We start from the raw sequence: 72,089 nt of genomic DNA, 5'->3' as shown, positions 1-72,089 counted from the left end.
TTAGAAGACATCTGAAGGCAGCCTTGTTTAGGGAAGCTTTTAACGTTTGATGGATTACTGTATTTTAATATTTTGTTGGAAGCCGCCCAGAGTGGCTGGGGAAACCCAGCCAGATGGGCGGGGTACAAATTATTATTATTATTATTATTATTATTATTATTATTATTATGCCTAAGTCAAAGGACAAATGTGAGTCTGGACACTGTTTAATTAGTCTTTTAAAACAATGCTGAGATAATCAAATAAGGCTGTTTATACCAGTGTGACTTATTCATCTCCCCTCTGCCCATCCCCAACCTCTGCCCTCCTAAGTGATGATAAAAGAAAGTTATAATTCAATGTAGATTTCCCTGACACATGAACGAATCACAATTGCTCATGCAGTTTATGGAGTGGCCAAAACTAACAATTAAATGGCTGAGGAAACATTATGCCTCATATTCAATTAGGAAGCACTCTCCTCTGATATCTCCGAATGGGGGTCACAGTTCACTCTCTTAATGTGGCGTTGAAAGTACTAGTGAACATTCTCCACTATAAAGGGTGAAGCGATCTTGGTTTTTATTGTAATACTGAAGGGGTGGGAGGGGAAAATTGGTTGTGATCCAAAGAGTCGGAGACGGAAGGACCTTTTATGAGTTTATCTGCATGGATGCAAAACTGCTAGCAGGAGACATGGATTTGGAAGGAGGCAGTGGAATAACAGCTCTCTCTCTTTTTTGCTTTTCTTCAGGAGACGCTCTCACATACGGATGGAAGTAAGTGGGATAAGGTTTTGTTTTCCTCATTGAAGGTCTCATCTGAAACTGCTCCTAGAGAAAAGTTCTGCTGCAAGCAGAAGATAGGTACAAGAAGACCCAAGAAGACTTTAAATCACAGTCACAATATTTTAGTTCTGAACTGAATATCTCATATGAGAACATTCAGCTTGGATTATGAGAGTGCAGTGAAAGAAGGAAGGAAATAGATGGATGGATGAAGATAGATAGATTATAGATTAGATAGATAGATAGATAGATGATAGATAGATAGATTATAGATAGATAGATAGATAGATAGATAGATAGATGATAGATAGATAGATAGATAGATAGATAGATAGATAGATAGATAGATAGAGGTTGATTTCCATGTGAGAGCATTGAGCTTGAATTTCTGGGTGTAGGGTATGAATGTGGTAGAGGGGTATTTCAGGGTGCTGTGTGAGAGTGTGGGAACTGAAGTCCCTTTGTAAATTTAATACTGAACCCAAAAGATCCCATTCAACATTCAGCTTGAATTTCAGGATGGTGTGTGTGAGAGAGAGGCGGGGTTGTGGTGGAAGATGGATGCTAACATAAAAATTCTGAAAGTGCCAATAGTAAAACTTTGGTGAGAAGAAGCAAAATTCACCACTGACACCCAGAACAGCACCCAGTGCTTGCCTTACCCTCCCACCAAAAGCCTCTTGAGAAATTGGCCAAAATGGCCCTCGTACATTTTGCCACCTTCTTGACCTGAGTATAAAAACATAAGGGAGTCCTGCTAGATCACACCAAAGGGCTATCCACTCCAGTGTTTCCCAAACTTGGGTCTTCAGCTGTTTCTGAACTACAATTCCCATCACCACTGACCACTGGTTCTCCTAGCTAGGGATGGTGGGAATTGTAGTCCAAAAACAGCTAGTGACCCAAGTTTAGGAAACATGATCTAGTCAAACATCCTGTAACCCACCATGGCCAAATAGGGGCTGCTGGGAAACCCACAAGCAGGGCATGAAACCAACTGCCCTCTCCTGATGTTCCTCCCAAGCAGTGGTCATTCAGTGGCATAATGTCTTCGAAGACCTTGATGTTCCAATAAAACTATCATGAAGAGTAGAGCTGGAGAGTCTTCAGCTCTACAAATTTGTATAATTTCATTTTGAAGCCATCTACGATAGTGGCCATCTGTCACCACCTCTTGTGCTGGGCCCAGGGGTAACCTGTGAAAAGCGGTCCAGGACCAGTCCAGAATCCGAAGGGTCCGCTGGGAGTCAGTCCGCCAGGGCCAAGGCAGGACACAAGGCAGGAAACCAGGCAAGGACAGGTACAGGATCTAGCATACAGCAATGTTGCTCCCGCAACCTGGGGCAGGGTCCTACAGCCTTTTATCTTTGTCAGGGTAGTTAGTGGCCGGTCCTGATCCCCCAGCAACTCACCTCCCTGTTTTGCCCGAAGGTGAGCACTCCTCCTGTGAATACTGAGGTCTCTCCTTCTCTCAGACCTTAGCCTCTGCAGCTCGGGAGACATCGGTGGGTTACTGGACCCAGAGGCTGCCTCAGCCTCCTCTGACCCAACTGGCAGTGGAGCAGCTGTAAGTGATGGCCCAGCTGAAGGCACCTAGGTAATCCCCGCATCTGGAGCCAGGGCTGGTTCAGGCCCCTGACTCGGCCCAGCTGGTGTTTGTTGCAGGGGAACCTTTGCAGACTGGGACTCTTCAGGATCAGGCCCCAGACTTGGTTCAGATGATGCCTGAGGCAAAGGATCCAGTGCAGACTGAGACTCCTCTGGTTCCGAGTCTGAGTCGCAGGCCATCACACCTCTTGCGGCAGTGAGTTATTTGTCATGTCCCTTATTTCATCTGTCCTAAATCTCCTACCACGCATTTTCGCTGGATGTCTCCCAAGTCCTCGTATTGTAAGAAAGGGAGAGAAACCTTCTTTCTATTCAGGTTCTCCAGATTATGCATAATTTGCCAGGTCATTCACCTTTCCCCCTAAACTGAAAAGCCTCAAATGACCCTCAAATGACCTTTCCTCATGAGGGTTTGCTTTGCTCTCCTGATATGATCCTTCTGCTTGCTCCTTCCTGCACCTTTTCCAACTCTGCAATACCCTTATCGAGGTGGCAGCAATTGGAGCTGTTCTCCTTATTCAAATAGATGTGTATAAGGGCACTACAACACTTCCTTGTTTTGCCAAGGATCCGGCTTTAAGGTTTTCAACCTCAGTGGTTTCTTGCTTCCACGGTTGAGACGAGGCAGGTAGTTCATGGTATGAATTAAGGATTAATTGTAGGTGTGCGATTTTAACACCTGAGCAAGTAGCCAGCTCATTGCTAGTCAAGCGTTCTTGTGATTAACTTCCCGCAAACAGGATTTGGGTGGCAGAGGGAAAGTTCATTCTATTTTACATTTCAATGACTTAGCCACTGCCAGAGATCATCAATTTGTTCTGAAATGTATGCATTCTTTGACAGAAGCCACCATAAAGGTCTATCCAGTGGCTTTTCAGAGATTAGATTTTGTGATTGCATTGACATAAGAGGCTTTTTGCTGCATCGAGAGAGAGGGAGGGAGGGAGAGAAAGCAGGACTCTTGTCCAGACTTCATGGTTTGATAATTATTTTCTATTAAAGTTCCTCTTTGGGGTGGTCCCAAAAGCGACAGCAAGAAAACTCAACTACAGAGAAGTTTGCATGCCCAGTTAAGATTTTTATTGCCTTGTGTAAACTGAGCAATTTTGCTGGGTCACGCCTTGTTATTTTTAATGGCTCTGTATCAGCAAATGTGGCAATTCCTTGAGCAATTGCATTGGAAGAGGCGTAAATGACTGAACAGCTCTTCGCCTGGTACTGAAAAATATATTGGCATTTTAGACCCAAAGGTGTACTATGTGCATATATTGAGTCTGCAAATGCGCAAACAAAGCATGCGGGAGAAGAAGGACTGGCTGCATATGCACTCTAAGCAACACAGTTTGTCTTGGCCGTGCCCACTGCTGGCGTGCGGCCCTTAGAGGGCTGACTGAGGGGGCATGTGGCTCTCGGATCAAAAAAGTTCTGAGGTGAAAATTGGTGAAAATTGAAGCAAAGCAAAAGAGGCAGCATTGATTTTTATTTTGCTGGGGGTGGGGAGGACCTCACAATCCCCAATAAGTCATTTCCTGTCAATTTAGGAAGCTATTCACACAGGAGAAACTCGCTTTTAAATCCCAAATTCTTTCTTGAGCTAAATTTGGCAAAAATAAATCTTTCTCACCACTGTCTTTGTCTTCCCTGTTAACAGACCAGCATGTGTTGAACATGAGTCATCGTATAGCTGAAGTTTTCTGCCAGATTTGTATTTGCAAGGTGGTCATAGTTATGTTTCCCCCCCCCAATTATGAAATAGGAACCTAGGAAGTGGCCTCACACTGAAGCAGACCATTGCTCCGTCTAGCTCTTTTGTTCTTGTTTAGTCATTTAATCGTGTCCGACTCTTCATGACCTCATGGACCAGAGCACGTCAGGCACTCCTGTCTTCCACTGCCTCCTGCAGTTTGGTCAAACTCATGCTGGTAGCTTCGAGAACACTATGCAACGATCTTGTCGTCTGTCGTCCCCTTCTCCTTGTGCCCTCCAACTTTCCCAACATCAGGGTCTTTTCCAGGGAGTCTTCTCTTCTCATGAGGTGGCCAAAGTATTGGAGCCTCAGCTTCAGGATCTGTCCTTCCTCAGTGTTGCTTAAATTGATTGGCAGTGGCTCACCAGACTAGCAGATGGGTATCTTCCATCCCTACCTGGAGATGTTGGAGGTTGAACTTGGGTGCGTATTATTGGAGTGAGTAGCTCTTTTCAGCCTAAGGGATGCTGCCTAATGAACAGCCTTATTGGGGCACTATGGAAGTGGTAAATGGGGCCACAGTGTTGGGCCCATATGCAAAGGTCTGTGGTGTCATAAGAAAAAGTGAGGGAAGCAATAGATTTATCTTTACATTTATTTAGGCTGCATTCCATCCATGTAACGGCAGAGGTTTCTACCCCAAAACATACACACAGAGGGAGATACACATCTCTCCTTCCTCTAGGCAAGCAAAAAAAGAGCTCAGTATTGACTATTCTGACTTGACAGTGGTTCACCAGGGTTTCTGGCAGGGAATATTTCACTGCTCTAACTGGACAGACCAGAAATTGAACTCAGGACGTTCTGCATAGAAAAATGTGGTCTACCACTGAGCTGTGGTTCTTACCCTAAAAGGCAAAGCTGAAGGACACATACCGACCATTCTAAGCCCTCAACTAGGGGGTGGAACTGTTAGAATTCCTTTTCCATGATTGCAGTAATAGGATTGTTGTCTGTCACATGACGGTGTATGTTTTGACTCCACAGAGTGGGAAGTGACGGAGACAGGATGTTTGTGTTACGGTGTTCCGTGAAGTGGGACTATTGCCCTTTGTCTATTTCTCTTTGCTGTCTGATGCTAGAGAGAGAGGGAGCCATGTTGCAGTGCTCTGTGTGTGTTTATATGTAAATAAAGTAGATTAGCCAAAATGCTGAGTTCCTGAGGTCTGTCACGCAAGTTGCACAAACTCTGCGGATCCCTAAGTGTTCCGGTGTCAGTTGGCATCGGTCGCTGTGATGTTCGGACTGAAGAAAGCTTATGAAGCTCCCGAATGATTGACAAGGAGGGAGAGAACATGCCAGTCGGGCATGTGTCTCTGCCAGGATCCTACTCGAGTGTAGGCTGAACTCCTGACAGGAACATGTCAGCATGGTGTAGTGGTTAAGAGCTGTGAACTCGTAATCTGGTGAACCGGGTTCACTTCCCCGCTCCTCTACATGCAGCTGCTGGGTGACCTTGGGCTAGTCACACTTCTCTGAAGTCTCTCAGCCTCACTCACCTCACAGAGTGTTTGTTGTGGTGGAAGAAGGGAAAGGAGATTGTTAGCCGCTTTGAGACTCCTTAAGGGGAGTGAAAGGCAGGATATCAAGTCCAAACTCCTCCTCCTTCTCCTCCTTCTCCTCCTTCTCCTCCTCCTCCTCCTCTTCTTCTTCTTGGCACATGGACTGAAGAGAGCTCTGAGGGCCAGATAGAGAAGTCTGGGGGGCACAAGCAGGGAACAGACTGAAAGTTCTCTATCCACCTTAGGCTGCTAATGTGCAGGCACCAACAACTCCATAACATTACTTCATTACTTCATGTCTTGCTGTGTTTACTTCTGGCTAGGCCATATTTACTTTCCATTATGCTGGCAGATCTTCTCAGTCACCAGTGGTGGGGCTTCCACCACTGGTGAAATAAAGACATTTCCCTCAACCCCTCAGAGAACCCCTGAGCCAAATGCAAATTTGGCATGAATACAACCCTACCTCGTAGTTTCAAAGCTCAGCTTCATGCCCATTTGTTCACCCTTAACGAAACTTCCTCAGAACAATGAGGCGATAGCATCAGGCAAAATGCAATTCCAACAACCTGGTGAGTGGATTTCCAATTTTGTTGGGTTTCAGAAAGCAGATAATGTGACATCACTGAAGGATTATGCATTTAGAAATCTTACCCCTATAGAATACATTTTAAGGGCAATTACTGGCAATTTGATATCATTACCATTGATTGCGCAAGCATTTCCTCTTCTGTGTAATCATAAAGTTATTGACTACTGTATTTTCTAGGTAAAAAAAGAAAACAGTTTTGTAGTTTAAATGCACATCTATCCACCCAACCAGCAAGAGTTAAGTGCATTTTTTTTTAAAGTGGAATTAAAGCTCAAATGGAGAATGCAAGAGCAATATGTGTATATAATACAAATGCTTTTCAGGTGATTTATTTGTTTTGTTGTGTAAGCTACCTTGCGAAGGCTAAACCAATAATAATAATAATAATAATAATAATAATAATAATAATAATAATAATATAATAATAATAATAATAATAATAATAATAATAATAATAATAATAATAATGTTTAATGACCATGATAGGTAATGTGCCATTCAAAAGCCCCAAGTATTGTAGATTTTTATGGGCAAGAACTGGATAAATGTAAGATATACACCAGGCACAGGCAAACTCAGACCTCCAGATGTTTTGAGACTACAATTCCCATCATCCCTGACCACTGGCCCTGTTAGCTAGGGATGATGGGAGTTGTAGTCCCAAACATCTGGAGGGCCAAATTTGCCTATGCCTGATTTATACACTTTTAATAAGGGCTACTATCTCTGCTATCTCTGATCGCCAACCCTGTCTATCTGCCAACCCTCCTCTCTCCCACAGCTGGACAACTCCTCTTCACTTTATACCTGACAAAATCCTTCTCCTTTTACACCTCCCACCCTATCCCCTTGCTGCACCTATCCCCTTACAGTTTGTCCAACCCCATGCCTCCATAGGGCACCCCAGGGTCCTCTGCTCACAGCTCATCCCTGACCCTTTTCAAAGGAGGGGGAAAGGACTTCAGAGAACAGATTTCAGAAGCTCCTCCAACTCTTCTGCTAAACCTCACTGCAGTCATGTTTAACAGAGGGCGAAGGTGCTTCACAGAGCAGTTTCCTAATCTCCCTCTGCTAAACGGCTTGCCAGGGCTGCCCACGCTGCTTGCTCACCTGCTTGCCTTCTTGTTCACCTGCCTGCCTTCCTGCCATTCTGGCATCACGCTGGAGTTGGCATGGCTGCCACTTGGCACTTTTAAAGTGAAGGGTCCATGCAATCCTCTCCCAGAGCAACGAGGTTAAAATACCTGAGGCAAGCAGGTGACGGTGAAACACTGTAATTCCCTCTAGCCATATCTCCTGAAATAGCCTTTTAATATCCAGAATCAAAATACTGAGGCCATTTAATTTAGCTGAAGTCTTCAGATGGTGTGCTCATAACTGAATAAAAAGCCCATTTTGGATCCCACCATGGAGGAACAGACTGTCCTGGCTCAAGGGAAGAAGCGATCCTACTCATCCGCAGATATGGAATAAAACACATCCATAAAACATAAAAACAAACGCATAAATGCCAACTGCTTTTTAATTATTTATCGCCTCCCTGAACCCGGAGCGCGATAACATTCCTGAAGTCGCCGCAGTCGGGTATGCTGTTAGCAGTATGCTCCTGAATGAATATTCACTCTTTGTTTGCTAAGCATAAATGTAAAATGGAGGAAAAGAAGATCCTTGTCAAAGGCCATTTAAATGGAAACACACACACACACACACACACACACACACACACACACGAGAGAGAGTGTGTTACAAAAAGGTAAGAGTTGCATTCTCTGTAAATTGCTGGTTTCTGTTTGTCTTCAGTTGCCAGCCTGCCTGTGTTGATACTACATTTATTTTGAAGCTTGTTCCTAAGGAACCATATAATTTTCACTGGGTGGGTAGGAATATATTAAATATGTGCATGGATTAGAGAACAGAGCAGAAGGGGTGATAAACTGGTAAAGATTACCTTTGGTTGTTGCAGACACCCTTTGGCCAAACTGTAGGCTTGTGTGATCCAAGTCACTATGAAGGATTTGTCAGTTCAACTAGGTGCTGAACTCTCAAAATGAATAGGGCTTCAAAACTGTGCTTACATTCAGTGGGATCCTCTCAGCCCCATCCAATGTAACAAAGGTAAATATAGCCTCTGTTTGTTCAAGCCATAGAGCAGGAGGAGCCAATATGCTCTGCAGATATTGTTGGACTACAACTCCCATTAGCCCAAACCAGCATGGCCAAAGGTCAGGGATGAGGCAATTTGCAGTCTGACAACATCTGGAGGGCCACAGACTACCCAATCCCTGTTGTATGTCAACCTAGGAGGATGGGGAAGAGAAAGCTATGCATGGGCAGAAAGAAACAGCCCACCACTCTACTTCATTGCTTGGAAATAAGTCTCCTCTATTCAGTGGGGCTTGCTCTTATACATCTCTGTACTCACCATGAAATATGAAGCACAGAAGCTACCTCCTTTTCCCACATCCCATAAAGAGTGGGCAGGGGTGGATTTATTTTATTTTATAAAATTTTATTGAGTTTTCATTTTTCTACATTTCAAAATAAACATTTTACATTACTTGTTTCCATGCAGGGCACCAACTGTGTAGCCAGTGTGGTGTAGTGGTTAAGAGCTGTGGACTCGTAATCTGGTGAACGTGGTTCGCTTCCCCACTCCTCCACATGCAGCTGCTGGGTGACCTTGGGCTAGTCACACTTCTCTGAAGTCTCTCAGCCCCACTCACCTCACAGAGTGTTTGTTGTGGGGGAGGAAGGGAAAGGAGAATGTTAGCTGCTTTGAGACTCCTTAGGGTAATGATAAAACGGGATATCAAATCCAAACTACTACTACTACTACTCTTCTTCTTCTTCTTCTTCTTCTTCTTCTTCTTCTTCTTCTTCTTCTTCTTCTTCTTCTTCTTCTTTCCGGAGAAGACTCCCTTTTTGTTCTCCAGTCAATACACCAAATAGATCCAAGAGTTCAAAATAATTCAAAATCAATCCTTTTGTTCACTTGTTTAACTTTATTACTCTTGAGAGAGGAGTGACGGGGCAGCCTGCTGCTGGAGTGTGCTATAGCCCAGCAACAATGGCTCAACCTCCAGGACAACCCAGCTCCTGACGTAACCGAGCAGGCCCATTAGGAGCTCACTTTGGTTGCTGTGGGACCCCTTGAGGTCCTGATCATCCCCAGGACCTTCTCTGGGGTGCTCGTTGCCTTCAAGCTACCCCAAAATTCCAGAAAAGCGGCAGCTGGGTTGCTGTGATAGCAGCTCTGGCTTCCTTCTCTCCTCATGGCAAACCGGAAGTCCGAATGGGCAGGGGTGGATTTAAGGCTGTGCAAGTGGTGCACATTTCACAGAGCTATTTGCCAAAGAAAGACAAAGAAAGAAGGGAGCTTATGCAAGAAAACAATACACAAACTATCTGTTACATGTTCTTCAGCGCCGTTTCTGGTGGTAAAACGAGGGCTTATAAGTGAGGGTCCTTCTATTTGTCCCTCTTCCTTCCCTTCCTGAATGACTTCTCTGGAAAAGGCACCACTTGGAAGCTCAGATGAGGGGAAAACACATCTCCTGGGGGATTTTCTAGCTCATATCTGTGAACATGACAGAAATATATTTTCATAGGAACTACAGGGGGGGAAGCTTTTGTAACCAAATGCAGGCTTCAGGTCTTTAGTGACATCAGCAGCCTTTACACCAATCAGCTCCTGCGCCTCACACCTATTTGTGTGACTGGAACTTAGAGAACCAACCAAAAGGCAACTCCCTTCGTTCCTCCCAGCTAAATGCAAGTGACCTCTAGTATTTGCTCTCCTTCTCTCCCTGTCAGCCTATTTTAGCACAAAGACTTGTTAGGAGGTGAAAGAAGATCAAGATCGTAGTCTGGCAAGAGCTGCAGAATGATAAATAGAGGCAAAATACACTCAAAGAGTAATTATCTCAGAACTGGTGAAGTGTAGATTGAGCAACAGCCCAGAAGAATTGGATGTCCCTGTGCCTGTGTACATCTATGGGCGAGCTGACTCCTAATGACTGAATCTTGTTTGCCTCTGCTCATTCATTCATATTTTAGTTTCCTTTTATTTCAGGATTAGTTTTTGCATGGTTTTGTTCCGCCAGTTCCTGTTGCCTTTCTAAAAGGCTGTCTTTTATCACGGTTCCTTGCTTTATAAATAGTTCTGTAGTAGCCCTGTTTAGGATCTCTCTTGCCCAAATGGACTAGTCTCACTCTGTAGACACCAATGCATATGTTGATTATGCCTCCCTCCACTCAACATGTGACTGGTGTCAGTCTGAAGGGGGGCCTTAAGGTGTGAGGATGACTGTGCATAGGCCCCACTTCTGCCAGACACCAATCATGCATTGCATGTTTATGTAGGGATGCTGGGCTAGCCTGCTCATGCAAGAACAGGGGAGCCATCTTGGGGGTGAGTCCCCCAAAATTTTCAAGCAGGGAGCCAGCCCCCTCAAACTTCCATGCCGACTGTGCGTGCATGTGCAAGGTATGCTCACGACACTTGCACATGCTGCAGGGTATGCTGACATCACCCACACAAGCCCCACAGTGTGCACACTGTGAGAATGTTTAGGGAGGCAGGAGGTGATATATTGTTTAATGATATCCTTCCTAACTTACATTAACAAGTTCTATATCTTAGCAGAGTTTAAACATTCCCTTTTTAATGCACAGCGGTTTGCTTGTTGCAGGCTCGTCTGAGCCTCTCTATGTAAGATTCCTGGTAAGATCCCTTCTTGTCCCTCTTAAAAAAAATAGACACGACTATCTTATTAAAGTCTATATAAAAGTAATTTACTCACATTCATTCAGTTCATAGTTGGATCCCTGAAGGCAGACTTAGGTTACAAAAGAATACAGTGGTACCTCAGGTTACAGACACTTCAGGTTACTATGAATTTCCTTGTGGAATAAGATCATGGTTACACATATTTGACACCCTCCAGATTTTGTTGGACTTCAACTCCCAGCATTCTACAATCATCCACTGAGGCTGGGAATGATGGGAGCTGTAGTCCAAAAACATCTGAAGGTTTACAAGAGGAAAAGGTAGCTGAAAAATGCCAATGAATTTCTTTCTGGAATTAGATCGTGGTTAGGCAATGTTGCGTGTTCAGACCCAGAGATCTCCCCACTAAATAAATTCACACTTGACTCCAATTTTAGTTTTGGTTTTTGGCAGAATTTAGGCCACAACTTTATTGACTACGGAAGGTGAGTGGTTGCATAGGCTCTGGTTTGACTAGCTCCCTGCACCCTTGTAGGCAGCGTTGACCCAGGGCACCAGCATAGGTCAGCCAAGGGTGAACACCTGGGAAGGCAAAAAGCCGGGATAGACTATGTTCACCACCCAGATGCCCCCCTGGACTCAGGCATGGGTACAACCCCCTCTCGGGGGTTGACCAAACCAGTTGAGTCCCTGGATTCCTTTAACGGAATACCTTTCACATAGTGATTTATAGACTGCTCTCCCATCCCTATCACCTGAACCAGTGCCTATCCACAGCCTTACAAGTTGTGACGATTTGCTATGCGGCAGGTGAAACCCAAATGGCAACAGCCAATCAGCCAAGTGGGGAAATTCCTGTCGTGCCCCTGTCCCAATGTCAGACGACACACTACAGCATAGCAAGGTCAATCGCAAAATGCCCTAAAATTAGGGAGAGGTGGGAGGGTGTTCCAATGCACGAGCCGAAAGAGGAAGCTCTGGGTCACGTGCATAGGTATATATAGGTCCCTTGGTCCATTTAGACTGTGCCCCATTGGCCAGATTGAACCCAAGATCAAGGGACCGACCAATTGGGTGTTGTGGCTAACGAATCCAACCCACCAACAACACAGGAGGTCAGTCTCCACGTCTCACTGCAACACATGCCCTCTTTTAGGGAGGACACAATTTATCCACATGAGACGTTGTTGGACTTCCACCATCTCTCACCATTGTCCATGCTGACTAGGACTGAGGAGAACTATAATCCAACAACATCTAGAGGACATCATTTCGGCTTCCCCAGAATTAGACCACAATCCATCTAGTCTAGCATTATAGCTTGGTCTATACACATGCAACAGAATGAGGTGACAGAGTTCTGCAATTATAGAACAGACAATATTATTGTTGTTGTTAGTTCAATAATATAGCATCCCTTTAGACCAACTGTGTGGTGGGGAAGTCACATTTGTGGAGGTTTCTCTGTGAATATATAGCTTGGGGGGGGGGTTGGATATGAAAATTAGATCTAAACTATGTGTCTCATTTTTGCTCAACTCTCCTAAGACTCTGAGTGGAGCACCTGCTTTGCATCCAAAATTCTAGGTTTAATCCCTTATATCTCCAGGTAGGACTGGGAAAGACCCTTACCTGAAACCTTGAATAGTCACAGCCATCCTGTGTTAACAATACTGGTCTTAATGGACCGGTGGCAGAGCTGCATGCTCCGGCACCGGGAGCGGAGAGCAGGTGGGGGGGGGTGGCGTGCATCCCAGTGGACATGGCACGCCATCCGCAGGGGTGTGGCACACGTCTGGGGGGTGTGGCGTGCATCCCGGGGGTATGTCATGTCGGACTTGTGTTTGGCTGAGCTACTCCTCCGGTCGAGCCCTCCGACATTATTAACGACCTGAGCCTTTGATGAGGCTCCAGGCACGTTTCCCCATTATGCAGAGTATACAGCAGCAGGGAAGGATGAGAAATATGAGCTACATTGCAAATACTTTTATTTCTAACTACACAGACAGAAAAGAAAAATACATCCTCTCTCTGTGAAAGCAGAGAGGCAACTGGATGCAAAGAAAAAGGAAACCAGTAATATCAACATCCATCTCCCATGAGACTTCCAACAGTCTGGAATCCCTGGAATGTAAACAGAGTCCTGTGACTCCAAACACTGCACCAGTAGCACAAACAGAAACCTAACATGTCAGACTGCCCAGTTGGGGTGTGTGTGGCGCGTGTCAGGGGCGGCCATGATGGTACCCCCCCTCCCCAATGATGCCAGGGGCGGTGCACTGCCCCTGACCCCCCTATTCCTCTGCCAGTGAAATGGACCAGTGGTCCAATTTGCTATACGGAAGGTCTCTGTGTTCCTATAAACACTCTGTCGTGTTGCGCAGCTGGTAGTTGGCTATATTCACTCATTGTTCCTTTCCACACTATACAAAACTCCTGATCTCTGCTGACAAAGCTGTTGTTCAAAGCACAGGAGCAGACAACACTCAAGGCTGGTTAAGGCTTCTTTATTTCCCTTCTCTCCCTCTGATCATTGGGCAACCCTAAACCACATTCCCTAAAATATCCGGTCTTCAGAGCGTCCATAACACACTTTTAATTGATCTGACCTTTCCAGCTATATTTGGGAATTGGTGAATCACCTGATGCAATGTACCTCATTATCATGACTCTTGACGATCTACTGGGTCCTTCCAGGAAATGGCTAAAAATAACAAAGTCAGGCTAAGAAAAGGGCAGCCGTTGTAGCTGCTGGTATTTTTCAAGGATAGCTAAGGGACAATGATAAGGTGCTTTTGCAGTTAAATTGGCTTATTCGAATAAAAATGTTTGGTTGGGATATGTCTCGGACTCTTCCTAAAATGTCTAGAGGAGGACTGGAACATTGGGACATAGGAATCTACATCATAATGAGTTGGAACGTTGATCCATCTAGGTTAGTTCTGTTGATACTGCATGGCAGCAGCTCTCCAGGGTATCAGGCAGAAGACTTCTCCCAATTTTACCTGGAGATGTTAAAGACTGAATCTGGAACCTTTTGCTTCCAAAGCATATGCTGTATCACTAAGTTGTGATGGCGGCTAACAGATTGACGTTGAATCCTGACAAGACAGAAGTACTGTTTTTGGGGGACAGGAGGCGGGCAGGTGTGGAGGATTCCCTGGTCCTGAATGGGGTAACTGTGCCCCTGAAGGACCAGGTGAGCAGCCTGGGAGTCATTTTGGACTCACAGCTGTCCATGGAGGCGCAGGTCAATTCTGTGTCCAGGGCAGCTGTTTACCAGCTCCATCTGGTACGCAGGCTGAGACCCTACCTGCCTGTGGACTGCCTCGCCAGAGTGGTGCATGCTCTAGTTATCTCCCGCTTGGGCTACTGCAATGCGCTCTACGTGGGGCTACCTTTGAAGGTGACCCAAAACTACAACTAATCCAGAACGCGGCAGCTAGACTGGTGACTGGGAGCGGCTGCAGAGACCGCATAACACTGGTCTTGAAAGACCTACATTAGCTCCCAGTATGTTTCTGAGCACAATTCAAAGTGTTGGTGCTGACCTTTAAAGCCCTAAATGGCTTTGGTCCAGTATATCTGAAGGAGCATCTCCACCCCCATCATTCTACCCGGACACTGAGGTCCAGCACCGAGGGCCTTCTGGCGGTTCCCTCACTGAGAGAAGCCAAGTTACAGGGAACCAGGCAGAGGGCCTTCTCTGTAGTGGTGCCTTCTCTGTGGAACGCCCTCCCACCAGATGTCAAAGAGAACAACAACTACCAGACTTTTAGAAGATATCTGAACACAGCCCTGTTTAGGGAAGCTTTTAATGTTTGATGTATTATAGTATTTTAATATTTTTTTGGAAGCCACCCAGAGTGGCTGGGGAAGCCCAGCCAGATGGGCGGGGTATAAATAATAAATAAATAATAATAATAATAATAATAATAATAATAATAATAATAATTATTATTATTATTATTATTATTATTATTATTACTATTATGGCCCGTCCTTAGATATTTCTGTTGCCTGTCACTCACTTTCTTCACTGGACACATATTTTCAGACTGCTTGCTTTTTATATAAGTTCATTTCCTTTGTCATTCTGGGTTGTAAACAACCTAGAAGATCCAGAGAAATGGAAAGGTGGGGGTCTTTAATCTTCCTTTTTTTTAAAGAATAACTAAAGAAAAAAATGCATTCCAAGTTGTGTTCTCTGGTACCCAAATCAGACATTCAGGAAGCTGCCATCTGGACTCAGTCTAAAAAGAGACATTTTACAAGCTTGCCATCATTGTATTGTTGATGTCTGACATAATCCAGATGGCTTGGAAGAAATCTCCTGTCTTGTTCATTAGCTTGGCGATGCCAGCGCTATGTAAAATGTGACAGAAGAAAGACAGGATGGGAAGAGGAGAAAGGAGGGCAAGAGAGAAATTCTGTGCATTTTTTTTTAAAAAAGCAAAGTGTTTTCTCCCAGTTGCTGGGAAACTTTGTGTCCACTAATATTTGTGGAATCGATATGTAATTTACTGTTACTGCATTCCATCATAATCAGCCCTGGCTCAGCTTTTAGCCGAACATAGAAAATCTGCTATAATGATTCAAAAAGGTTTAATTTAAGAATTTCTGCCCCATATGAAGGGCAGGGCTGTATTTCATTATTGATGGCAATTAGTTCAGGGAGGCAGATGAGAAGGAATTTGCAGGCAGAAGTGAGATTGTATCACCTGGACATGCTGTGCTCAGAGCAAGGATAAGGGAGAAATTTTATTCATTTAGCATTTAAGAGTGAACCTACCTAATTTGTGCTTTAAGAATGACTCCAACATTAGAGACTATTCTAAGCATAGCCTCGTATAGGTGTGCTGCTCATTGATTTAGTTCAATATTTTAGTAGATACTCTAATAAGATGTTTCCCTTTTGATATAATGAAGTTCACTTCCAATGAATCTCTATTGTCTGTCTTAACTCTTGGGATGCCAAACTCTGGAGAGCACCTGGGTCTTAACATCAAAAGAACCATGAAAAGAATTGTGTGCCAGGGTTGCAGGTGAAAATTGCAGACTTGAATGCAAACTGCACACTTCATAACACCACCTCTCCTCCAGGATGCTTACTGTAAGTTGTGGAGGGAGTGCTTGAGCAGATCCATTCGGACTACTTGCCCTCTTTCACCCCCCCCAAAAACCTAGTACCTTCCATACTTCTTGGAAGCTGAGATGCCTTTAGACTATTCATCCAGTTGGGTGCGCCTATGTGACCTTACAGTGGGCAGTACATGCCAGCAGTCTCTCCCTCTGCAACATCTCCAACTTTGCCTGGTCTACTACTTCTTCTTCTTTTTGTTTAATTTTTTATTAAAAATTCAAAAAAAAAACATATTATCCAAAAACATGACATCCTTAATTTTCCCCCATTTTCCTCCCTCCCCCCACCTTCCCACACAAAACCTACCTCCCACCCTGACTTCCCTCAGTTCCAGTTTTTGGTTTCTTTGTGAATGCTGTTCTCTGCATGTTACAAAGCTGTATAAATCCTTAAATTGTTTAACTGATTATTGTCAATAAAAAGTTTGTGAATGTTTATTCAAAACCTGCCAAGGAGTGGCAAGGAGATGCACTTTGTTGCATCTTCAAATACTTTGTAAAGAGTTCCCATTCATCTTTAAAGTCACAGTTATCCTTGTCCCGTAGCTTGTGTGTCAATTTTGCTAGCTCTGCGTAGTCCATCAATTTTTCTTGCCATGATTCTTTAGTTGGAATTTGTCACATACATAAAGATGTTTTTAATTTGGGGGGCAGGTCTTTCCCTACAATCCCTAACAGAAATGCTTCAGGTTTTTTTACAAATGTTAAGTGGAACATTTTCTTCAATTCATTGTATATCATTTCCCAAATTTTTTTTATTACATTACAGTCCCACCACATATGATAAAATGTCCCCTCCTTTTCCTTACACTTGCCTGGTCTACTTCTGACTTTCGAAAGTTGAATGCACTGCAAACAAATGGAGGCAGATTCCAGCAGCTTTCAGCTGGGCACCCTTAGGAACCTGATCACAGGGAAGCTTCTAAGCATGTTCAGCACAACACGATTAGAATACAGTCGTACCTCAGGTTAAGAACTTAATTCGTTCTGGAGGTCCGTTCTTAACCTGAAACTGTTCTTAACCTGAGGTACCACTTTAACTAATGGGGCCTCCCGCTGCCGCGGTACCGTATCTCTTTTCTTCTCTTGCAGATATCTTGTGCGTTGTGCCACTATGATCCCTTCCCCATCTCCCTATCGTGCTGAGACCACACTCCAGCCTGCACAAATCCCTACTTGACTGATGCAGTGATGTGAACATGATGTACAACAGCTTTGACTTTCTGCAGTCTCTCTTATTATCATGATCAAATGGAGCCACATAACATCTGAAACATTGCACATGTTTTGTTTTTTAAAGGTGGGTGGTAGGAGTAGGTTCCCTCTATAATGAAAGCCACAACTCAGATGGGATGCAAGCTGCAACATGGAAAGAATCCGGCAGGGTGAAATTGGAGCTGTAGATTTCCATGTCTGCTTGTCAGCAAGCCTCCCTTCCCCGCGCTATTAATTCTTCTCCCAGCGTATACTAGACATTGATCAATATCATTGCCTTTCAGCCACCCCTTCCTCCGTGCCTTCCTCCAAGTTGCTTGCACACTGCTACTTTCCATGGAAATCTGCCCACATCCAGACACTCAACTGCATCCCAACTACAGTTTGGAAATTTCCACAGCAAGGTGAAACCTCCACTGCCTTTCTCTTTATGTGAGCAGCATCCATTAACAGCAAGGAAGGGAAGCTTTGGAGTACAGTAGCATCATAATCATTGGCAACCAGAGTGAAGGGGCCAGATGACTGGCACCTGAGTCATTGACTTCTCCTCTTTGGGAAAGGGCCACAGCTCAGTGGCAGGGAGGGATGAGGAGGGACAAATCCAGCCCACTTTGCATTTAAATGAGATCCTACCTCATTCACAATTTCTGAAACAATATGGGAACTGGAACAAAGTAATCCTTTGGAATGTGCACTCCTCTGAATTTTGCAGTATCATTTATCCAGCCAAGTAATGTGTACACAAGGGACGCGAGTGGCACTATGGTCTAAACCACAGAGCCTAGGACTTGCTGATCGGAAGGTCGGCGGTTCGAATCCCTGTGACGGGGTGAGCTCCCGTTGCTCAGTCCCAGCTCCAGCCAACCTAGCAGTTCGAAAGCACATCAAGTGCAAGTAGATAAATAGGTACCACTCCGGTGGGAAGGTAAATGGCATTTCTGTGTGCTGCTCTGGTTCACCAGAAGCGGCTTAGTCATGCTGGCCACATGACCCGGAAGCTGTCTGCAGACAAATGCTGGCTCCCTTGGCCAGTAAAGTGAGATGAGGGCCGCAACTCCAGAGTCGTCTGCGACTGGACTTAACGGTCGGGGTCCCTTTACCGTTAATGTGTACACAAATGCATATACAAGGATAATGCATGCATTAAAATGTACATATAAGCTGGAAAATGTACACACACACACACAAACACACACACACACAGAATTGTTTTTCAACAATCAATATATTGGGCAAAATAGCATATAAAACGTGTGTGTTAGAAGAAATTCGCACTAAAATGCTGATAACCTTTCATGAGGCCTTAAGAAAAATCACAAGCTGATGTAGAAATGAACAACAACAACAAAAATAACAAATTGAGAGAAACTGAAACTGACAGATTCCCCAATCTCTATTATTATTATTATTATTATTATTATTATTATTATTATTATTAATAATTATACCGCCCTTCATCACAAGCTTTCAGGACAGTTCACAGGATTAAAATACAAGGTAAAAACAGAAATAAATAGCTAAAACAACAACAACAAAAACCAATAACCCCCCTCCCTCAAGCACATTTTAAAGGTGGTAGAACATTAATCAGCCTTATAAAACTAAAAAATACAAACACAAAATACAAATTAACTTATAACACTTAATAACAATTTAAAACAACCCGACCCCACCCCACCCCAAATAAACAACACCCACCCAAGCTAAAACCCAATTTCCATAACAACAATAATTATAGCACAAGGGCTGGCCCATGCCCTGTTTGCACCCAGAAGTGCTGTCCCTAAAGGTACGACATCCCTTTGGTATCTTCCCTTTGGGGGTAAAAGAGAGAGTGGCGGAAGAGTATGAAGAAGTGTTCGGCCATCTGAACCCCATTTGTAGTCTGAAAATGGTACAACCCAGGCACCATTTCATTGACTAGAATATACTTGCTTTGGTAGGGAAATCAAAGCACCAAAACTGTGTAACTTCAGACATATGCCAAGTTAAAATTTATGATAAACTAAGGACTTAGGATAATATTCTTATGGAAAATCTGCAGTAACAGCAGCATTTGTGAGGAGAGTGACCATGAGCCTATGCAGAGTGCATTCATTACTCATCACTGAGTAATCATTCCCACTAACCGCAAAATCAGAGGTTGCATGTGGACTGTTCTTGAGCCAAATGAGTCATCAAGAATCAAGTGGAAATGACCAGGAGCACACTTAAAGATGCCCCAAGGTTAGCAGCACATTTTTTAAAAGGAAACAGCTATAAGGTGGAACCTTAACACACACCCCTAAAAAAAAGTCAAAGATCACGCTCAGAAGTCAGGAAATGTACAGCAACAGTTGGAAAAGAAAAATAGTCCATCTGGCATGTTGGGTGGCAGAGTGGAACCCTGAACAGGAATAATGTCAGGAGGAGGAGATAGACCGCAGTGATTTGTTTCAGGTACAACTCATCAAAATCGATGCCTTTTCATTGGAGTAAAAGGTAAAGGTAAAGGGAACCCTGACGATTAGGTCCAGTCATGGACGACTCTGGGGTTGCGGCACTCATCTCGCTTTATTGGCCAAGGGAGCTGGCGTACAGCTTCCGGGTCATGTGGCTAGCATGACTAAGCCGCTTCTGGTGAACCAGAGCAGCGCACGGAAACAACATTTACCTTCCCGCCGGAGCGGTACCTATTTATCTACTTGCACTTTGACGTGCTTTCGAACTGCTAGGTTGGCAGGAGCTGGGACCGAGCAACGGGAGCTCACCCCGTCGCGGGGATTCGAACCGCCGACCTTCTGATCGGCAAGCCCTAGGCTCTGTGGTTTAACCCACAGCGCCACACACATCCCTTATTTCATTGGAGTATGGACTCAAAAAGCAGAAAAGCCAATGGGTGGCTGTTGTATCTCTGCTATTAGAGCCACTAATGATTCTGAATAACAGTTGTTGGAAAGCACAGAAGAGGAGAGAGCTCTTGTGCTCGAATCCTGCTTGCAGTCTTCCTCATTGACACCTGGTTGGTCACTGTGAGAACAGGATGCTAGACTAGTTGAAGCACTGGTCTGACCTAGCAGGCTCTTTTTATCTTATGGGTAGGTGTCCCTTCCCCATTTTCTTCCTCTGTTTGCACCCAGCCTTATTTCCCACATAACTAGGATAATTTATAAAATTAAATCTGGGAGTGGTGAGTACGCACTTTGCCACAGCTTTCCCCCTGCCCCTTCCAGATCTCTCCCTCCCGTTCTCAACAGAATTCAGGATCTATGCTCCTGCATAGGTTCTGTAGAAAAGATTAACAGCCCTACTTACTGAACCTTGATATATTGCCCTGGCACCTGCGCTCCTGTCACTTGGCAATCTAGCCAAGAGACAAATTTGTGTCCCAGAGTCGTTTGTGTGTGCATTATGGCTGCTTCCCCTGCCTATCAGCTACACAAAGGAGCAGGCGGGCAGCATCCTGTGCCAATGATGCCAAGACTCAGAACCATGGCAGGAGCTTCAACCAACAGCCTAGAACAGGGGGTGGGAACCTGCTTTCATCCCTAGGCACACATTCATTTCTTGGAAACCTTTCCGAGGGCCGCATGCCAGGGGTAGGTGGGGCCACAGGCAAAAGTGAGCAAAACCACAAATGGAAATGTTTGCCTTTCTGCAATAAGCTAATTTCAGGACACCCTTATCTATCCTCCATGTGGGCAAGGAAGAGACAATATTAAAGTTCAATGATGCATTCCTGCCCAGGAAAATACTGTTATAGATATGAGAGGGGAACCCCCCCCCCCCACAAAAAAACTAGAAATTAATAAATGGTAGGATTTTGATTATTTGGGATGTGAAGGGAGAAATGCAAGCTGCAGAGGAATTCCTGAGCTCAGGGGATTCTTACCCATAGAGGCTAGTGGTGTGGGGTGCCAGGGAAGAGGTGGAGGCTGGACGCGGTACCTCCTGGCATCAGCTCGCCACCCTCACCCGCCTCCTCCATGCCATGCCCGGAGCCTCCGTCTGCCGTGGCCACCGTGACACGAAGTGGCCAGCTGAGCTGGGAGGCACCGCGTCCAGCCTCCGCCTCTTCCCTGCCAGAGGAGCCGCCCTCCAGCCGCTGCCCGCCTCCTCCAGCCCCGCAGACATCTCCATCCTCCCTAAAGAACTGTGGGAAATGGGGGGTGGGCGGAGGTAGGTTGCACCACAGCATCGGATATGCTTAAGACGGCCCTGCCTAAGCTGGCCTATGCAGAATGACCTGGCCAAGCTAGGGCCATTAAGAAACAATAGAGGGCCATTGAAACAATAGAGGGCCATTAAGAAATAATAGAAGCCCATTGAAAGTCATTGACAATACAAGGGAACTGTCTTTCTCCCCCTGCCCTGAGGTGTGAACAGAGACAGGGGTTTGGAAGGTTGCCAGACTAACTGGGTGTGAGGTGACAGGTAAAGGGAGTGTTTTAGCAGAGAAAAAGAAGGAAGAAGGAGGACTGGGATCCATCTTGGGCAGGTTGGCTGAAGGCTGGCTGGGAGAGATGCCTCAGACGCTAGGGCTGCACTGCTGTGGGTTAGAAGCCCCTCTTGAAATGACCATGCTGTAAGCTCTGGACTCCCTCCATGCAGACTGATGGTGTAAATAGGTGAATAAACCATATTTCTTAAAGCTACAATAGTCTTCACCATGTCTCAATTCTCCTAAGGACCACAGACCCTGGGTGAGTGCCTGGAACTCCATGGGTTCTTGCCACCGCTTGGTAGAGAGAGGGGGAGGCACCCGACTTTTGTAACAACACAGGGCTAACAGGCAGGGCCAAGAAAGGGTGTGGCTGGGTGAAGGTTCTGAGGGCCAGGATTCTGATTGATATTATAGACCATCCAGCCTTAGAAGGTACCAGACTAGAGAAGGCTGGTCCACCTTGAGTGCAAGCAACTTTCCACAGTCTCAGGTAGAAGTCTTCCCTTTAAGTACTAATCTTTCAGTTGAGATGTCAGAGTTTGTACCTGAGAACTCCTGGAGCACAATATGCACCCAAGCCCCAAGCTATAGTCCTTTAAGGTATACCATCGGAAGAGAACAGGGGTTAAGCTCAGCCATGACCCCCAAACCTGCTGCGGACTCATGTGCGTATGTGTGTGCATATACGCCGGGAGCGGTGGAGTGTTAAGCATGGCAAAATAAAGCTGTCAGGAAAGAGAGAGGGGCATTGTACAGAAAAGCTAACCTTTACCGAGCAGAAAGTCGGTCTGGAAAGGAGGGAGGGAGTCGAGGGGAGTTCTTGGCAATAGCTTGCTAGCGAGCACAATTCTCTGATATTGCATTATATAAATGTGTCCAGAGCACTAGAGGGCCAGGAATACATCATCTCTGCCAGCGCGCACTGACGGCAGCCACTTCAGAATCCATTGTGGGAAATACCTTACTCACTGCAGAGCTGGGTTGTCTTTTCCTCCTCCCTGCCTCTCAGCCAAGATTTAAATATCTTAAAATTATCCCGGAAGGAGAAGTCAAGGGAGAGCGCACTTCAGCACAGGGCTGGGTTTGGCATCGCTGTCAACCCTTTCACGGTGGGGGCTGCTAGGGAATGACTTTGGGGGGCAGATGCAGCCCAGCTGGTGTACCACAAGTAAGTGAAGTAATATCCATGACTGCCTATGGGGGGGGCTGCATAAGACAGTGCAGTCGGGAATGTAAAAGGACCTCACTGCACCACTCCCAATTCATTCCCATGGCTGCAAAGGCATTCTGGCATGTGTTGTCTAAAACTGGATGGACTTTGTTAGAGCTTTGGCCAAAGGGAGTTGTGTTCAGCAAGGGACCAGGCAGAGGGCCTTCTCAGCAGTGGCACCCTCCCTGGGGAACGCCTTCCCATCAGATGTCAAGGAGATAAATAATGATACAACTTTCAGAAGACATCTGGAAGTTTTATTAATGATGATGATGATGATGATGATGTTTGATGTTTTATTATGTTTTACACGTGTTGGAAGCTGCCCTGAGTGGCTGGGGCAACCCTGCCAGATGGCTGGGGTATAAATAAAATCATCATCATCATCATCATCATCATCATCATCATCATCATCATCTACCACCCCTGATTCTATCCTCCTATGCACTAGGGCTGCTTTCTTTTGCAAATGAGAGGAATTCAATCAGCTTTTAAAGACCCTTCAGTGACAACTGAGTTTAGAAAGCAATGTGGACATGGCCCTAATAATAATAATAATAATAATAATAATAATAATAATAATAATAAAAATAAAATTATGCCCCGCCTATCTGGCTGGGTTTCCCCAGCCACTCTGGGCGGCTTCCAACAGAATATTAAAATACAATAGTCCGTCGAACATTAAAAGCTTCCCTAAACAGGGCTGCCTTCAGATGGCTTCTAAAAGTCTGGTAGTTGTTTTTCTCTTTGACATCTGGTGGGAGGACATTCCACAGGGCAGGTGCCACTGCCAAGAAGGCCCTCTGCCTGGTTCCCTATAACTTGGCTTCTTGCAGCAAGGGAAGCACCAGAAGGCCCTCAGTGCTGGACCTCAGTGTCCGGGCAGAACGATGGGGGTGGAGACACTCCTTTTCTGCTTCAAGCACACATTTCCTGGATACATGCCTATCCTCCCACCTCATTTCTTATCTGAGAAGATAAAGAGGAAGGTAAAGAGAAGGATTGTAGCTTGGACCTTGCTTGGACAGCTGCTACCAGTCAGAGTAAATAATGTGATGCAGTAGTTGGAGTATTTGACTGGGACCTGGGAGACTAGGGTTCAAATCCCCACTCAGCTGTGAAACATCACTCAGCTTAACCAACCACACAGGGTTGTGAGGATAAAGTGAGCAGGGGCAGAACCTTGTATGAGTTCTATGGAGGAAAGGTGGGGTAGAAATGCAATAATCAGCCAATACATGTTGATAGATGATAGATAGATGTTAGATATAGATAGATAGATAGATAGATAGATAGATAGATAGATAGATAGACAGACAGACAGACAGACAGACAGACAGACAGACAGATGATAGTCTAATACCCCTAAGTTAGCATTTGAGGAATTTGGGTTTTCTCCAAACCACAACATGCTAGCTATAGGTTGGCATAGGGGCCAACTCCTAGAGGCAGAGGAAGTTTTATCACCCCTGTGTATTTTTGAGGTGGCTGGGCCACACTGGGGGCCCTACCACACAGCCCCTTGTGACGTTGCACACATGTGATATCAGGAAATCGTGATGTCACGCCGGGGTGCCTCAATCCTCTGTAACAGCACATAACAGGATAGAACTGCTCGTGTCCAAGAGCCATTCTTAGCACTGGTGAAAATACTCCATTCAAGGGTCGCCAAGGGTCTCTGGAGCAAACATGGGGAATGCATGCATGGCTCAAGAACTTTCTGGGATTTTGCTACTATGGAACAACACCCAAGGGGATCACCTTAATTAAAGGCCCTGTGACATAGGATTACTCAGCTGCCAAGTTTGGGAACAGTTTGGCCAGATTCACTGGCAGTCTCAAGCTTAGTGAGACTGCCTAGTTTGAACCAAAATTCCCATCTATCTGATTGAACTGGCTCAGTGAGGGAAAGGCTAACTGCGGTCTGATGAGGCATGCTGAGTCATGTTGCAAATCATATTCGGGTGAACTCTCTCTCTCTCTCTCTCTCTCTCTCTCTCTCTCTCTCTCTCTCTCCCCTCCCTCCAGCACACTACTGTCTCCTGTTACTCTCAGAAAAACCGAGTCAAGATGCATTTGCTATAGGCGAGCAAACAGATGGAAGTCATGGAAGGCATTGACTTATTACTCCCAGTTCTTAGGGGGCCTGAGTCATTTAGGGCTTCAAACACATCTTGCTGCTGTGTGGTGTAGCCAGTGTGGTGTAGTGGTTAAGAGTGGTGGACTCGTAATCTGGTGAACCGGGTTCGCATCTCTGCTTCTCCACATTCAGCTGCTGGGTGACCTTGGGCTAGTCACACTTCTCTGAAGTCTCTCAGCCCCACTCACCTCACAGAGTGTTTGTCGTGGGGGAGGAAGGGAAAGGAGAATGTTAGCCACTTTGAGACTCCTTCGGGTAGTGATAAAGCAGGATATCAAATCCAAACTCTTCTTTCCTCCTCCTCCTCCTCCTCCTCCTCCTCCTCCTCCTCCTCCTCCTCCTCTTCTTCTTCTTCTCTCCACACAAATGCCCCCAAGCACTAGACGCCTGAGGTGGCTGCCTCATTCTGATTAAGGATAGGGCTGGTCCTGACAGCGAGATATCCTTCATTGGTCTGGTTGGACCTACTGCTACCTGGCTGCTTCTTTCCTGGGGCTATCTCCACTTGCAGGCATTGACAGTGTTGCATAGTGGTTAGTGTGTTGGACTAGGACCTGGGATACCAGGGTTCAGTTCCCCACTTGGCCATGAACCTTGGGCCAGTCACTACCTCTCAGCCTAACCTACCTCACAGGGTTGTTGTGTGGAAGGGGAGAGAACAATGTACACCACCTTGAGTTCCTTGGATATATAAATGCAATAAATGCAATACTTAAAGAAATGCATCCACACCATGCATTTAAAGCATATTTACAGTGTGTGGTTTCTCTGAAAGAATTGTGGCTACTGTAGTGTGTGAAGGCTGCTGGGAATTGTAGCTGTGAGAGGGGTGAATTACAGAGTCTTGGTGTGTGTTAGAGGGAGCAGCGTGCTTTAAATGTGAGGTGTGAATGTGACCCTAGTCATTATATAAATTTATTATGCAACAGCATGACTGAACTGCTACCTGCTATGTGAATTTAACATATGAGAGTGCTGGAGATGAATTAGTTAAACAAGTTACCCAAACAGAACCCAGGGGGGTGGAGTCAGAGGGACTATAAAACCAGCTCTGGGAGAGGTGAAGGGAGGAGTTCATTGGGAGTTGGGTGGTTGGTTGGAGTGGGAGTGAATTGGGATAGAGTCTGTGGGTAGGTTGAGTCAGTGCAGCGAAATAAGTTGAGTCAGGAACAGATAGGAGCTAGGAAGACAAGTAAATATCTGAGAGGTGGTTTAGTAAGTGAGATCAGGTAGCGGAAGTTATAGGTCTGGATAGGCACCCCATTATTGTAATTGACCGATACCGTTTATGAAACCACACGCTTGTTAAACTGCAATAAATAAACAGAAGTTTATGTTCCAATTTAAACCTGACTGGACTCAGTATTGTACCAGGTCGGGCCTGGGTGGTGGCAGTGAGAAATAAAGTGGTGGCACAGGGATCAATAGACGGTGAAACGTCCAGGGCCCCTGTGTGATCGCCACAGGGAAGTACAGAGTCTTGGTTTGTGTAAGAGGGAGCAGCGTGCTTTAAATGTGAGGTATAGAATGACCCTAGTCATTCTATAAATTTATTATGCAACAGCATGACTGAACTACTACCTGAACCTGCTCCCCCAGCCCCCCAACACAACTCAGCTTCCTCTCGTCCCTGTTCTTTCCCCCCTTCTGTATCACATCTCTTACAATGTAAGCCTTGATTTTACCCTGTAAGCCACATTAATTGGCTTGGCAGAACATGTATAAAAGATGCAGCAAACAAGCAAGCAATTCGATGAGAAGGGAATCAAGGAGAGGACCTTTGGCCTGTTGAAATTTTGCATGGCGTGGAAAAAAAATGTGAAGTTTCATTACCATAGCAAGGAAGGAAGGAGGAGCCTCCTTTTTACTGAAGGGTTTTAAAGGTGACTGTTATTTACAGTCAGGTAGGAGAAGTGGGCAGGGGGAGAGAAGTGTTTTCCAAGCCCAGAGGCTCATTTGAGTCTTAGCTGCTTTTGGAAGTGTATGGGCCATCTCCTAGCAACCACGCTTCCTGCTTTCTTTCAGCTGCAGGAAGGTGGTGAGTGCAGGCCCTGGTGCTGTGATAATCTGCTTCTCAGGCCCCCAGGAGCACTCTGAGTGAAGCTGATCGGCTTATGCAAATTCTAAATCTCATTGCAAGATCAACCTTTTCTTTCCATTTCTTCCGATAAGCTTTCTTAGATGGCCCAAGAACCCCCTCCCAGCCCTCCAAATAAGGCCTTCCATTGAAAGACAGAGAGTTAATTATGATAGCACTCTGCACATGCCCCAGAGACATGCCTTTCTCCAGTCAGCACATTCACTGCAATAGGAAGAGAAGAAATAGTCTCCACTGAAATATGATAACAAACATTAAGTTCAGAGTCAGAGACCAATGACTTCTGAAAGAGACTCTTATTTGCAAGGCTAGTGAAGCAAACTAAGGATCAAAAGTTATCTGTGGCAGTGATCAGACTGCATAGGCATAGACAGGGCATTTGTTATACCCCCCCTAACTGGAACATAAGATAGGTAATAGTTTTGTTTACATGAGAATTACATGTACATTCAAATGCAGGAATATGCAGCTGTCCCATACAGGGATCAAACCTGCAAACCTTGGCGTTAGCAGTGCCATGCTCTAACAAACTGTTGTTGCATAAGTGGGTAAGAAAAGGTAAGTCTGAGAATGGCTCCCTGGTTCAAAATTCATTGTGGCCATGAACTCAAAAGGCCAGTCTCCTCTCAGTCACCAGCTTCACAGTGTCTTGGGACCATAATACTGTCTTAAAATTACAGGCATGTTGTCTGGGTTACTGAGACTGTGTATGCAAAGTGATAGGATCAGGATTGCATACAATGCTAGGATCATTTCTTATCCCCATATTGATTTTTCTGGAAGAAAGATTTGTTTGTTGGAACCATAGAGCTGGAAGGGACCTTGCATGTCATCTAGACCAACCTGCTGCTTTCGACAAGATCCACAGTGCAGGATGGGAGCACATCAACACCAACTGGTGGACCTCTGGCACTTGCTTTGATTTCTAGAGTAGAGGAGAGCCTACCCGCTCTCTCTACAGTCTCTTCCACTGTTGAACAGCTTCTACCACCAGAGAGTTTCTTTTCCTAATAAGGACAGCTACAGAATTTAGGGCTTTTGGGTTAAGGGGAGGGCATAAGAGATAGCTTAGAAGGATATACACTTCTGTAGGGTGTAGAGAAGGGACACAGGTGGCACTGTGGCCTAAACCACAGAGCCTAGGGCTTGACGATCAGAAGTTGGTGGTTCAAATCCCAGCGATGGCGTGAGCTCCCATTGCTCAGTCCCTGCTCCTGCCAACCTAGCAGTTCAAAAGCACGTCAAAGTGCAAGTAGATAAATAGGTACCACTCCAGCGGGAAGGTAAATGGCATTTATGTGTGCTGCTCTGGTTCCCCAGTAGCGGCTTAGACATGCTGGCCACATGACCCGGAAGCTGTACACCGGCTCCCTCGGCCAATCAAGCGAGATGAGCGCCGCAACCCCAGAGTCATCTGCGACTGGATCTAATGGTCAGGGGTCCCTTTAACCTTTACCTTTAGGGTGTAGAGAAAGAGGTGAGCGCAAAGTTCCCTCCCCCACCCTGCTTCAGAAAAATAGAACTTGTGGACATCCAATGAAGATGTTGGAAGATTCAAGACAGACCAAAAATAAATACTTCTTCACAGAACATAGATTTAAGTTATGGGATTTGTTCCCACTAGCAGTGGAGCATGTCTTTGTGGTGCCTGGGGCAGACATGCCTGGGTACTCGGCGGGAGGGCAGGGTGCAGAGAGCGATTTGAAGAGGATGCAACAGGGCAGGCGCTCACCCTTCCAATCAGTCCAATCGGGCGCATGCCTGTTGCATCTTCCTGACGCCCTCTCAGCCCAATGCTACAAAATGCATCCCTGAAAAAACTGCGCCGGGGGCAATAGCCCCCTTCACCCTGCCCATGCTAGGCCTCTGGTTTCGGCAGGAGGTAGTGATGGCCATAAATTTGAATGGCTTTAAAAGAGGATTGGACAAATTCATGGAGTAGAGTTCTACCAATGGCTATTCAACTGGATGGCTTACGTTCTACCTCTGCTGTCAGAAGAAGAAGAAGAGTTTGGATTTGATATCCCGCTTTATCACTACCGTAAGGAGTCTCAAAGCGGCTAACATTCTCCTTTCCCTTCCTCCCCCACAAGAAACACTCTGTGAGGTGAGTGAGGCTGAGAGACTTCAAAGAAGTGTGACTAGCCCAAGGTCACCCAGGAGCTGCATGTGGAGTAGCGGGGAAGCAAACCCGGTTCACCAGATTATGGGTCCACTGCTCTTAACCACTACACCACACTGGCTCTCTGTTATGCCCAGGTCCTGTTTGCAGGCTTCCCACAGGCACCTGGTTGGCCCCTATGAGAAAAGGATGCTGAACTATGATGGGCTAATGGCCTGACCCAAAAGAGCTCTTCTAATGTTCTTAACCTTTAGCCAGTTTCCTTGTGATTTCCACCTTTTGGTAAAGCAGTTGGAGAGAACAATAAAACAAAGCAAAAGAGGTGGGAGAGAGTTAAACTCACAAATTAACGTTCCATTTCACATTTTGTGACTTAGCATTTAGAAAATGCTTCTGGACTATGTCTTACTAGCACTGTTTTCTCCACTTAGGCCCCAGGATTCATGCCTTCAAAGTTCACGAATCTGTGTATCATTTGTTCATGAACCATTGGTGGGTCTAATATGTACACTAGATGGAGCTTGCACAACATATCTGTCTAGGGCTTTTCACTGCATCAAGCCCATGCTGTTACTTAGTTGTACTGCATGACACACTTACTTTAGAGTTTAACAAGAAAGCCGGGTTCTAAATACCGCATGGAATAGATTGAGCAAATATCTGGTATCTAATTATACTAGGACAGCAAGATTCAGCAGTGTAGTTGATTAAATCATTTGAATAAAAACACATTTATTCTATTAAAAGGGCAGCTTTTTGAAGTTAATTATTTTAAATATTAATACTTACACATATTAGAAAAGGCAGTACTCTTGGTTTAAGAACGAAACACCTTCCAGGCTGGTGTCTTGTGCAATAAAGGAGTGCAGCTCCCCAAAAGGGATTGAGAATGCCTCTTTCCTTCAAAAGTCTTGTTTTATTCATCCTCAAATGGATGCACATTTAGGATGCCACCCTATAGGCACTTACCTAGAAGGCAATCCCATTGAGTATATTGGAACTTCTGCTAGAGTAAACAAATACCAGACTGCGCTGTTAATAATAATTGTGAATGAATTGATTGAAACCAAAATGATTAGCTGACCAATTTCTATTTAACCACTAGCCCTACAGCTCTTCGGCATGTAGAAGGTGCCAGATCCAATCCGTGTTACTGAATGTTAAAAGCCTAAGTCATATGAAACCAGGGTAGTGTGGTAAGGTAAAGGTAAAGGAACCCCTGACCATTAGGTCCAGTCACAGACAACTCTGGGGTTGCAGCGCTCATCTCGCTTTACTGGCTGAGGGAGCTGGTGTACAGCGTCCAGGTCATGTGGCCAGCATGACTAAGCCGCTTCTGGCGAACCAGAGCAGTGCATGGAAACACCGTTTAGCTTCCCACCGGAGTGGTACCTATTTATCTACTTGCGCTTTGACATGCTTTTGAACTGCTAGTTTGGCAGGAGCAGGGACCGAGCAACGGGAGCTCACCCCATTGCTGGGATTTGAACCGCCGACCTTCTGATCAGCAAGCCCTAGGCTCTTTGGTTTAGACCACAGCGCCTCCCCCAATAATGGTCAGTGGCAAGAAGGCTAGGTCCCTGCAAGTAGGAAGGTTGATGATCAACTGTGATATTCCCATGCAAACCACAGATGGAATGTCACCATGGGAAGTGGCTCTCATTCTGCCCGACATCCTTTTTATACCATCACTTTCCAGAGCAAAATTGGCACTGTGAACAGAGTTCATTATAGAACTGCATAGATGGGGATCCACTAAGCCATAGGTGGGGAACCATAGACCTGGGAGCAGAATGCAGCACACACACACACACACACACACACACACACACACCAGTCTTCTCTATATGGCCATCAGGACTCTCCCCAGATCAGAGAGGGGAAAGGGTGTATGTGCCAAAACTAGCTCTTAATACAAAGGCATCACCCAGTTTTGTCTCTGGCCCAGTCCAAGACACATGGTAGTTTTTCTGCCTTGTGCTAAGCCAGACACAGCTCACCGGGTGTGGTTTTGCCACTTGCAAAAACTAAGGCAGTGAGGAGGTTCTTGTAAATTTGTTGGGCCACGGTATAATGCTGGCAAGGCTGAATTCATTAGGATGGGAAAGAAGTTGCATCAAGAATCTGTAGGCCTCTGAAAGAGAATTTCCATGAAGACAATTTATAAGGCAGGATTGGGAATCTGTGGCCCTCAAGATGTAGTTGAATTCCAGTTTCCATCACCCTTGACCATTGGCTGTGCTGACTGGGGCTGATGGGAGGTGGAGTCTGACTACCCCTGGAGAGCCACAGGTCCCCCCAATCTACAGAAAAGGCATGGAGGCCATGACCCCCATCTTGGAACTGCTGATAATCCACATTTTCATCCTCTGTGCAAATTAGACAACAGTGTGAGGAGGAGAAGACTCTGAGGGGAGAAAAAGGTGATGCATTGGATAGAATATTGAGCTTTGACAGAGGAAAGATACCGACTCCAATCTCACAGAGCCTGCATAGAGGAGACAGGGATGAACACACATCTCTTTTTATTTGAAAAACAAACAGACTGAAATCCTGCTGATAAGATCTTTGACAGCTGAAGAGGGACCTGGAGGGCACTGGCTAAATCCAACCCCATACTCTCCTCTTCTCAAGCAGGTCTGATATTATCTTTTTCTTCTTCTTCTTCTAATGGACAATGCATTTGCAGACTTGGTCATTGAATTAGCTACATCATAATCTCTCCATTTCCTATATACTGGGAGAGGGGAAAAAAATGCTTCAAAATATGATAGGTTTGCTGAGCACTATGCATAATACGAGTGTTGTTGCAATGTATCATTTATTTATTAGAATACACACACTAATTCTGTATGCAATGGATGGAATCCAACCATGACGTCCTATGATTACAATAGGTCTACTGCTGGCACAACAGAACTCACCCTCTATACATCCACTGAATCTGTTCAAGGGGTTCTCCCCTCCCACCCCTCCCACCCCACCCCACATATTTGGGGCATAGGTGGGTGTAAATGTAGGGGAAGGGGGAATCCCATTGCACTCATAGTAATCCTTGTGGAGCTGAGCTGAGTGAGTAGATTACCACCCAATATATCACAATTACAATAGATCTAGGAATTGTTCAACCAGTTTCAGAGGCCAGGGAAAGTGCAAATAAATAGATATGTTCTTAACAGCTGGCTGAATCAACATCTCAGTGGGGAGTTCACTCCAAAGGCTGGGGTCCACCATGGAGAATATATGCTGATTGTGATTAATATGGTGATTACTGCCTGGAGAGAATGCATAAAAAGAATGTATCTGTAGTTTTTGAAACAAAAATACATCTTTGGGACATCCTGTGAATGACGGGTCCAGGATGGGCAAAAGGAAGTTATCACACAATGTACAGTCAATTAACAACTGATTGATTACAAGAAAGGAGATTCTGACTGAACAGTAGGAAGATCTGTCTGACAGTAAGAGCTGTCTGGCAGTGTAACAGACTGCCTCAGAAGGAGTGGGACTCTCCTTCACTGGATATTTTAAAGCAGAGGTTGGATGGCCATCTGTCATGGATGTTTCAGTTGTGATTCCTGCATTGCAGGGGGTTGGACTAGATGATCCTTTATGTTCCTTCCAACTCTGCAATTCTATGATTCTACAATGAAGGATGAGAGTTTTTGAAACAACAACAACATAGGCTTGTCAATAGCTGTGAGCTATGATACCAGCTAGGAATTGCACTTCCAAATTTAGAAGCAGAATATATTTCAGTGTCAGAGGCTGCATATAAACAAAACTTGACTTCCTATATTTTCCACTTGCTTGTGGGCCTTGTGGCCTTCCTGGGTGTTATCTGGCAGGCTACTGCAGCAGACAAGACACGGTTGACTAAGTAGACTTTTGCTGTGATCCAAAATTTGCAGACTCCTCAGTCTTGGTGTATTTTGCCTTCCTATAGTTTGCATCAAAAGCAACTTTGCCCTCATCTAATAATTTATCCCTCCTGATTCTTATTAAAGGGGCACCCAATTGCTGTGACATCAATGCGTTTCTGCAAGCTGTGCAACAGCATGTTTTGCTGTAAAGTCCTTGCAATTGTCTCCCATTTCCCAGGAAACCCAATGGGGAGAACACCTTTGGCAGCTGCTAATTGACAGCTCCCTCCTGCTCCATAGCTCTAATGGGCACCAGCAGATAGATATGGTCCCTGATCTCTTCCACTGCAAACTACTGTGAATGCATTGATGGGTCATGGAGAGCATCTATATTATTCCTCTCTCTGTATGCCTGTAACATAAAGCTGATGTTCTTTAGACGGGCAGATCAATAAGACTCAATGCAATTGCAGAACATATTGCATATTGATGTGCTGGTTTTGTTGTGTTACTATTTGGCCACGGTTGTAGCTAAATAATGATTCACTATCATGCTTTTGTTTAACCTGACTTTTTTGTTATTTTGCTTTGTTTTTTAACTATCATTTTGATCATGGGTAGCTAACTGTGTCTTGTCTGGCTGTGAGCCTGAAATTAAATGAAATTATGTCCCACGACTCACCATTGGGAGAAGTATGACTTTGAGATGTCAGTAGGGGAGAGTGGACCAGACAGATGGAAGTGTGTGTGTGTGTGTGCATTAGCAAAACAACACAGAGAGGGAGGGGGAGTAAAGTGGGATCAATCCAGATAATGCTTTTTCTTTCCTTTCGTTATATATTTCCAGGCACTCACACGGAGCCTTTGAGGCCTGCTCCTTTCACATAGTCGGGACGCGGGTGGTGCTGTGGTCTAAACCACTGAGCCTAGGACTTGCCAATCAGAATGTCGGCAGTTCGAATCCCCGTGATGGGGTGAGCTCCCGTTGTTCAGTCCCAGCTCCTGCCAACCTATCAGTTTGAAAGCACGTCAAAGTGCAAGTAGATAAATAGGTACAGTTCCGGTGGGAAGGTAAACAGTGTTTCCGTGTGCTGCTCTGGTTCGCCAAAAGTGACTTAGTCATGCTAGCCACATGACCTGGAAAAAACTGTCTGCGGACAAACGCTGGCTCCCTCGGCCAGTAAAGCGAGATGAGTGCTGCAACCCCAGAGTCATTTGCAACTGGCCTTAACTGTCAGGGGTCCTTTACCTTTTACCTTTCAAATTGGTGGACACTTTAAACATAACACATGGGACAAATCTATCTGGGAAGCTCACTGACTAGGCATCCCCCCATCGAGTGTAAAGTTCAACCATGGCTGAGCTGAAACCACACAATCCATAGAAACTGTGGAACTTGTTCTCATAGGAGGCAGTGATGGCTACCAATGTTGATGGTTTTAAAAAAGGATTAGACAAATTCATGGATCAGAGGGCATGTTTCCATGAGGATCTTTTCTTCCTGGTTTGGCTGATCAACCCACCGTTCACTACCTTGGCTTCAGCTGGGTGGACATGCAACTGACCCTCAGTTCTCACCAAGTGCCTAGCCAAGGGTGTTCATATCATGACCCAATCATATATCCAAAGTGTGCCAAAACATTCCTTGGTACTGCAATGAATGACAAAGTCCCTGTTCACATGGAATACTGTGCATGCCCATGTACTCTCCTGGGTTGAATCTGATGTTTCAAGAATGAACACAACAAGAAAATTGGTAATGAACAGCAAGGAGACAGTCAAGAGCTGAGCTCTGTTGCCTTCCCTTGATACTGTTATTGTTGAGGAAGAATGGTTGGAATTTAGCTATGTTTTACTTTACTTTCTATTCTTGTGTGTACTTGTCCTAGTTGGGCAAGCATGAATATGGAGGAAAGACACTAAAGATTGTGCACCAGAGTTATAAAGTATTTAGAAGAGTGAGGTAGTTTGGCTTTTATTTTGATATGGGGCAAGGCTTAATTGGCACCATAGCTCAGCTCATTAATAGTGATTTTGAGCATGTACAGAGCTCCATTCTCTCACTACACACCTAGCCCCAAACCATACAGGACAACTTCCAGGTCAGAGGATATTATTCACAGCAGCTCAGTGGCTGCATTGCATGCAGAAGGTCCCATGTTCAAACTCTGGCATCCCCAGGAAGGAATGGGGGAGGGGGACTCCTGCATGAAAACCCAAAGAGCTGCTTCCAGTCAGTGTAGCCAACACTGAGCTAGATGAACCAAGAATCTTACTGTAGTATTCTGCACATGATTATGCATTGGTGCATTCAACACACATGCTATTGTACACCCAGTCTGTACCCATTTTTGAGGAGCTCAGCCCACATGTTGACTTTCAAATTCACTACCACATGTGGATAGTCATTCACACAAACATATGTACATGTGCATCACATAATGTGTGAAAAACACCAGTCCTCATGACAGCATCTTTCACAGTCCAATGATAATCATGTGAATCCCATTGAGCTCAATGGGGCTTACATTGCTGTCTTGTATTAGAAATGATTCAGTGAGCTAGGTTCATATTTTTTTTTTAAGAATGAATATATAGGGGAGAATATTTGCCCATGGAAACTTCATGGTACCAACACAAATAAGAGTTTCTGCCCTCCCCTGGCTACTCCCATGGAGGATAAAGGCCATTTGGCAACTCTGGGTAATTTAGAGTTTCAATTTTATATGTCTCTGGGAAGTAGAATATTGTGTATCAACTATGTAGTGAATGGAAACTGATTTATTTATTTTTTAAAAAAGATTTTGTTATGAAAAGGTTTTGTGTGAGAGAAAAAAGCGGGGGGTGGGGCTAGATACAACAGAATAAAAATGTAGTCTGTTAGAAGGGGATGATACAGATATTGCAGTAACTCCCAGAAACACAAACGTTCCACTTCCTGCAGTCTTCAGTGAGAACCAAAACCGTTTGGCAATCCAGTCAAACCAAGCGTTTCATCTTAGAGAGTGGGAGAGAGAAAAGAAGCACCGATCTGGGTCATTTGCCTCCAGGGCTTTCCTCTTCTCCATTTAGAGCACCGTCACAGAAAACATGGATAAAACATTAATAATATATACTTAAAAAAAAGTGTCTGACTGTGTCTTATAAGACATTGGGAGATTTGGCCCTAGAAATTAGCATTGCTGTCTGTGTCCGACTGAGAACGTGAGCTAATCTCCTGCAGCAGAGCCGTTAAAATAATTGATGAATGTGTGCCGGATTCCCAGGAGTGGGGAGGAAGGGGGGGGGAGGTACTGATTTCAGTTCTGTAGCGTCAGGATTGCGTCAATTTGGGTTTCAACCACGTCTTCAGTCTCAGAGCTCAGTTAGTCAGAAGATCTGAACCACAGGACAAGGGCTCACGAATCAGTGTGCAGGAAAGGAGGACTGTACTAGACCCTCCCTCCCCTTTCCCCCCACCCATTCCTCTCTACCTCCTCCTCCTCCTTCTAAAACCTTCCCGATCTTTCAGGCTTGTGTTTTCATCACGTTGGAAAACAAGACTCCCTTGGTTGTGTGTGCGTATATGCGTTTTCTCCCTCCCTCCTCTTCAGTGAGCGGCTGAGCACAGGGGCAAAAAAAGGAAAGAGCGGTTTCAGCACCTTGGACAGAGCGCGCAGCAAGCAACATGGCTCCGATTGCAGCCAGCCGGGAAGAATTTGGTAAGCGTCTTCTTTAAAAAAAACCGATCTTGAAGGCTTGATTAATTTCATTTCATTTCATTCAGGTGCTTTGGAAAAGGCAATTATATGACTACTATTTCGGGCTCCTGGGGGAAAGCCAGCGCTGGAAAGCTAAGGCTGTTCCTGTGCTCTGATATGAGCGACGTCAGTCGCCTCTCCTTAAAAGCATCCTTTATATGATGCTTGGGTTTTACAGAAGTTTTACACCCCTTTTTTTATTAGTTCTACAGTTTATAGATTTCCGCTGTGCTCTTTCTATGGCTCCCAAAAAATCACAAGTAAAATATATGCACCGTGAGGTGTGTCTTTTGGGGTGGGGGTGGGGAGTGTCTGGAGAAAGATACTGTTTGTTGTGATCTATCTTTAGAGAAGAATCAGTTATGTGCATTTCATTCCAAATCCATATTCTGCATGTTCTCAGGATAATTGCCATAACTGCTTCTTTCAAGAGAGGAACAGATAGATATTTACTCAAATAGATTAGTCATCTACCCACCCACTCATCTGTCCATAGGCTCTCTCTCTCTTCCTCTGCAACTGTCTGTCTCCTGTCATTAGTGATGTTGTAAGGGAGTGTATGCAAAGTACCCCTCCCTTAAAAAATGCTTAGAACTAAGTATCGTGTGTGTGTGTGTGTGTGTGTGTGCACAGAAACTAAAGTTAAACCCTGGTTTCATATTCAAAGTAGGCAATTAAAAAACAACACTTTTCTGCACCAATATATCTGCTTAAACTTTAAATAAGTAGGCTCATTATCTTTTAGACCTAGAGAGAACTGTATACATTCATATAAATAAAGTTGTTTCCCTCCCTTGTCCCTAGAGGGTGGTTCAGCTCCTGACCACTTTACCTTTTTACCTTACTTTTATTCATGTTGTCCTGATAGCTATCATTGCCATATGCCAGGGTAGCAGCACAGCTCCTCTACAGTCATAGTACATCCGAGACTGTGAGAGTAAAATGTAAGTCATATATGTCAGTTTCACTAGCCTCTAGATGAAGTTAATAGGAGTTTTAAATCATCTTGGCATAGTAGAATTCTTTGGGTCCCAACTCAAACTGGATCAGTTCATGTTTGTGCCGTGCGTCTAGATCCTGCCCTTTCCAGTTAACACTTCTGTAATCTGTCCTACTCATTTTCAGAAATAGTACATTTTCAAGCCAGTCTACCATTTCCATATAGCTGCTATAATACCTAAGCAATTGCTTTGCCATATGAAAACAGCAAGGAAGGCAGATTGTAAGCCCACTGGCAGCTATTGTACAGCACATTTAGTTTTGATTTCATCTTGTATCACTCCCCCTTGGGTGTTGCTAATTTCATTTGTGACAGCTTGCTCACCTGATAACTGACTTTATGAGGATAATTAATATAAAACTGTGGCATTCTTCCTCTCAGAGGCTGGGGTTGTAACTTGCACCATCATTCCTGCTGCTGGAGACAATACTTCGGCATGCAAGCTTCAAAAGAGTATTTGCAAATATGTCAATTGGCCATTAAAATCTGTTCAGCCGAGTTAATGATCCAGCCTGGCCTCTTTCCCAAAGCATCTTATGCAACTGTCATTACCTCACTGTTGATGGGTTGTGTCTTGTCTCCTAGCCCCATATTTTGTATGAGGAAAAAGAAATAAAGAAAAAGTGACCCAGTCCACATAAATGTAAGGGGTGGAACTGACCCAGTGACCAGTGCTCTACCCCAAAGCAAGGTTTTCTGCACACTAACCCATTTCCATGCCCTGCATGTAGTAAGTTCATTACAAATCTACTCTAATCAAAAGCAGTCAGCCAGAGTGAGAAAAGATCTCCCATGCTAACAGTCCTATAAAAGTGGCAAGGTAGGTAGTGAGAACTGATGCTAACTCTTCAATAGCTTATTTATATGTGGGACCCTTCATTTCTCCATGGATTCGACTAAAAACAATTCAAGTCATTATTTTAAAGGTGAGGCTGGGTGTGCAAGTCTAGTGTGTGTGTGTGTGTGTGTGTGTGTGTGTGTGTGTGTCCCTGTCGTTTAAATTGGAGATCAGGGATCTGCTTACACAAGTTCGGGAGGCTCATACTGCATCTCAAGCAGAGATTTACTTATCCTTTCAAGGGAACTGTTCGTTCACTCTCTCTTAAACAGAGAGGATGCTGATCATTTGTTAGAACACCAGCACTCTTGCTACCTTCCTGCATAAGCAATGCCATTGCATTAATATTTCATGAGTCCCCCATTTCGCTTGGAGAATGTGGACTTAGCCTTGATTGGTGCTACCAGCGTGTGGTACTTAGACTCACTTAGAAATGTTACTTATGGACAGAATTGGATTTCCAATTAGTGGCGTTCATTTGGCCCTGCACTGCTTACTCATGAAATGCTAATGCTCCTCTTTTATCCATGCGCCAGATGTCATTGCAGCTTTCATGCTATTTTCCCTATTGCCATTTGGAATGTGGGCTGATTCATACGAGTGATGGAAAGAAGTTCTTGGGAAATTGATTTACTTGCCGCGGCTGGAAAATGTGCTTCCTTGAAATGTTGTTTTAGATGCCCTCATCTCTGGGTAGCTTTGAACGTCATTTTGCCTCTGCAACTAGATAGATCCAATGCTTACAAAATATTAGGTGCACAGATGGATTTAAACATGCACTTGTATAGTGGACAAATAGCACAAAGTGAAATGGCTGGCTGCATATGTTCAGTGTTGCATAGAAAACTGACACCAGGCTGATGGCAAGAATATCCTAAGACTCTAAGTTTTGCATTTTCATGCCAAACACCAGTCCCTTCCTGCAATGAGGCCATGCAAATATGTAGCTTCTTGAACACAAAGGGAAATCCATACTATAAAAGTGGATGTCATGCATATGACTAACACATATTTCAAATTCTCTTTTATCTACTTAGACTAATGTGAAGGGTGTAGGAGGGAGCTAGAGATGTTTATATGTGTACTGAATTCATAAATTTTATATGGGGCAGCAGCAAAATTGAACAGAAGCGTGTCAGTTGTTATAAGCACAATTGTTGAACTGTGTTTGTTCCAGGTTTGCATGCAACAGCAAACATGCCCAGCCAGAGTTTTCGATACACGTTCATACCTGCAGGGGGCACAACATGAATAGGCTTTATTGTTATAAAGTATACCTAGCAGTTCATTCTCCCTGCTTCACCAGTTGGCTCACCTTTGCATAGTTAGTTTAGCTACTGCTTTCAACCTCTGAAGTCCGCCGTTCATGCATTTGTTGCCATGTGCTTTGACTTGCAGATGAAATTCCAACTGTGGTTGGAATCTTCAGTGCCTTTGGGCTGGTCTTCACTGTCTCCCTCTTTGCTTGGATCTGCTGCCAACGCAAATCTTCCAAATCAAATAAGACCCCGCCTTACAAATTTGTTCATGTGCTGAAGGGTGTCGACATCTATCCTGAGAACCTCAACAGCAAAAAGAAGTTTGGGGCAGAGGACAAGGAAGAAGGCAAAAGCAAACCGGTTATGCCAAAGACCTCTCTCCACCTGGACCTGGAGAAACGAGATCTGAACGGCAATTTCCCCAAAACAACCCCCAAAATACCCAGCTCCTCAGATCTTGAGAACTTCACTCCAAAGCTCTTTCCTGAGAGGGAAAAAGATTCTGTCTCCCCTGATAGCCTGAAGTCTGTTACTTCCATATCTTCTGAAGAGAAGCAAGATAAATTAGGGACTCTCTTCTTCTCCATTGAGTATAACTTTGAGAAGAAGGCTTTCATGGTGAACATCAAGGAAGCACGTGGCTTGCCTGCCATGGATGAACAGTCAATGACTTCTGATCCATACATCAAAATGACGATACTGCCGGAGAAGAAGCACAAGGTGAAAACTCGAGTACTGAGAAAAACATTAGACCCAGCTTTTGACGAAACCTTCACCTTCTATGGAATCCCTTATACTCAAGTGCAAGATCTGAGCCTTCACTTTATGATCCTAAGTTTTGACCGATTTTCCCGAGATGACATCATTGGAGAAGTTCTCTTTCCTCTGTCCGGGATTGAGTTGTCTGAAGGAAGGATGCTGATGAACAAGGAGATCATCAAAAAGAATGTTAGGGTAATTGATCTTGAGTCATATTTTGTATTATCAGCTTATTTCGCCTGCCCTATCTCAGCACATAACAGTTTTTCTAAAGGCAGAATCTAAGTATAGCACCCTGACAACAGCCTACATGCATCTTGAATATATAAAATAAACTAGAGAATCTCAACAAGGTGAAAGGATGTCTGCCTATATCCCCATTTCATTTATCTCAACAAGGGTTCTTAAAATATCTAGGTATGATGGCCCAGTTTGTGTATTGATAAACCCTCAGAGGGAAGGGGCTTCATCAGTCAAGTGCAGAACAGATATTATGCACAGCCAGTTCTACAGATTGAAGCAGTAGAGTGAGCATATATGGGATAAGGCGATAAAACAAATGTCTGTCATTCATGTATTTGATTATTTATTATATTTATTTGTCACTTTTTTATACCAAAGTATCTAAAAGTGACTTACCTATATACCATGGCTGAGAAACATGTGCCCCCTCCAATGTTGTTGCATTCCAACCCCCATCAACCTCTGCAGCCACAATGGCCTGTGGTTAGGGATGATGAGAGTTGTAGTCCATCAATATCTGGAGAGCCACAGGTTCCCCATATCTGTGATATACCATCATGCTGGAGGCATAATCTGTGGGCTACGATGTAATCTAGTGTATTGTTACACTCAATGGTCTTAAAAATGAAATAAATAAAAAACCACTTGGGGGGTGATTAGGAACAGACAGATAGAAGCTGGGAGATTTTAACCCATTGGATTGTGCCATTTTTCTCCACTCAAAATGATCCCTCCTGCTTTTACTTGTCCCTCTGTAGGGTTCCAAACAGATGTAAATTAAACTCTTAAGCCCTTCTCCTTCCATCTTAGGTCTACATTCCATGACCTACATTTGTAAATCCTCCAGGTTAAAATAATGTTATGGGCTCACTGAGTTTCCATGCAGCGAGAGGTTTCAGGGGGATAGACAACACTGTGTCAACCTTTCAGCTTTGTGAGCAAGAGTACCTGTGACTTGGAAACCCATTGTGATGAACGAGAAGATTCCCACTGTTTTCTGTGGGTTTTAAGCAGCAACTCAGTGTGTGACCATGCAGCACGTAATTGTTACCAGTGGGATTTCTGCATCCAATATATACTGGTAGTGGATTTAATTATCTGAGTGCAGATCCATATGCAGTACAGCATTTTGTTGGCAGGTCCCACCTGTGCATAACTGAAAGTGGTATTGGAACACTCACTGCTGTTTCCAACAGTCACAAGTAGTTCTGTTGAAGTTCTTGGATGAGGTGGGAATGAAGTGCTCTAGATTGTAGAGTAGATGTGGTCACCATGTGACCCTCCAGATGTTATCAGACTCCAGCTTCCACCACCAATTATTATTGGCCATGCTAGCAGGAGCTATTAGAGTCCAGCAATGTCAGATTAGCCAGTCCTAGCCAAGATTAGCCAGTCCTAGCCAAGTGGTCTGGGCCACTTCATGCTTCAGCTGGAAAATCCATTGTAATCTCCCTTTCCCTCCCTCCCTAAACGTTAAAGATTGTGGCATTTGAAAATGGCAATCTCATCTGCAATCTGCAATGGAACTTATCCCCTTGAGATTCTTCCTTCTCCTACCAGTGTAGACTTAGATTGGATTACTTTGAATCCAGGGGATGGTGCAAATCTTAGCAGGATATCTTACCTTAAGTATATCACAACAAAAGTGGAACTCGGGTCTGGTTCAGGCAATGTTACTTTTAACACTTACTCAACACTTGTCTCCCAGAAAAATTAATAAACAAATAAATCCCCTCAGTGGAAAAGGAGTGGGTTTGAGCTCCTATTGGGTGATATAAAAGTGCTATTGACAATGATTAACTCAGGATGGCACATTAACACATGCTGGCTACATTGGCAGCCAGCAAATCTGACCCCAAACAACACATAACCTAAAGTTTGGTTCATGAGTTGCAACCAAATGCAAACTCTATATCTCGGCAGAAGTTGTTCTGTTTGAATCTGAAGTCCTTGAACAAAGACTAATATGGTTACATCAACTTCATCAGCGCAGGAAAATCAGTTTAATCCAAGTGCTTAACTAAGTGGTGGGCTGTAACAGTGAAATCAACATTGCAATAAAGTCAATGGCAAAATAAAAATAAAAATTCTCCATTGATTTCTATGGCTATGAGTATTAGCCTGCATCTCCATGGCTACGATCCATATGCAGTTAACCCTGTTCTCCCTCTTTGTGTCACTTCCTTTCCCCCCTCCCACTCCACCTAGTAGATTATTATGGGAGTGACAGATCACTCTTGCCAGGGGGTTGAGTTGATAGTTTACAGATAGATTTCTTTTCCCAGGGGTATGCACCAACCACAAGATTCAGTTTGGTCCCTAATCCTGCACTTCAGAAAATAGGCCACTTGAAGTATTTTGGAGGCTGCCCAATTCAGCACAGCATCAAAGTTTGAGTCTGCTTTAGGAAAATTGGGTTTAATAACCATTGCCTCCTGGAAATTACTATTTGGATTATTTTTTTCTTAAAAAAGAAAAAAAAAGACAAGCTATATGTATTTTCCCTGTTGACAGAAGCGAATGAAATTTTCAGGCATAATAGCCTCTCCAGAATGGACAAAGCCTTCCAAATAACAGGCAGATAGGTCTAGGCTTTTATTTCATTTTCTGCTGCTGTGCAACTTTAAAGTTTGTTTTTGTTTTGTTTTTTAAGAAAAGGTATAAAGTTTTCCATTTTCCATTTGGCAGAAAATGATGGATTTTGCAGGCATAGGATATGCAAAAGGATATCTGCAGAGATTTATGTTCCAGCCTTTACAATTTTGGGGTGGATAACAATATCACTTAATCTCCTGTGACGTTTTCTGGGCAATTGGTCTGAAAATAGCAGATATGAGAGATGTTCCATTGGTAAGAAATCTGCCAAATTTCAGACAAGTAGGTCAAAGGGAATTTGTGCTAGGCTTCTTTAAAAATAATTGGGATTCATTTTTCAGGTAAAATATTTATCTCTGATTATCTGTCAATGACAGTAAAGCTCTCCCTCCCCTCTCCCTTCACATTTGCCTTTGTGATTCCTCACTCTCACTCCCAACCTGACACTTTCCTTATATGGTAAACTTAGAGACATTAGTTTTGGTTTTAGCAGACAAGTTTTCTGCAGTTCTTTTTTTGTGATTCTGAGTCACAAAGACACCACGAGGAGCTTTGTATTGTCTTCTCTTGGTTCGGGGTCCCTCAGATAGATATCAGACAAGTTCAGAATTCCTCAAAAGCAACTCACTTTGGCTCAGGATTTATCCATATTCCCTCCTTCTCCTTCCACTTCTCTGCTGATTTTGCCTTTTTTCCTGGTTCCACCCATCACTGCTTCTTTCCACCTTCTGGTCACACCCACCTATGTGTAATTAGTCCATTGGGCATCTCCAGCTCTCTGGACACAGGTTGTCAACTACTGAATTAACTCATAGTACTTGCACAACCAAAATCTGAGTCCTCAAACAATTTAGTTGAAGTTACCAGTAGTCCATTACACCTCAGCTGGCCAATCAGGGTAAGCATGTTTTAGGATAAAGGAATTGGTGTTTTGAATATCAGTTGTTCTGGCACCAATCCTGAGCATTTTACTTTGATGTAAGCTACATGAAAATCAACGGGGCTTGCTTCCAAGTCAGTGTCTTTACTGTGTGTAAATTGATTTGGAAGTCACTTCAACATAAGTGGAAGCCCATTTATTTTTTAGAAAAAATTCCAAACCTAATAGATGTCTCAAAGCCTGGGCAACCCATAGCCCTTCCCGAGAACCTGCCTGTGTATTGACTTTTTAGTAATTGCTTTCAAAAGATCAAGCGTCAAATCAAATTGCTTCTGTGTGTACCAAGCAATATTCCCATCTGCAGCTTTTATGGTTTTTAATGCAACAAGCCCCAGTCTGTGACCTGGAGTGTTGAAGCTTCCATGTTTTCTATTTTCATATTTAAATATTTTCCTCTAGCAAGGGGACTATATTGGTTTTGTAGTTGGGGGAGGATAGAGATCTGATTTGCACCTTACGTTCTCATAAGTCCATCAAAACACTAATTTGTCAGATGCTATTTGTGACAACATTTCAATAGACTGGCTGGCCAAGGATTCAATATGCTTTAAAAACACAAATATATGTAGTCATAGTTCTGAGTTGCCCATCTAGTAGCAGATCTGCATATACATTATTATTTTTTTGGGGGGGGTGTAGGGTGACGGTAGGGTAATCCCAGATGGATAGCCTTCTTCAAATATCTGAAGGGCTGTCACATGGAAGATGGAGAAAGCTTGTTTTCTGCTGCTGCAGAGGGTAAAACCCACACCAATGGATTCAAATTACAAGAAAAGTGATTCCAGCTAAGCATTAGGAAGAACGTTTTGATGGTAAGAGCTGTTTGACAGTGGAACAGACTACCTCAGAAAGTGGTGGACTCTTCTTTATTGGAGGTTTTAAAGAAAAAGTTGGATATACATCTGTCATGGATTCTTTAGCTGTGATTCCTGAATTGCAGGGGGTCTACATGACCCTTACGATCCCTCCCAACTCGATATACGATATACAATATACGATATCTTTATTGTCATTGTCCCATACAAAACAATGAAATTGAAAATCTACATCAAACATTCAAAAACCCCTACATAAAACATTCAAAAACTCAACAATTCTATGTTTTTTTTTTAACGTCTGCTACATATGAGCTATCTTTCTAATCCTCTAGAAGTCCTCCGGACGTGGCGAGCTGCTGATTTCTCTCTGTTACCAGTCTACAACAAATACTCTCACGGTGGTTGTTTTAAAGGCCAGACACTTACCCAAAGCTGATGTTTCTGGATTATCAGGTAATTTCAAAATACTGCATTATTACATGCATATATTTGGATTTATAATTAACACTGTCATAGACTTAAGAGCTTGGACCAAGAAGTAGCAAAGGAGTAGGTGCTATGCCCTCCCTCCTTCGCTCTATTCAGTGTGGGCCCTGGCTAGTCACCTGTTCAAGGAGCTGAGTAGGAATATTTTGGGTGGCAGTTCTTTCATTGACCTTTAGGGACTTCGTTTTTGGTTTGCTCCACACCAGGCTTCCTCACTCCTCGGCCCTCCAGATGTTTTGAGACTACCATTCCCATCATCCTTGACCACTGGGTCTGCTAGCTAGGGATCATGGGAGTTGTAGACCAAAAACATCTGGAGGGCCGAGGTTGAGGAAGCCTGCTCCACACTGTTGGGTAACTTGATTGACAATTTGGGGAGCAGCTGGGATTTGTTTCTCATTGAGCATGGAGTCCAGGCAGGTAAGGAAGTTGGGAAGAATAATTGTAGACATACGATGGGATTATTGGGTCAATGGCACCCTTTAGGTATCTGCCAGTGCTTTATGCCTGGGGGGATTTAATGGGGTACCCTTTAGATCTGTCTTTGACATTTTGGGTAAACTCTGGGCAGTAGAGCCTGGGCGTGCTTCTACCCATGACTCATCTAGCAATGAGAGAGTCCTTTCTCACCCTTCCTTTATGAGAAGCCACAGACTGCAGCTGTGTCATCTATTCAGAGGGAGGTTTCCCTACCAGTTAGATGGAATTCTCACCTGCTCATATTTTCTGAATTTTTGGTTATTTGGATGTTCCGTGAATTAGTTATATTTTAACAAATATAAGCTATCTCCCAAAATGTTTGTCATAAGTCTGCTTTACAAGTGTGGGGGCAGAGGTAACTGGAGTGGAGCTGGGTGGTTCTGCCCATCCCTCAAATAACCGAGATTCATAGAATTGATTCTATGATTTGGAAGGTACCCTGATGGTCACCTGAGTCCAACCTCCTGCAATGAAAGTGAAAGAGAGTGAAAGATCATGAAGAAAATGTGACATGCTGAAAGATCCATATAAGATGGGGCAACTAGAGAAGAGACCAGGGCATCTGGAGGGCATCTGGGGGGAGGGCATCTGGTCCCTGGAGCGGAGACCAGCACATTGTTGTGTCTACTGGGGGACAGAAGAGCAAGGGAAATGTGGCTTAATGGTGATTGCAATGGGGTGCGTTAGTTAGGGCACCAGATTATGCTGTTGTACCTCCAGTTGTGCCAAGCTTCTTGCCACCTTGTCCCTTACTGGTAAATGCAGCAACCGGTGGTCAGGTTGCATGCACGCATGAGCTGGCACATTATTATTATTATTATTATTATTATTATTATTATTATTATTCATTGGAGCTTTATCCCATTGGACAAAGCTAATCTTACCAATCAGTGCTAGCCGGATTCTCCTGCACAGGAATAACTGGTAGAGATGAAAGCATGGTGAGAACCTTAGTGCAGGGGAAGACAAGGAAGTCTGGACTATTGGACTTGGTTCTTCAGCAGTGTGATATTGGTTGGATTTTGCTTGTCTTTTGCAGACCCCTATGTGAAAGTGAACCTATATCACGCCAAGAAAAGGATCTCCAAAAAGAAAACCCACGTCAAGAAGTGCACCCCCAATGCAGTGTTCAATGAACTTTTCGTCTTTGATATTCCTTGCGAGGGTCTCGAAGAGATCAGCATCGAATTCTTGGTTTTGGATTCAGATAGGGGATCCCGGAATGAAATCATTGGCCGGTTAACCTTGGGGGCTTCGGCAGAAGGAACCGCAGGAGAACACTGGAAGGAAATCTGTGAATATCCTAGGAGACAAATTGCCAAATGGCACATGTTGTGTGATGGCTAACAGCGGAAACAAGAGGTTGGAACTTTTAAACAAAAATTCCATAGGCAAGGATCAGTTTTCTTTCTTTGCAATGTATAATCACAGGCTTGTGACATTTTTTAAAAGGACATTTTTTTGTTATTGTTATTAGGACTGAAATGAATTATCAAAACAGAAGGTAACTAACTTTTCTCATTCAGTTCAGGCTCTCTCTCTTTTCTTTTGCAAGCTATACAGAAAGTGACATAATATCATCAGAGGTTCATATTCTACTGGAGTTTACACAGCTATAGAGACACAAAATGCTGTAAACACAATTAAGAAGTCTTGTTTTTTATTATTAAAGTACCAGGAACCCTAGATTACTGCTGTCACCCAGATGAAGATAATCTCATTAATATGTGTTGCTAAGTCTAGAAGCACCTGCATTTTGTAAAAGTTTAAAATAAAAATCTGGAGAAATGGAGTGTATGGGGAGGGCAATCCCTTCAGCATCGCAATGTGTCACAAACATTATTTTATGGAAACTCAACCACTTTTCATAAGGTTGAGTATTTATACTTTGAGCAATCCAAAAACTAAAGAGATTTTTGTCAAGCCACACTGCATAGCTATGGTCCACTTTGTTAATTAACCCGTGAGATATAGTTTAGATTTCAAAGAGAGAAAGAGAGAGGTTGGTTCCATTAGCTTACATTCAAATACTCTGTAAGTATCCCCCAAATAACTCACTTTGTTTAATAAAGGGCTTAGACACTGATGTAGGAGAGTGTAAATTTTACAGTATGGTTAGGATTTGTGCTTCAAGTATAGCCTGTGGTGGGATTTCTTTAAGTTTTTGGCCAAAAAAACCCCAACAACATTGAAAATTTATAACCAATTGAAAATACTGTAGAGTGTTATATCTTTCACCTGGTGTATTTTGAAACAATTACTGTTTGAACTGAAACTTATCCCTTATATGTTTCTGTTTGATTATTCTAAAAATAAAATTAAAAATCCTATAAAAAATTTAAAAAGAGAGGAGATACGTACAAAGCACTGATCCTGCAAAAAAATAATAATCCATTCTAAGTGGGTAAAGATTTAAAAGTGGGTTTTAGCAGAATCAGGCTCTGGAGCAAGCTTTATACCTCATGCTGACTAATGTGTAAATGAGCTGTTTGACCATAGAACTCACTTAATTAGCTGTCATTCATGCCACTGGGCAACTGGGTAGAACTCTGGAGGGTGGGTGGGTAATATTAGGATCATAACATGATGGTATGCATGTGATAATAGGATCAGGATTTTTTCCCAGATTAGGAGGATGAAGTGTAATTTAAGACCAGACCAGCCCAACTTGTGACCTGCCAAGCCAAACCCAGGTATGTGAAGTACCCTGCTAACTACTTGCTTGAGGACCTGCCAGGAAAAAAATGCATTCTCAGGTCACTATTAAAAGCAGCATTGCTGAGCCCCTAGTGGGCTGGTTTACATAGTTTGCGGGTTACATTCTACTTGGTCGATTGCAAATTGTGCTGGCCCCTCACAAAGGAAACAAAGGCACACACACACCCCTATTGAAATCCTGTGAAACTTATTCATGTGTTTACACTAGAAACCATTTTTTTTAATCTGTCAGATTAGCACAATTGTAGTAGTAGAGTTTCTTATCCTGTCCTCTTTGGGTAGATACTTGAGATACAGGAGTATCCTTTCTGTAGATATTATGGTTCTGCAGTGGGGTGGGGTGGGTTTGGATGCTACTGAAGGAGATTCTCCAGAATCATATTTGCCTTTGTGTGAGTTTTTTTATAAAGTCCCATTGAGAAATGTATGTGAAGAACACAGTGATACATACTCATTGCTTTGGATGTTCCTAGGTTGATCCTGCAAGCAGGAATCATCAAGGATCTAATATCCTTATTATGGGATCCTTCCTGCAAGCACAATGCGGATAATCCAGCCTGATATAGCATTTTCCAGGCATGTGTCTCTACGGAAATCATTCTCAATGGGCTGCAGCGGAGGCAAAGGTTATGTGAAAAGTTAAGGATGAGAGTCTTACTTTGTTGAAAGGGTTACAGGTTCATTCCCTTGCTGTAATTGTGCCCTAATGCTTTGTTTGGAGAACAGGATTGTGACAATTGTTAAAGTGTTGGAAAGGACAACATGTTGCAAAGCTACTTTCTCATAGCTCTGTAGTGTACTGAAGCAGCATGTTTCTAAACTGAATCTAGTGAGCTGTTTCAGATGTGTGTATTTTGATCCACTGTTCATAAATACTGAGGTCTTTGGGAGTTTCAAGCCAATCCTAGTCCTAACCCTATGTCTGAGTTATACCCAGGAGTAGAACATTTGGAATTAATGGACCAAAGATAATCATGCCTATCACTGGATGGGCCTAATGATGGATTGTTTATCTAACTAACTATGACTAACACCCAGTACAACCCTCAGTAATAACCAAAGGGTCCAATATTATAGGTTGGGAAAAGTCAAGGCAAAAAGACATGTCTTTACAAGATATCTGAAGCAACTGCTGGATAATAGACAGTAGGGCTTTCCAGAGTGCAAGGGTGGTGACAGAAAATGCCTCTTTTGAGGTCACTGCCCTGTGATATTCTGTAAAGTGCCAATGATCTAAGTGATCTTACAGGTCTGTACAAGGACAGGCAGCCTTTCATGTGACTTGATGCAAATGTTTGATATAAGTGTAGCACTCTCATTGACCTTAGTGGGACTTAACTGACTGAAATCCAAGTACTTTGGTATTACTGAATTGTGGATCAGAACCATCATTCCTAAAAGCATAGGAAAGGGGAGAAGGCTGAGACCCATGGTGGATTAACAGTGGAATTGGGTTTCTTCTAGCTAACACTGCTGGAGGTTTGTGTGGTTGCTTTTTTTTTCTTCTTTTTTAACCAGAGCCATAATTTGGCCAGAACAGGATGAGACTGGAATGTGAAATATGCAACAAATATTACTGAAAGAATTCCATTTGGGGTCTTTCGGGTTTTTGTGTTGGTAATTTATCCAGGTTTTTGAATGATGTGTTTGATATAATGGTGTTTATATAAGGTCTAAGGCATTTTCACAACATGCTTTTTATGAAAATGCTCTATGTACAAAGAATAATAGTAATGCAACTTGTGTGTATAAAAATTTCAAATCTATTTTGTTTTGTTCAGGCTATTTGTAGGCCAAAATCAGTCCAGGCTTGAAATCCTCAGAATGTTTACTCCAAGGTAGTCCCAGTGAAATTATGAATCACTTCTAAAGCTCTATGAAGTCAACAGAGATACCCCAGAAGGCCTTGATGAGCTTTAGAGGAAAGATGTTTGTTAATCCATGATCAGTCCAGTGATCTGAATAGTCAAAATATGCAAGTAAAGTTCACTTGGACAGTAGATGTACTAAGAATTTAGGAGGGAAAGAACATGTGATCAAATCTTAATCAAAAGCTAGGTATTCTACATTCATGTTGGACAGAATGTTGCCATCAAGGCCACATGTTGAAAGGTCTATGAGCTTGACATTTCATTGGGACTGATTTAATAATAATACTTGGCTAGCCTAGTGGTTTTCAGATGGAATGCTGGGTTCCTTGTAGGTTCATCTAAGTTTCCCAGTGATAAGTCTTGCATTGGAAGAGAAACCTTCCTTAAAGTTCTCTACCATCAATGGTCTTCTCTTACAATGGGTTATATCCAACACTAGTCATGCTCAGAGTAGACCCATTGGAATGGATGTACATTACTAACTGGGGTCCATTAATTTCAGTGGGTCTGCTCTGGATATGGCTAATGTTGTCTCGAAAGCACTGCACGGGGCAACATTCAAACTTCTCGTGTAGCTATGGTTAGATCTAGAGGTCTGGGCAGCAAATCATGCAAACTGGGTATGAGACTTAGAGGGTTTCCCAGAAAGTGTTGCAGCATGCAATAGGTAATGCAGAAAAAAACTTATTGGAGCTGGAAAGTTTGAAAATATGTGTTCTAAGCCCTAGCTAACACAATAGACCTAGTTATCTTGTTTGATGATAGGCTTTAGCCACCAGCCCTAGTGGCCAAATAACTCTTAATATGCCTTCTTTTCTTTGTTTCTGAATAAAACCTAGGGTTGTGACAATCTGTCATTTTGTCACCCAGTGGTTAATATCTGCTTTAAGTGGCCTGAGGGGTAGTTTTCCTACTGGTGGGATAAGAGCTATCCCAGTAGGGAGACCAGTTCTTTTTACACTGGGCAAATTGTATATAGGGTCCCCTTTTTTAGCTCTTAAGAAACGTTTGTCTTGCAAAGTCCAGTTGTTAACCCAGATGGGACTGAAATACATGTGACCATGCCTTTAAGAAATGGGGGGGAAATCTGTTTTATAAAGTATTTGGTTCTTAATGTGAATATCTTGAAATCTGTTAAGGATAATGTCCTGTATTAAACATGTAAAATAATGTTTGTCTAAGTAGCTAACAACAACAACTTCTACTACTAATACAATGAAGCAAAATATTACCCTGAATGGGAGGTTATTCATGTTTGGAGATCTGTTGTAACTCAATAACCAATTTGTTAATGATGTTGTACATTCAATAGAAGTTCTTTGGGAGGAAGCATGGATGTTGGAGGATTTGTATGTCTTTTTTGTGCCAGATCTGTATGTTGTGCCATGTATGTAAGACAAGAATAAACTGCTACTTTCATTCATCCCATCCCAATATAAATATTTTTTGCAGATGCATGCCAATCTGCTTTTAATTTTATTTTAAAGAGTGAAACTCAGTGTGAGTTTTTAAGAGACCTGTCTGCTGTCATGCACCACAATAATGCTCAAAAACTTGTCTGAAGCACCCCACATGCATTAGTCACTATAAGAACTCTATAAGGTAAAAAGCATTCATTATATTTTAGCCCTCCATATTGCAGATGGAGGAAACTGAGGCCATGAGGGGATGGTTTGTCTATGCCCACTTAGTGAGTTGATAGATCAGCCTCTTGGCCATAAGTCTACATCTATGACATCTTACTTACTTCACGGCATCATCAAGGAATAGATGAACAGAGACCTAACATGGTAAGCCCTGGAAGGGACTGGTTGAGAGCCAGGAAGGTGATGCTAACATTAGTTCCTTCATACCTTCAAACAGGCCACTCTGAACATGGGATCTGAATAACTAAAAGCTATTTTATAAGTTCATCTGGAAAACCAGAGTTAGGACTTGAGTTGTTGCCCTCGTTTTTCTTGAACCTTTGAAGGTGATTTGGAAATTGCAACTAATCCAGAATATGGCAGGCTGAGTAGCCTCAGGGGCCATATAACACCAGTCCTAAAGGGTCTACATTGGCTCCCAGTACAATTCTAAGCACAATTTAAAGAGTTGGTGCTGACCTTTAAAGCCCCAAGTGGCTTCGGTCCCGAATACCTGAAGGAGCGTCTCCACCCCCATCATTCAGCCTGGACATCGTAGAATGCCCTCCTATCAGATGTCAAGGAGATAAATAACTATCTGACTTTTAGAAGACATCTGAAGGCAGTCCTGTATAGGGAAGCTTTCAAATGTTTTATTATGTTCCTATATCTGTTAGAAACTGCCCAGAGTGGCTGAGCAACCAATTTAAAATTCGGCTGTGTAATTTGGAATTTATGTAATTTGGTTTGATTTGATGTGATTGGTCGGTTAATAAAAAAATATTCTTAAAAAAAAACAGAGTGGCTGAGCAACCTAGTCAGATGGGTGGGGTACAAATAATAAAATTATTTATTATTTAGAGCACACCTTGAGTCAAAAAAGCTGTTTCTCCTCAACTGGAACATCTGATAAATTTTGAGAGGCATGTACATTAGGAGAAACATGCACTAAAATGCCAATGAATTTTCACAAGAACTTTTAAAAATAAATAAATACATAGAAAACTTATGTGGAAATGTGGAGGACTGAATTTAAGATCAGAAAAGTGAGAAATTGAGAAAAACCAAAATTGACAGATTCACCCATTCCTATGTTCAGCAGTAGGCACATAGAGTTCTTTCAGACTAATTTTCTCCATGTGGTCACCGAATGGATGTGGCCGGCATGTGGGGCTGTTGGTGGGGAACTCTATTCATTCCATGTATTATCTGAACATGTGTGGGGGTTTCTTGAGAATGGCCCCCATCTCAGACAAATCAATGAAATGGTTCATAGGTGCATTCTGTTCATGAACAAACAGTTACATACACAAATCACCAGCTTATGTTACAGTACAAGCAATACATGTGAGGCAGCCTTATAGGAGTAGCCATTGTGAACACTTGCCATGAAGAGCCTTAAGAATTAAGTATCTCCACAGAAAACAATCTGATTATACGATGTATATTTATGCAGACCAGAGCCGTAAATATTTTAGGCAGAATTTTGCAAACACAATTGACTCCAAAGAAGCATTAAAAAAGGATTTCACAAATATCAATAGTGTTATTGATTACTTTTCAGTACTTCCCTGAGAAATTGATTGCCCTTATAACAGTGTAAAAGAATACATTTTCAGGACAGGCATTAACTTATCTTTTTAAAGCAGAGGTAGGGCGTCTAAGGCCCAGGGTATCTATCTGACCCTTGAGAATTGTCTCATGAAATGCCCCTTCCCCAGGTGACATCTCCTTCTCCTCTACTCTGTGCCCTAACTAAGTGTGTTTGCTTGACTTGACTGTGTCCTTAAACTGTTACCTTGTCCCCCACTTGTCTGGATGGAGATATGTGCATGTTGAAACCACTGATTTTCATGTGGCTGGAATGTGCAAAGCTAAAGGTAAGATCTCTTGCTCCATCCACCATGTGCCCCATGTATGGTTGCCCACTAGGCAGTGAAGCCCCCTGGCTTAAACAGGTATCCTACCCCTGTTTCAAAGTAACAGCCAGTGAGTGTTGATTCAAGGTATGCAATCAGGAACACCTGGGGCTATAATTGTCCAGACAAAGTCTCAGTTTGAATGGAGACACATTCAGTCCTTCCAGGTCAATAGGAAACTTAAGGTAGTCTGGCAGGGGTGCCATCTCGCCCTCAGGATTGTGGGTGCCCACCGCTGCAACATGGACATGAGACATCACATGCACATGTCTGCACATAGTGTGTGTGATGTCATCTGAGCCCCCCCCCCCCAGAAAAGGATGCCTTGCTGCCTGGCTGGAGAGGGTGGAGCTGAACTGCTACTCTCTCAGAGGTAGCACCACTGCCACCTATTGGCTTTTCTCATTGACTTTGTGGGTGCCCAAGCAGCCCCCACAATTATAACATTGTGGGTGCCCAAGCAGCCACGCCCCCCTGAATTTGGCTCCAATGCTGTCTGGGTTGGAGTTACCATTTATTTATTTGAAATTCATGTTCATATCATTTCAACATCTAGGTTTCAAAATATATTCAAAATGCAAAATTTAAAACATAAATGAAACTTCAAAAATATAAATTTAAACAAAGAACACCAGAAAATTAATGTGCAAAATTAAATCAGAGGCCATGCAAACTATTAAGATGCCTGAGTAACAGAATGTCAACAAGTCACATTTTCCTCATAATTGTCTTTTCATACTAGAAAAGGCTGACACTGTTCAATTTGTGCCACTCACACAGCTGTTAAAGAGCCAAGGCACAATTTACTTTGTTTCTGCACTTTCTCGCTGCAAGCTGTATGAAGAGACGGAAATATATTCAGCAGGGAAGATACACAGAATGCCTCACATCCCTTCCTTCTGACTGCTTAGCAACGGTGTCTAAGCAACCGTAGAAACAGCAGTACCTCCACACCTGCCTAATAAGCCTTAGAATGTTGCTTCCACATTTTACTTTATAACTTTCTTTATAGGTGTTCAATTGACTTACATACATATATACATATACATTTTGTGTGTGTGTGTGTGTGTGAGAGAGAGAGAGAGAGAGAGAGAGAGAGAGAGAGAGAGTGAGTTCAGGCTGATTACTGTTTCAGGAGGCAAACAGGGAAATTAATGTGAAGATGAACTACAAATCATTCAAAGTTTTACCCCAAAGTTCACTTAGCTTACCTTTAGTTCAGTGTTTCCCAAACTTGAGTCTCCCACTGTTTTCAGACTATAATTTCCATCATCCCTGACCACTGGCCTTGTTAGCAAGGTGTGATGAGAATTGTAGTCCAAAAATAGCTGCAGATCCAAATTTGGGAAACACTGCTTTAGTTGATGTACTTATAGTTCATTCCAAGCACTGGTACCAGTTCATACTCTTTCTCTGTCTAGCACAGTAATGTGACTGCAGTTGCTCCCAGGGTTTCAGGTAGAGATCTGTCCCATGACCTGCTACCTAATCCTTTTAACTGAGCCTACCAGGGATCAAGCTTGAGACATGTGATCTGCCCCTAAGCGGTGATCCCTCCACTGTTGCATAATACCTTCCACATGACTTTTTGATTTGACGTTCATTATACTGAGAAGCTAACTGAATGTGTCCCTTGCTGCAAAAACCAACTTAAAGCGTATGATTCCACTGTGTATCGAAAGTTCCCCCCACCCCACCTCCCTATTCAAATCTGAAATATTAGGACTGAAAGGATATCCTGGGAACGGGAGGCTAAATTATTTACTGAGAGTCATTTAAAAAACCATTGCATCAATTTGTTTTAATTTTGTGTCCTTACCCACTGTGCTCTTAGGTAAGTGAAATGCCCAAAATGCTTTAAAGCATGAAGAATCCCTTTATCTAGCACAGCGCCCATGCTCTCTTTTTATTCCTCACAATAAATTTAAATGAAATACACATTATCTGAATTGGTAGTTGCTATCAGAGCTGAAAACAAACACATTCACCTTTAATCTTCATGCTATATTACCCTTTTGCAGTTCATACCCATCATTTGTGGGCTTCTTCGGCAATTGAGACATCTGAAAAATGATGCCTTTCAGAGAGTGCTCTCTCTCTCTTTCTCTCTCTCTGCATGAATTCCAACACCAGGAAAATGTACGAGTTTATAGAACAAAAGGAAATGCATCCACCAAATGGTGGAAGCTGGTAATGGGTGAACTCCCTCGCCCTGGGCAAATAGTGCTCTCATCCATTAGGGCAACCTAATAAAAAGCCTTAGAAGTTAGGAAGCTGCATTTTATCCATTGGTCCATCTAGCTCAGCCTTATCGCCATGGACTGGCAACAGTTCTCCAGGGTTATGGCATTCCTGTGTAGAGGTATTGGGGGTTGAAATCTTATTCATGCAAAGCAGATGCTCTCCCACTGAGCTTCATTCATGCTTCACTATGGTGACACAAATTCCTCCATTCCTCTACGTCTTTAACCACTCTAGTCATTATGATGCCTGAAGCAAATCACAGAAGACTTAGCAAACTGCCTTACTCTGAGTAAAGGCCCTGAGTCCATTTAGCACAGTACTTTCTACATTGATTGATGGTGGCTGTCCAGAGTTTTAGATAGGGGAACTATATATTCCTAAAATCACTGCATAGTTGATTGGCTAGAGTTGCGCAGTTGGCTAGAGCATGGTGCTGATAGCACCAAGGTTGCAAGTTCGATCCCCGGATGGGACAGCTACATATTGCAGGGGGTTTGGACTAGATCAGGGTCAGCAAACTTTTTCAGCAGGGGGCCAGTCCACCGTCCCTCAGATCTTGTGGGGGGCCAGATTATATTTTGGGAGGGGAAATGAAATAATTCCTATGCCCCACAAATAACCCAGAGATGCATTTTAAATAAAAGGACACATTCTACTCATGTAAAAACATGCTGATTCACGGACCGTCCTCAGGCTAGATTGAGAAGGCGATTGGGCCGGATCCAGCCCCTGGACCTTAGTTTGCCTACTCATGGACTTGATGATCCTCAGGTTCCCTTCAGTTCTAGGATTCTTAAAGTTTATTTGTAATAATTTTTCAAAGTGACTTGTAGTATTCAATATTCTAGCCAACAAGATCTCTTTTTTTCCTGGTCTGTGTTGTTAATGAATATTTTTTCTATTTTTAATTCAGCAGTCATTTTAATGATCGTCTTTGCTATGATTTTAGCTTGTTGTATTTTATTTGCATAAGCTGCCTTACATCCCAGACTGGAGGAAAAGGTGAACATGACTAAATATAATAATAAGAACACACCCGCCTGGAGATTCCAGGGGATGAACCCAGCACTTTTTGGATGCAAGGCAGATGCACTGAGCAATGTCCTTTCACCCTGATCCTCCAGGATGGAGTTGGAGTGATTTGGGTTGTGCTGAGATAAATTTGGATAAACACAAACCCCCGTGTTGCAAAATGTAACAATCTACAAAAATGCAAATGTAACAGGCTGGCTAATAACTGTTAGTGAATATATAATCGGTTATGATGTCATTCAAAATATACGAATAAGCCACTTCGAAACAGTATATATATCATACAACACATCTCACAAAATATACAAGTTGTTATATGTATCAGAGTCAAACAAAGAATCAAACAAATCAATGAATGGCAAGGAACGCCAAGCCGTCTCTCAAAGGAAGACGTCTCTCCAAAGTCTCATAAGGACAGTATATCTGGAATCGTTCAACTGTTTCAGAATATACTGAATAATTATCAATGAAATATTAATACTAGTAGGGATCATGCTAGTGGATCAGTGCTCACTGGATAGTGTAGATGTTGATGCTTACAACACAAATGCATAGTTCATATAAAGCTGAACATAAAGTTGAGACCATAAAGTTGAGACAGGACACAAGAAACAGAGGATGAGGCTACTACCCATGGTGGCTATCTTCTACCTCCACTGTGAGTTAGTAAACCTCTGAATACCAGTTGCTGGGAACCACAAGTGTGTGTGTGCTGTTATGTTCATATCCTACTTGTAGGCTGCCCCCAGGCATCTGCTTGGCCACTGTGAGAACAAGGTACAGGACTATGATGGGTCTGTGTCCTGACCCAGCAAGACAAGACTCTCCTCTCCTCTTGCAACATGGATAGTTTTCACACATTCAGCTTTCCCAGGTGCTGCTCTTGTTATTATGTTCCTGGTCCATATGTCAGATTTTGTCCGAAAGACCTTTTATTTGCTGGCTCTGTTCATGATAGCTCTGTCATATTATAGGCCCTGAGTGCACCCCCAGGAGAAGGAATGGCTTGTTTTATTGTTACTTTTGATAAGGCCGTAAAATCCAGAACTACTACATTGGCATTTCCTCAACTGATGAGGCAATATACAAAGGTGCGTCATCAGCTCCCTCTGATAAAAGAAAGTGAAATTTAGACATACTTGATTGCCGTGTTCAGGAATTTGATGAAAGGACCTGAACGCCGCACAGAAATGTGTTGCAGGCAGAAATAAGGGACATAAACAATAGAGGTTTGTATTGGCCTCTCTGCCTGCCATAACTTATAACTTTAATAGCATCCATTTATCTAAAACCGGCAGTTTCCTTAAAGTTTACCACAGATATACAGCCACTGCTTGGCCTTAAAAATCACAATGACAGATCCTTTAAAAAGAACAATAGATGTTGCAGACAGCCCAGTGTCTTGGAAAGAAAGGAGGGTGGAAGGAATGGCTTCTCTTTCACTGCTAAAATATGCAGTGAAATATATGTCACTTGTTTATTTGGAGTTACAGTCCACCCAGCCCCAAAAGCTTAAGCCAAGGAACGGAAAGAAATGGGGCAGAAATCCCTGTCCCACTGCACAGGAGAGCATTTAGATGAAGCAGGGATGTCGTAAGAACAGAGGCAGGGCCCTGCTGGATCAGGCAACACCGATCAAGTCCGGAATCCTGTTCTCACTGGGGCAAACCAGGTACCCATTATGGTTATCTGTCAGGGAACTGCCATCGGCTCAGAGGTGAGAAATAGAAGGGCAGTTGCATTACAGGAAGCCTCCAAAAATCTTGCGAAGCAGTTCCTTTTCCCGGGAGGAGGAAAGCCCCACCTCTAGTGGGGAAGAGGTGCAAGGACCAGAGGATGCTGGTGGGAGCCTTAGCACCGCTCCTGGGCAAGCTGGACAGGAGGGAAACATGCCCTTGCCATCGCCCATCCTGCACAGTAGCCTAAGGCACAAAGCGGGAAGGAGAAGGTTGGGGGTAGGTGGCCAAAGTATTGGAGCCTCAGCTTCAAGACCTGTCCTTCCAGTGAGCAATCAGGGCTGATTTCCTTAAGAATGGAGAGGTTTGATCTTCTTGCAGTCCATGGGACTCTCAAGAGTCTCCTCCAGCACCATAATTCAAAAGCATCAATTGTTCGGTGATCAGCCCTCTTTATGGTCCAGCTCTCAACTAAACAACAACAACAATGAAACTCTTATGTTGGGGGAGGTCCAAAGAGACACCACTCCCGGATTCTGCTAGCGATTGAGCCAGACATGAGCTTTGGGGCTCTTCACTGTAAATAGTTTGTACCAAAATAAAGCCTGTAAAACACAGGTTGGAGTCCTGCCTGATTGCTCTCGAACAACCGCAATAGCCATTTGACATTATCCTACAAGCAAAACCTGCCTGCAACAGCTCTCTCCCCACCTGGGATTGCAAGCAATTGGGGTGGTGGTGGGGAACACACACCCTCTAAATGTATCAATTTTCCTGGGATAGTCCTGGAATTACGAAAGCCATACCAGCTCCTGATTTAGTCCCAGAATGTCTCTATTTCCCCCACCAGTGCTGTCGCCACTGAGCTTGGGAAGGACAAAGGACAGTGACCCACCGCCACTTGGGACAAATGGCTGTATTGGCTTTGGCTGTGAGAGAGTATCCAGTCACCTCTCTACAGTGCTTTTTTCTTTTAAAAAATGTTTAGGGGTACTCTCATTTTCCTACTCCTATTGAAACACTGCCCCTCAAGGAGGCCAAACTTAGATTCACAAAATGTTTAGGGGTATGCGTACCTGTCAGAGGCTCAGGAGCAGAAGAGCAGGGGAGAGAGCAAATAGAGAGCGGAGGAGAGGAATCAGAGGGGAGCGTAGGGGAATATGACAGTGGACCGAGAGATTCCATGAGCTTCTCCAGCGAATCTGAAGATTCCCAGGAGGGGGCGCCCATGGTAAGGGCGAGGCGAATCCCAGAGGGGACGATCCATAAACAAGGAACCAGAGGGGAGTCCCAAGGGAGTAGCGGAGCAGTAGGGCCAGTTCCCCCACCAGAGCACAGTGGGGGGGAAGAGTCACGTGAGTCAGGACCAGCTTCTCCTCCATCGGGGAGTGGGGAGACGGAGGGAAGGCCAGGTCCAGCTAGCCTCCCCGAAAGGGGGAGCAGTGACACAAGTGTAACGGTCAGAAGGAAAGTGGGAGGCTGCGCGCGCGCGCCAAGTTCAAATGTGGAGGAGCGCGGGACAGCAGAAAACCCGGATTGGGAGCCAGCTCCTAAAGCCCGAAAGAGGGGGGGGGGGAGTCGGGAGAATCAGCGTCAGAAGAATCTCGGAGGGCTGAGACTCCGACTAGCAGAAGGACCCAGAGAAAGAAGGAACAGAGGAAAAGGTGGAGTAAGGCTAGAATCGTAAGCTGGTGTCAGGGGGGAGGAGATTCAGATGGGAGTTCTACGGTCTGACGGACAGATGTAGCGTTGCACGCTGCGCGTCTAGAAATGAGACTGAACTTCAATAAAGACTTTTAAACTTGGGCAAGGAGCAGCGTTGGTCTTGTGTGAGCTGGGACCTTGGGCAGCGCTGACAGTACCCGTGCGTACCCCCAGAAAAAAGCACCTCCTCTCTATGGGCTCTCCAAGGCTGCTGGCAATAATAATAATAATAATAATAATAATAATAATAATAATAATAATAATAATAATAATAATAATAATAATTTATTATTTATACCCTGCCCATCTGGGCGGCTTCCAACAGAATATTAAAATACAATAACTTATTAAACATTAAAAACTTCCCTAAACAGGGCTGCCTTCAGATGTCTTCTAAAAGTCTGGTTGTTGTTTTTCTCTTTGACATCTGGTGGGAGGATGTTCCACAGGGCAGGTGCCACTACCGAGAAGGCCCTCTGGCTGGTTCCCTGTAACTTGGCTTCTCGCAGTGAGGAAACCGCCAGAAGGCCCTCGGCACTGGACCTCAGTGTCTGGGCAGGACGATGGGGGTGGAGACACTCCTTCAGGTATACTGGACCGAGGCCGTTTAGGGCTTTAAAGGTCAGAACTTTGAATTGTGCTTGGAAACGTACTGGGAGCCAGTGTAGGTCTTTCAAGAATGGTGTTATATGGTCTCGGCGGCCACTCCCAGTCACCAGTCTAGCCGCCACATTCTGGATTAGTCGTAGTTTCCGAGTCACCTTGAAAGGTAGCCCCACACAGAGTGCATTGCAGTAGTCCAGGCTGGAGCTAACTAGAGCATGCACCACTCTGGTGAGACAGTCTGCGGGCAGGTAGGGTCTCGCCCTGCGTACCAGATGGAGCTGATAAACAGCTGCCCTGGACACAGAATTGACCTGCGTCTCCATGGACAGCTGTGAGTCCAGAATGAGAGAGCAGGCGAGGAGGAGGAGAGGCTGCCGCTACCGAGGACCAGCCCTGTGTGATGTGCCAGCTCTGAGGGGCAGGCAGAGGGTACGGCCGCCCTGGTTGGGAAAAAAGAGAAAACAGAGCAGAGCTCAAGTCACCTTGATTTTTAGAAAAAAATGCTTTGTGCACCTGCACCTTATCTTGCCCCTTTCTAAAATTTATTTATTGATGTGTGGACAGTGTCACCACTTCTAAATCTGCCAAAGAATAAAATAAAACTGGGATTAATGGGTTTTCTTGGGATGGTGGAAGGCGTGTGCGCTGTGTCCCATTGGTGTAGTGGTGGTGGCACTGATAATTTTCAAAAGCATCCCCATTCTCCATTAACTGATGGAGTCTGGTCAGGGAAAGGAGAGATATATTTGGCCTGGCCCTAGCAGATCCTAGCGAGTCTGTCAGCAGACTCTGTCAGCCTGGCAGCAACATCCCAGTTTGCATCTCTATTAAATTAGCTCAGCATGGATCACAGGCTCCAAAATGTCAGCTTCTAAAACTCAGGCAGGCATTTAAAATGGTGCCATATCGACAAAGCCGGGAACACGGGGGCTGCCTATTGACCGTGGCAGTTGGAATATAATCATACTTCAATCAAGGAGACGGACTTTACTGTAGATTCTTATTATCCAGTCAAAAATGTTTTGAATAAGAATGTATTATCAGAGGTGGGGGGTGAATTAAGAAGTGATAAATAGTGTGCCACAAGCACTCTGCTGTGCTTGGTGGTTATGAAGATAGTCGTTTTAGATAGAGAATTAGTTTGGTATTTTTTTGCGGCGGCGAGGGGGGTGCAATTCATGTAAGGCCTCCCGCAGCTGATTGATTCCCTCTGTTTTCCTCTGCTAAGTAATATAGGATGAATTATGTATGAGAAATACATATGCTGAATGCTGAGCTGCGGCTTCTTCAAGAGCATACCCTCCAACACTCCTCAGATGAAGGATCGTGTATTGCAATGACTGCATAGGTCTGGATGCAGTTTGCTCAATGGGGTCTGCAACCCCAATGGTCACTACTGGAGCAAGTGTGTCCTTGGACTACCATTTGTAGGTATTGCTCTATCCACCTTTGCCTCTGGTCCTTCCTATCATGAGCTGGTAGCTCCTGGAAGAAAATGGGACCCTCAGGCTTAACAAAAAAAGAATTCCCCATCTCTTAGGTTTGCCATACGTCCGAAATTTCCCAGACATAGCCGGAATACGGCAGTCGGATATCACTTAAATGTCCAGACGTATCCTCCTGGCTCAAAGCAAGAACTCCCTACATTGGAAGACTGGAGAATAAAAATGGTAGAATTTGTGGAGTTGGTGAAGCTGACGGGGAGAATCAGGAATCGGCCCGAAGAAAAATATCAAAAGGACTGGAGCAAATTTATTATTTACTTAACAGAAAATTGTACTCATTTAAAAACGTTTGTAGCATTAACGTGAAATGTTTTGTAATGTGAAATTAAGATGTTGATTTGTAAACAAGAATGTGATATTTTAAGGTGACTATAGGATAAAGAAATGACTATGGGAATGCGAAAAATATGTTATAGACTATAGGGATGTCAGAAAGCAAAAAGTTGTGAATATGTGTATTGAATTAAATGAAATATGGAAAAAGTCAATAAAAATTATGGGGGAAAATAAAAATAAATGTCCAGACGTATAAAAACCCATGTTGGAAGTCTCGCTTTTGACAAATTTCCTTAGAAATATCTCTAAACAACTTTGGCTCCACAACTTTCGGCCAAAACAGCTCAACAACTTTCACGTCTGGTTTTTCACTTTTTGGAATATGTCGTATAAGGAGCCACTTTGCACCATCTACATTCGCATCCCTGTCACAATGGAGGAAGGAAAGGGTTAAGCACAATAGCTGCCTCCTTCTTGATCCTTCCAACATCCCTTTTGGCACACACGATGACATGATGTTTCACATCTGGTTGCGTTAGTCCCATCATCATTTCTCAGGCGGCCTGTTCAGTTTGACACAACATAATACGACATGTCTGAAATAATATGTCAGAATAGGAAAATAAGAAGAGTGGAACTTCTTGACCTTGGCACACTGGCTGTTCCCGACAGATTTTCAAAAGCAGCCATTTCCCCTTCACCAGACTCCCATCTAAGCTTTTGTTGTTGTTGTTGTTGTTGTTGTTGTTGTTGTTGTTGTTGTTGCTTTGGATCATATACAAATTAATTTCTGCTTCACATTCCAAGATTAAATTAAGAAAGGCAGGCTTCTTAGGAAACATTGCCTGCAACAAAGGAAGGAACCCACCACTATATCAATTCTTTTGCAATGCAAAAACTATAACAAAAAAATGCTGCCCAAAGATTATTTTTATCCCAGTAGCTTGAGCAGATTTTCGAAATACCGCAGCCAACTAAAATCACTGGCTGTGATCCAACACATACGTGCAGAGAGTTAAGCACAAAGAGGTTTTTTCAACAAATATGTAGAGACCAGCAATTTGGTAGGCAAGAAGGAACATCTCCCACCTGCATAATCTCTCATAATTCCAGAATTAATGGAATTATGGGAAATGATTGACGGGTGATTCAGGACAGATGAAAAGAAGCTCTTTTTCACACAGTGAAGGGACAGGAAATAATTTCCATCCTTAGGGTCACATTGCCTTCTGAGGGTGAATGGGGTCAGAGCCAAAGATGGGTAGAGTATCAAATGTGAATGTTACCTGCGTACAGGTAAAGTTGCCACCACCTCTCTCTCTGCTTCATCCAGGCAAGCAAGAGACATTATCAGAATTTAAGAATAAAAACCCTCAAGAATGATGCCAAGCAGAATCAGTTAGAGGGGTGGTTTGAGGAGAATCTGGCAAATGGGATCATCTTAATAGATGGTCCTGGTTGCGGGCGGGCTCTCAACTTGGTTCCCCCCACCCTGGCATGGGTGGAGCTATCATACTCACGCCAGAGTGGCACCACAATCACCCAGGGCTATGGCCCAATCAATTCAAGGGGTTATAGTGGGGAAAAGTATAAAAGCGGCAGCGCGACGTGTGCTTGGCTCCTGCTTCGTGCTGCCGAATACCCACCCAACCTCCCTTTAATTTAGATCCTTTGGCCTTGCTTTGGACTTTGGTTGGTTGCCCGGCTTGAGTCAGGAGCTGGGTAGGAATTTTTTCCATTTGGCAAATTGGCACAGGCCACTTGGTTTTTACCTACCTCTTAGCAATCGTCGCAACTTTGTAAGGGTTGGCGGTTAGGCATTGGCTTATGGTGAATGGGGGAGGGGAAGTTGGCCATCGCCTGCCCCTCCATTTCAAGGGTATTCCGTTAAAGGAATCTGGGGCCTGGTTCCGGTCCGGTCCGCTTGAAAGGTGAGGGCCATGCCAGGCCTCTGGGAACACTAGGGGAGATGCAGGCAGGTCCCCCCAAAGCAATTTCCCTTTGGGGGGTTTACCCTTATGGACTTCCTGCAAAGCAGACAGGAGTCAGATATAGTCTTGCCAATGCCTAAGCCAATACTGCTCTCATTCCTGTAATCAATAAAATTATGGCCAAATTTTTGCCCAAAACCTGAAACAAAATACCAATGTCTGTGTGAATTCATTTACCCTAATGGGGGGTCGGATTGAGGGTCTTGCCACACAAACTCTGGTTCCTAGTATAACTCACCTGAGTAGCTGTGAGTGTATCATGACCCAGATTGAATCATGAGTCTACTTCAGAATCTGCAGTCTGTCCTTGTACCTCCTAGTGATGAAGCAATAAAACTTTCACATTTGCAAAGCTAAGCTGGGTCCAATATGGTTTGAAATTGGATTGGGGTTTGTGTGTTGAGATTCCTGCATTGCAAGGGGTTGGACTCGATGATCCTTGGGTACCTTCCAACTTTCCAATTCTACAATTTCCCGGTCTTTAAAACCTTTGAAAACAGGTATTTTAACTGGACACATCCTAGAGAAGATAGCAGTCAGGGCTAAGTAAGTAAGTTTCCCTGGGATTGATGGGGCTTGAAGATGTTCTGTCACTCTCAGGGGGAATTGTATGAAGAAAAGCATGCCTATCACCAATGTTTACTTTCACTACCTTGTAAGCATTTTCCCTGTCAGGCTATTTTGTGCCTGTAAAGGAAATTGGGGGTTGCTCGTGTGTAAGGGGGCTGCTGCTCTAGGCAACGTTGTCTGGCTAAACCTTTCCCTGGCTGGACAGCCCTTTCTCCGTGGCTGTGTCAGTCACTGGCAGAATCCGTCAGTGGGTGTTTCCTGAACTTCTTCCAACATAAAAGCTCCTTGACGCCAAGTCTCCTCCTAGCTTCCCTGCATGGAAGTCTTCTGCGCAGAGTGGGCGTGGCCAGCGGAGGTCCTGGGCTCTCCCCGCTGGCCTCTGTGGAAGAGTCTTGGAGCCATCTCTCCGAAGTCCTTCCCTGCTCCCCTTTCTTCCTGGTGTCACGCCGATTTCCTTCCCCAAAGGAAGTGTTCTCTCTCTCCCTGCTGGTCCCTTCTCCTGCATCGTTGGGGAGCCTTACCTCCACTCTTGGCTCCGATGGCAGTTCCCTGACAGTACCCTAGGCAAGGCTAACTATTTGTACCCACCTTTTATTTATTTTATTTATTTTTTGCTAACTTCCGTTTTCAAAAGCAGATGTCTTGTGGAGAAAAAGGGAAAGCCTTGGAACTTCAACCTTGGAACTTCAACTGCTAAATGTATTTTAAATCGCAAGAATAAGTAAAGCGATAATATTTGAGCTCCAGATGGTGGGTGTTTTTTTGTTTTTGCTTTTCCTTTCTAATCAGCCGTAGCTCACTAGAAAGTGTAATATATTTTCTAAATAAGATTACGTTTAAAATTAAGTGCATTTTCACCATGTGTATAACACATAGTCTATGTTTCCTCTATTTCACAAATACATCAAAACAATTCTAATGTATGAATAATTTTTTAAATGATAACATTATTCCCGATATATAATGAAAGTAAAGTATTGTCAGAAATCTATAAGGCAGAACAAAGACTAACTTGTAAAAATCTGTGTCCCTCAGAGGTCAATACTGCACCTATTTGGCCTAATGATAGCATTGTGGTCTTGCTTCTAAGTGCTATATCTTGCAATGTCTTCGCAACAGATTGTTGTTGGTTCAGTTCTGTAGTGGTTCTAGGGGTTGCTCGTGCGTAAATCGACGCCACACCTGGCTGGGTTACCTGGGTGAACCCTTTCTGTCTGGACAGCCTCTCACCGTGGCTGTCTCAATCGCTGGCAGAATCCGTCAGTGGACGTTTCTTGAACTTCTTCCAGCAAAGAAGCTCTTTGACGCCTAGTCGCCGCCTACTCTCCCTGCACGGAAGCCTTCTGCGTACGGAGGGTGTGGGCAGCGGAGGACCCGTGCTCTCCCCGCTGGTCTCCGGCAAGGAGTCATGGAGCCACCTCGCCGATTCCCCCATCTGCCCCCCTTCTCCACTGGTGCTACGCTGAATTCCTTCCCCAGAAGATGGGCTGCTTCTCTCCCTCCCGGGACACTCTCCGGAACCCCTCTGGAGCCCTCCCTCTCCCTTGGGCTCCGATGGCAGTTCCCTGACAAGTTCTTACCTGCCTTTCACTATGAGGTCCCAGGACAGGTTGCAGCCATTTAAGTTCTAGTGCTATGTGACAGAAGCAGCTCATCTTTCCGCTGTCACATAGCAGCAGCCGTTTCATCGGGGATACCTTAACTCTTCCCCTCACAACTGGCCATTCTTATAACTGTAACTTTAAGAACTGGTGGCTGAGCTTGCCTTCCTCATCTCTTAGTCATTGTCTGCCATGCATTTTAAACTGGAAAAAAAAATACATGATGGCATAGAATTATAGAATTGGAAGGGAAACCAAGGGTCATCTAATCCAAACCTGTGCAATGCAGGAATTGTAGCCAAAGCATCCACAATAGATGAACATCCAACCTCTGCTTAAAAACTTCCAAGGAAGGGAGGGAGGGAGAGCCTCCACTGTTGAACAACTCTTACTGCATACTTGAATTGTGCCTTTTAATTACAGTGGTACCTCGGGTTACACATGCTTCAGATTACATGCGCTTCAGGTTACAGACTCCGCTAACCCAGAAATAGTACCTTGGGTTAAGAACTTTGCTTCAGGATGAGAACAGAAATTGTGCAGTGGTGGCGCGGTGGCAGCGGGGGGCCCAATTAGCTAAAGTGGTGTCTCAGGTTAAGAACAGTTTCAGGTTAAGAACGGACCTCCAGAACGAATTAAGTTCTTAACCCGAGGTACCACTGTATCTTACAGTTTGTTTTTGTAAACCACTTTCTGAGCCTATTTCAGCTGAAACACGAGGCAAAAATACCTTAAACGAACAAGAAGAAGACACCCCCTGGTTGCTATGGAAGTGAATAGTGGAAACACATAAGATTTAGTAATGCGGGCTAGCTAGCTCACTGTATGAAATTACACTGACATCCACTTCTTCAATCAAGAAAAACAATGTCCTTCCCTATCTACGTAATCATATTGATTCTCTCCCCCCCCCCATATCTCTTTTATGAGGAGCTGTCTCTTCTGTCCAATCACAGCTTGGAGTATTACTCATCTCGAGTAGCTACAGAGCTTAATCTTTTGGAATGGACCCAAATCATATAAAACAAATCCACTTTATTCACCTACACCTTCAGATTGCTTCGTAGCCTCTTGAACCACAAATATATACAGCCAGAGGGGAGGGGCGAGGGTGCTTTTGAAATACAAGCCAGAGCCTTACACCGACGGTCGCAGAACAAAGCCAGCCAATGACTTAGGTCTTAACCTGGGACTTCCACTCCTTGAATGTCTTCTAAAACTAGTGATGCTTCTGAAATTCTTCTCCTCTAAATTCCTGCTCAGATTTTGGAGGGTGGAATTACCTGGGCTTGTTACAAAGCAGAAGTGAAACGTTAGGAAGGACTTTCTGGTGGTAAGAGCTAGGTGCTGTGTTAGATAGCTAGCTAGCTAGATAGCTATCTAGCTAGCTAGCTAGCTAGATATAGATAGATGATAGATGAATGATAGAGATAGATAGATAGATAGATAGATAGATAGATAGATAGATAGATGATAGATAGATGATAGATAGATTAGATAGATAGATAGATAGATGATGATGATAGATGATAGATAGATAGATAGATGATAGATAGATAGATAGATGATAGATAGATAAATATAGATAGATATGGATGGATAGATGATAGATAGATAAATGATAGATGATAGAGATAGATAGATAGATGATAGATAGATAGATGATAGATATAGACAGATATAGATAGATATAGATAGATATAGATAGATGTAGATAGATGATAGATAGATAGATGATAGATAGATAGATGATAGATAGATAGATGATAGATGATAGATGATAGAAGATAGAAGATGATAGATGATAGATGATAGATAGATAGATGATAGATGATAGATGATAGAAGATAGAAGATGATAGATGATAGATGATAGATGATAGATGATAGATGATAGATGATAGATGATAGATGATAGATGATAGATGATAGATGATAGATGATAGATGATAGATAGATAGATATAGATGATAGATAGATAAGAGAGTCCCCTCACCTGCTTGCTCACAATATTTAAAAAAGGGAAAATGAATGGTGACACGAATGGCAGAAGAGAGCAAGCACTTGAGAAGCTGCTCTTTCACTGTCTCCTGGATGGAGCCAGTCTCTCCCTTGCCATGTGTCAGAGACCAGGCTGAGGAGTACAGCTCTGATGAGGAATGGTGGGAGCCTACCCCTCCCCCTGCTCATGGCCAGGATCCTGAAACTCCACAGGAGCAGTGGTGTAGTGTTGATTTTGAACAATGGTTTGCTGAGAGGCACAGTTCGGAGGACAATAGTTGGGCAGAACTGGGAGGTGAACAGCAAGAAGAAGAATGGGAAGAGAGTGAGCTAGCAGACTCTCTCTCACTGGAAGATGTGCAGCCTCTCAGTCCCAAGGCTAGGAGATTAGTTAAGGTGACTTCGCAAAAGGCTCAGGGGTTGAGAGATCAGGTGGCTAGGAGACGAGAGGACGGAAGTGACTAGAGGGAAGTGGGAGGAGCCCTAATTGGAAGCACCTGCACTCTGAGAATGGTTGCTTGTTCTTTTGCTGCGTTCATTAAACATTTCTGTTACTGGTAAGAGACTGCCTTCTCTTGGTACTGCTTATCTACGGCCAAGAGGGGAGGAAGCAGAACCCCCAAAGCCTGACACCATGATGCTCTTGCTGGGATGCTGTGAAGCCAGCCTTCCCATAGGCTTGGGTCCTTGGCCAAAGAAGACAAACATTAGAATGGTGTGAGCTTCAGCCCAACTCCACTCTGAGACCCCAACCCATATAAAGCTCGGTACTATATAAAGAGTTTTCTTTAATGCTCTTCTACCTTTTGTTCTGATGGCAATAACATCTCTATAAATATTTGAGCAGTTCTTTTTGTTGCTGTTCAGGGTCTTTGAAGAAGAATTACCTGCTGAAGCGCTCTACGGAGTTTAGCTCTAAGAAGCTAAGTGGAATGTATTTCCTAAAGCATAAAAAAACCTTTAGCATTCCTGAAGTTGGAACAGCAGACAAAATGTGTAATAAACATGGGCAACATCACTCGTTAAAAAGACTCGTTCATCCTGAATGACCTATCTTGGGTGAACCATCTCTGCTCCTTTTCATTTGCTATGGTCTTCCCTATCCTTGACTCCCCTTTCCTTGTATGTCGGATTACCATCAAAGAGGAATTATTTCCTGCAAAGATTACCTGTAGCAGGAATCCGGTGAAACACCAACTCCTGCCTTGCTTGACACCAGTGACTGGAAAGAGGTGTGATAAAATAAAGATGGAAGACTATTATTAGTGTGGATATAAGATTGAGAGTCTGAGTTTTACCACCGAAGGAGGGCACAAATTAATCTACATTTGAAAGAAAATTCTGACACATAAAAGGGAACAGCCTCCTTTCCTCCCCCCTTTTTTAAGTGAAGAAAAGGTAGACATTGCATGATTTGCTATGAACCAGTGCACAGAAGATTAATCTTCGTCCATCTATTAGGAAGACTGATGGCCCACTGTTGCTTGTTCATAGTGGCTCCTTTTTCATTCAAAGCATTGTCTTTTGAGATGTGAATTTTATAGCTTTACAACCTTCCAAGGTTAGCTCGTTTATGGAAGATAACAATTTACCATTTCCACCACGGTGGCTTGGAGCTTGAGCCACCCTTCTCACCAAATTCCCCAAGCTGGTCCGAATGACCTAGATGAGCTAAGTTATAGACAGTGATCCTTTTAAGACATGGATCATCAACATAGTTCAGTGTTCTTGGACTCCAACTTCCATTAGCCACAGGTAGTGTGGCCAACCATCATGGACGATGGAAGTTGGAGTCCACCAACATTTCACGTGCCATAATGTCCTGGCTTTCAGTAATGATTTGGGGGAAGGTTTTATGACAAGTCACTGAAGGAAGCAATTGGTAGATTTTGGGGCATGGCTAGAGGACAGCTTGAAAGTAGCAAGGGTAAGAAAGAGAGCAGGTGTCTCCAAGAAAGAGGGGCGTGGTTGGGTTTGGAAGCAGAAGATGGAGGAAGCAGGGAGAAAAAGATTGAGGGTTTGGCTTGCTGATGGATTTGTTAGAGTGGAAGCGGAGCTAATACATTTCCTTGTTTCTGTGACACTAGGTAGGAAATGAGGGTGCCTCCTCAGCAACAGAAATTTTCAGAGAATGGAAGTGGTAAGAGTGGAGGTACGCAGGAAATTTCCTGTGTGGAAAAATGAATTCTTTGTGGTACCCAAAATATTCCCAACTACTAAGGTGAGAAACATAACATTTTAGACTCAAATTGTGCTTTAAAATGAAAATAAAAACTGAGTACAAACCACGTCTTCTTGACAGTGATTGAATGTGAAAGGTTTTTAAAATGGTGCCAGCCAGGAAGAGTTTGCTGAAATCTCTGAGAAATACCTTCTAGAAATGCAACTTTATTCCACTCTGTGGGGTGGGGGGTGGGGAGGAAAGATTTACATTT

The 72,089-nt window shown here is 43.7% G+C and overlaps 1 protein-coding gene across 1 annotated transcript; it reads left to right on the top strand.

Moving 5' to 3' along the window:
• The first annotated feature begins 35,200 nt into the window (after positions 1-35,200).
• Positions 35,201-52,328, top strand: SYT4 (synaptotagmin 4). The gene is made up of 4 exons (XM_083575786.1): positions 35,201-36,859; positions 40,135-40,949; positions 45,683-45,803; positions 47,356-52,328. Exons 1-4 carry the CDS (start codon positions 36,826-36,828, stop codon positions 47,661-47,663), a joined length of 1,278 nt encoding a protein of 425 aa, XP_083431912.1. The 5' UTR covers positions 35,201-36,825; the 3' UTR covers positions 47,664-52,328.
• Positions 52,329-72,089: the final 19,761 nt, after the last annotated feature.

The sequence above is a fragment of the Podarcis filfolensis genome (genome assembly GCF_964270895.1).
Source record: "Podarcis filfolensis genome assembly, chromosome: 11".
NCBI classification, from domain to species: Eukaryota; Metazoa; Chordata; class Lepidosauria; order Squamata; family Lacertidae; genus Podarcis; species Podarcis filfolensis.
This window is presented reverse-complemented; position numbering and strand designations above follow the sequence as displayed.

Bases quoted from the DNA above. Each gene is read 5' to 3' on its own strand.
- SYT4 (XM_083575786.1), top strand. From the start codon at position 36,826: ATGGCTCCGATTGCAGCCAGCCGGGAAGAATTTG. The intron at 36,860-40,134 runs GTAAGCGTCTTC...TTTGACTTGCAG, and splicing joins AGCCAGCCGGGAAGAATTTG to ATGAAATTCCAACTGTGGTT. The intron at 45,804-47,355 runs GTAATTTCAAAA...TGTCTTTTGCAG, and splicing joins TGATGTTTCTGGATTATCAG to ACCCCTATGTGAAAGTGAAC.